The 72,089-nt window shown below is 37.3% G+C and overlaps 2 protein-coding genes across 9 annotated transcripts; one reads left to right on the forward strand and one right to left on the reverse strand.

The window, feature by feature from the left end:
* Window positions 1-7,077: 7,077 nt before the first annotated feature.
* On the reverse strand, window positions 7,078-20,392 carry CEP44 (centrosomal protein 44). 6 transcript variants are annotated; one of them, XM_083862168.1, is made up of 11 exons: window positions 20,260-20,392; window positions 18,647-18,754; window positions 17,883-18,030; window positions 16,749-16,895; window positions 15,775-15,882; window positions 14,190-14,321; window positions 13,606-13,815; window positions 10,846-10,915; window positions 8,780-8,907; window positions 8,490-8,527; window positions 7,078-7,694 (listed from the first exon to the last, which is right to left on the reverse strand). In XM_083862168.1, the coding sequence occupies exons 2-11, from the start codon at window positions 18,733-18,735 to the stop codon at window positions 7,586-7,588; spliced, it is 1,179 nt and encodes a 392-aa protein (XP_083718294.1). In that variant the 5' UTR covers window positions 18,736-18,754; window positions 20,260-20,392; the 3' UTR covers window positions 7,078-7,585. The 6 variants fall into 6 exon arrangements, 5 of the variants coding, with proteins under 5 accessions (XP_083718294.1, XP_083718293.1, XP_083718295.1 ...); XM_083862167.1 differs by having other exon boundaries at window positions 18,647-18,789; window positions 20,260-20,330; XM_083862169.1 differs by lacking the exon at window positions 20,260-20,392 and having other exon boundaries at window positions 14,190-14,318; window positions 18,647-19,792.
* A 97-nt stretch (window positions 20,393-20,489) lies between these two features.
* FBXO8 (F-box protein 8) lies at window positions 20,490-37,836 on the forward strand. 3 transcript variants are annotated; one of them, XM_083861949.1, is made up of 6 exons: window positions 20,490-20,665; window positions 22,434-22,770; window positions 24,970-25,096; window positions 31,344-31,462; window positions 32,932-33,128; window positions 33,914-37,836. In XM_083861949.1, exons 2-6 carry the CDS (start codon window positions 22,442-22,444, stop codon window positions 34,099-34,101), a joined length of 960 nt encoding a protein of 319 aa, XP_083718075.1. In that variant the 5' UTR covers window positions 20,490-20,665; window positions 22,434-22,441; the 3' UTR covers window positions 34,102-37,836. The 3 variants fall into 3 exon arrangements, with proteins under 3 accessions (XP_083718075.1, XP_083718074.1, XP_083718073.1); XM_083861948.1 differs by lacking the exon at window positions 20,490-20,665 and adding an exon at window positions 21,035-21,117; XM_083861947.1 differs by lacking the exon at window positions 20,490-20,665 and adding an exon at window positions 21,060-21,077.
* Window positions 37,837-72,089: the final 34,253 nt, after the last annotated feature.

The following is a 72,089-nucleotide window of genomic DNA, read 5'->3' on the forward strand; positions in this document are numbered from 1 at the left end:
AAATTTTATGAGGGGAAAAAAAGGCTGATTGTTTGCTTATAGGGAAGTTTAGCATTTAATCTTTTCTCAAACACAAGGACCTTGTTGCACCATTGCTCCATTATTCAAAGTTGTTATCTTTTCCATGACTTACAGAACTGCAGCTAATCCATTTCCTGATAAGACAACATTGGCTACTGTTATCTGGAAAAAGCAGCAAATGTCAATCTCCTATGAAAAAAATATAGCTTAAAGACTAAATTGTTTATATTATAGTAGACAAGTCTGTCTACATTTTCCAGTAAAATACACCAAAATAGAAAATATGTATCCTACTTCATATGCTTTATTTAGGTTCTCTTTGGTAAGAGTCAACTTTTAATTTTGTACAGTGACTAGCACTGGGGCAAGAAAAAAGAAAGACCCTTTACCAAATTGTCTGACTTAAAGTTCAGATTTAAAAACATTTGACTCCCGGGAATGGTCCTTTGAAGGGCCAGGATCATGATCTTAGTGGGTTCTTTCCAACCCAGTATATTCTGTGATAATTTCTGCCTGAATTACAGGCTTATTTTACATGAAAACAGGATATCACTTCTTAAATAATTCCAAATACTACTCCAATTTTTAACAGGAAAGCATTGAACCCATTTAAAAATAGAAATCTTGAGTTCAAGTTATCCTTACTTGATATTACCATTTCTGTTAAAAAACAGTATTATGGTTTGAATGTTTTATTGATATTTACAAACATATTCATCCCTTCAGCTCCCATAGTTAGACACAAAAATACACATACAACAATCTTGGTGGGATGTATGAGATAATTCAGCTGCATAACACGAACACCATCTAACTTCAGATCCACATTCAGTTAGTGATGGATGTGGTGCTGTCCAGGATGTTAAGACTGGAGTCACCAAACGAGCGCGGTTATCAGCAAGAGTTCAGTTACCCAACCGAGATTGGCGTGTTCTGACTCACAAACTTCCTGGGTCCTGTAGCCTGTGCTGACCTCAACATTAGCCCCAGCAACAAGCCAGGACCTGAGCTCCTCAAGTTACTGATAACTTAGGAATGCGCGTACTGGCTACAGTTAACAATTTTATTTACATGAGCTTAGAGTGATTACCTGAGCTACCTTATGCTTCTGAGTACAGCTCTGGGTTAAGTGTTCACATTAAACCTCACTCAAATAGACAGGAAAAACCCCACCAATCATCCTTCATTCCCCTCCCTCCCAAACATTAAATATGTAAACATAACAGAAATAAATACTGTTAACATGCCTGATGGGACTCAAATGGTGATAAAAATGCAAGACACTGTAAATGAGGAGCTAAATGAGTAATCAAGACAGCTTAACTTAGGCGGACATTTTAAAGTTATCTATGTGCTAAACGGAGGTCAGTCAGCACAGGTCTGGAAGGTCTATCACCTAAAGCTCAAAAACTCCCTCTGACACCTGTGCAGTTTTAGATAACCTATTAAATTAAGTTTTCACCTCTTTACAGTTCTGTGATTTGTACAAGATTAAAGATACTGTCACGTTCCATCTCCTTTTATTAATTAAAGGTTTATGAACCCATTTGCTGAAGCAATATTGCTGTCTATCCTGGTTCCAGCCAGGACAGGGATAATTTTTTGCAGTAGCAGGGAGAGGGTGTGATTAGGACATGGAGGTTATTCTATATCACCTCATCTCATTGCTGAGGGCAGGGAAAAGGGACACTTGTCAGGGAGAAGCAGCTTGTTCTGGGGTCAGTAAGCATTTTACATGGAATCACTCTCTTTTGAACCCTTTGGTTATTAATCCTGTTGCTATTACTGATTTTCTTATTGCATCATTGTTTCTAGTAAATTGTTCTTGTCTCAATCCATGATCTTTGCCTTTTTTGCTTCCAATTCTCAACTTCATCCCACCCACCAGGAAAGGGGAGGGCAAAAAGGGGAGAGCAAGCAGCAAGTGGTTTTGGAGAGTCTCAGTGGGGGCACTGAATTGGGAATACCATTCCTAAACCAGGACAGCCTTCATTGGTGCCCACTGCAGGGCATGAAGAGTTCAGATAACAACTCAATTGCCCAGAGGAGGTTGAAACAATTTTGATCCAAGCATTTGTGTGTTAGGTGTGAAGCCACTGGTCACAAGGTTGCTTGGTCGGTTCATACGGGTACAATACCTAACCCTGTCTCATCCATATGACCACCATACTACACTGTGTTTTTCCTACTCATTTGAGCTGGTTTAATTTCAAATGGTTCTCAACATGAGTTTACTTTTAATTAAATGAACCCCCTTGGTATTTTGTGGTGCTTGATTGTCAGACACATTACACTCTGAAGATAACTTTTAAAGCAGTACTTAAATAAAGTACGTCCTGCTGATACCCACTTCTGGATCATCTGGAGCTTTTTCCTGCTTACCTTGTAGTTCCATTTTTATCTCCTCCAGAGGAATTTCCTGTGGACCTTACTTTAATAACTAGGACAGTCCTCCATATTCTGGGTTTTGATATTTCAAGGCCTCACCTCTACGAGGACTTCAGTTTACTCTCTACTCAAGACAATTTCTCTCCTTAACCAAGAGGGGATTCACAGACAACTTGTTTTTTATTTATTGCTAAGGTGAAACTGTACCTGTACAGCAAAGCTCACAAACCTTACCAGAACACCTACAGTTCATTGCTGCTGCTTGTACTACTAGATCAGTATTAGCACATATTTATATCAATTTTTAAAATAAGGGCAAAACAATCAGAAAACTCATTTAAAATCCAAACACTTATCAAAGACATTCATGTAATAAAAATACTTTCACTCACAGCTGAAGCCTTTAAAACAACAATGAAATAACATTAATCGCAGTGCCTTCTCAATCTCTAGAAAAATTGTCTTTTGTTCTTTCCAAGCTAAAGTAATGTAACTATTGTATCCCTTCCCTCTGTATATTTCATATTCAAGACCATTTATGATCAGTGCATGAACACAGTATTATGCAAGTCCAAGTCAGTTTCAAACAAAAAAATTTATGTTTTGAGTATGACTTTCAATCACAAAATGCTTAGAGCAATATATTGTTTGCTGGTATATCTTCATGAAAAAGGCCATATATAATAAGTACAGAAATGTTCCAACAGCGATACAAGAAAAAAACCTACAGAAAATTCAAGTCACTGATTTTAAATTGTTGTCTCAGCTTAAAATGGAACTTGATAAAGTATTCAGGCTAGTAATCTTCCACCATATCAGCACCTATTTTTCTGTAGTTCACACAAAAGCACAACTACTTTAACTGAAATTATCACAGCTGTCAACCACTTTTATAACTACAAGAAGCTGGACCCAAGTTACCACTAATACATAAGCTCAAGTAAGTTCATGAACTTATCCTTAGTTCCTTCAATAGGTTCCAATGGGATGGTTTCAATTACAAGAAAAAAAATGGACTACATTTTTTTCCATTAGTTTTTTACCTAAGTAATTCTTAAAGCGGGCATAAACAAGGAACCAAACCACATCATACTCAAGAGAAAAACAAGGGGAATCTCCTAATTTTGCAGCTGGAGCAAGCAGACAAAGAAATTACTATCAGTGTCTTATGCAACAATACAGGGACAAAGACTATGCAATGCCAGACCATCGGTCAGTATGATAGGAAAGGCACAGTGCATTCTACTTGATCACCTATGGAGCAAATGAACACACGCTGCTAAAAATAACTGAAGAATCTCCTCGCATATTGAAACTTGCTTGTATTGGTAGCAATGAAATGCGTTAAAGTCCATGAACTATATTGCCTAGTTTATCACTACAGCTAAATTAAGGTTGTAAGGAGAATATGTTTCATATTTTTATAATAAAGTGATTGCCTATCTGAAGTATTTTAAATGTGTTACAGATTCATACATATTTATTCCACAATACAAAAGATTACAACGAATATTCCCCAAGGATTGGGTTTGCATTTGCCTGTATATTTTATGGTCATTTTACACAGCAAAGAACAGGTTGTGTTTTTTAGGTATTTTTGAACATATGAAAAATATACTCTAAATCCAAAAAAACTGGCCAAGGGAAAAAAAAAAATAATAAAAAAAGTACATGTAATAAACAGAGCTATTTCAACTCCTGAAAACTGACCCAATTCCAAATTGTAGATTTAGATTTGTTTTAATCCTGTTTTCCATGTTTTTCTCAGACACACGTTTGCCCTTTCATTCAAACAATTCAGATTTAAATATGTTTTCATGAATATGTACATTGGGACTTTGTACAGGAACCTCTTCACTTCTAGCCCTCTGCAAACTCAGAGAAAGACTTTCATCAGCAAAACACCAACTTGAGCCATTCTCTCTCCTGTTGCACAGTTACTTGCTGACACCATAGCAGGCTGTTCCAGCTGAAAGTTCAGGCACAAACATTTGCATGCAATGTCATAAGCTGATCACAGAGCTGATGTGAATGAGAAAAAATAAATAAAAAAAAATAAGATCACCCAAAAAAATACAACCAATACCCCTCGCTATTTATTTTCAGAAGAGTATATTTAAGTCACATCAGTTAAAAAACACAGCTAGATAACATAGACAGATGGGAATGATCAGTGCTGGGAGGAAATCCCTTAAGCTGCCAAAAACTTCAGCTTTGTGAAACTATTCTCAGCATTCATGGAAAGTATTCAAGGCTCTCTAACTCTTAATCCCAGTTCATATTTCAACATGCACTCAATGCAACGCAGCAACACCAGGTAAGAGAACAGACACGCAAGTGTGAAAGTTTATGAAGACCTTGCAGTCTGTTTTAGAAATAGAATTGCACCTTTGATTAAAATAAAATACCCCAAGGCATAATATTCTTTGACATTGCTTACGCTAAAAATTTATCATTATAAACCAAACACTGGAAAAATGATATTTCTGTTGATTTTGAGTCTATCATCAAGTGATTTTGCTTTATAGCAAAAGTTTTCTTTACAATAACTGCAACAGGAAAGGGGAAGAGGAAAACTAACACAAAATGCTGTATTAGAGCATCAGTGCTCATCACTACTGCTACTTGTTGTGATCCTGCAACTAGAGCAGTTTGCTCCTATAGGGTAAAAAGCCTCACGACTGCCAAATCAAGCATCTGCTCTAGATTGTCTAAAGAAAATGAGTTTGGCAATGACTGATACAGCATTTTGTCTCAGATAAGGTCACATTGCTTAGATAGAGATACTAACTTTACTACTCCTCATTAAATAAGCCATAGGGTAGGAAGGAATATCATAGTTTTAGTACAACTTCTTTTACCCATTTGGGCCACTCAAAAGGGTTTTAACCACTATCCCTGTATTGACTGCTGATCTGGCATAGGTACAGAGTGAATCATCCCCAGTATCCTACAAAGACCACAACACAGATCTCTATCACACAGAAATCTGCCTACAGACCACAGAAGCAAAATACTATCATTAAACTATTTTTGCAGATATAATACTTTTCCTGAGGAAGCATAATTTGCTCTTGGAGGATTATAAGTTAATTAAGATATTTTCACCATGCAGAGTTAAAAAAGGTCATAAAAAAAAAAAAAAAGCTCAACAGAAACTATATGTGGCATAAAGTGTTTGAAAAGATAATTGCAAATAATTAGCAAAATAAATAATTTTAAGGTAGAATATATTACAATTGCAACTGTTTGAAATTATGCCTAACTTCCAATGTCAAAACAAGCAGCTAAAAGAAAAAAGCTGTTTCAAGCCGTTCACTATTGATCAGTAAAGAATTTAAAACATCCACAATACAAAGTAACTAAGTAAATTCCACAATTAGTAGCTTCTACTATATTTTGATCAGCTTACTTTCCTGTTTCTCCAGTAAAATTACCCTTTACAAGACACTAATGCATTTCTCAAACTTCAGTTTGTCCGTATCCTTGATTTCAGTTTTTCATTACTATATAAGCTGCTGGAAGAAGGAAATAGTTGAACAACTTGAGATTTTCAATTTTATAGCACTAAATAGAGATGATATTGAATTGCACACACAGAGAAAAAGCTTTTTCTGGCACTCGCTGCATTCCCCAGATGCATTCAAAGATAAGTCTCTGTAACTTGTATCAAGTATATTGACTAACACTTCTCATTTTTGCCATGACATCAACAAACAATAGTAATTCCTCTCATTCCTGCCACAAACATTATCAAATATCACAGAGAGTATCTTACTGAACATAAAAGCCTCTTTGACTCCAAGGCAAAGAAGAAAAATAAGAGAGAGAGAATTCAAAATACTTGACCATAGCAACTTAAAGCAGACAGAAATACTTATTTTTACTTCTTTGATGACTTTATAAAGACCTCCACAAGATGGTGCTGTAGTCCTATTTTAAGACTACTTTCTCTAACATTTAGAAGAAAACCTCATCTCATTTCATTGTTAGAATAGTGAACAGATTTGCAAGGCCTATTTTCAATTAAGGGGCAAAACACACTCCTACTATGTAATTTTCCAATCTTTTTAGGTTCTTTTATTTTTAAACAACTGAAAAAGTAAGTCAAAAAAACCCCGAACTAGTTTATATAACACAACAGATCACCATTAGCTCTTCTGTTTCTGAGTAAAATAGTCCTTTTATATTCCATACGGTTATAGGAAAAAATCAAAATTATTGTTAAAACATAGAAATCACTTTTTACAGAATGTCAAACAGGTGCTTTTGCCTTCATCTGCAAACTCTGAGATTCTGACTGGTTTGTAATATTAAACTCCAGAAATCTTTTAAAGTGAAGTATTAAAACACAAAGGAACCTTGATATGACAGGCTACCAATTTACAAAGAGTAATAAACAAATAAATAAATCTAATCAAGCCTCACACAGCTTTGGTTTGATCATTTGTTTATGGAAGTCTTACATCTACTTCTAAACAGAAATCTTAATATGGCTTCAAATAATGAAAACGTTGTGTTTCTTTGTATACTGACTGGTCTCCATCTGTGCTGCTGGTCTTAAAACGTGTTGGGTAAGAGCACTAAAACACTCAACACATCTCTTGCAGTCAAAGTCTGTGAACTTACTTGCACATTTTAGTGTTTAGGATCAAACTGACCCTCACTTTGTCAGTGTTAATGGAAGCCATAAAGTGTTGGTGCTCTCCCGCTCAGCATGAAAACTTATATTTAAAAATAATAAAAAAAAAAAAACAGCAAAAAAGGCACATATTTGAAAGAGTGTATGTAAGTTTTTTATTAAGAAGTATTCAACAGTACAGATGGTAAGATGGTATGTAAGAATGCCTCTTGGGTGTAATACTCGAGTTCCAGCTGGAATGTTTCCAACAGGATGTAAACCACAGTCCTCAAGCCCACACTTTAAAAAACATATTACTTAGCACACTGCTAACAAATGTCAACACAAGAATACACTGCTGTAATGACTTCAATTTACAAAAGTGCAAGGAGGGAGGAAGAAGCTATTTGAACAGTCTTTAAAACCAAAAATTGTGGTGGGGAGGGAAATCAATACACAAATGCATGAGCAAAATATTTATTCAAAGCAATAAAAGCTCTGGTGATTGCTACAAATTCGATAAATTAAGAATTTAATGCTGTACAAACATACATATTATTTTTGGTGTCCATAAGTCTGCAGAGACCAGGTCTGAAGACCTGTGCTTTCAGGTATTCCCAGAGGCTGGCTTGGTGTTTTGAACAAGTTGAAGGTTTCTTCAATTCTGAAAATAAATTTTGTTTATACATTTAATAAAATAAGGTACAAAATAACTGGCTTGCGTTTAACTTCCTAATTATCCAAAATACTAACAAGCACCATGACCTCATAAGTTTTCTCCCATCCCTCCCTTTTCCTCTCCTATTTGTTTCTATTTTAAATGCCAACCATATATCAATAAACCTTAAGTACACAAAGAAAGAAGTAACCCACACAAAAAAAAAAAATCACTGAAAAGGCTAGAGCTTTTTATAGGCCATGCACTAATGAGAATAGAAATCTCTTGCTAGAGAAACATTGTAGAGCAACACATTTCTCTTCAAGTATAATAAAAATATAACAAAAAATTATTATAGATCTCAGAATGAATATCAAATACATCTTAATACAATTATTATAATTCTTAGGCTGAAAATGGTTTTAATTTTCCTTAACCAATAAAAAACAGTTAAAGTAACATAGGTATTTTTCAGGAAGAAAAGTTGCAAGTACCAGGGAATTTCAATCAGGAAATAAATAATATTCCTATTTCTTATCAAGCAAATTCTAAACATTCTTTAATTTCTAGTTAATACCATTAAGAGTGCTTTCTATTGCTTTTTAGAAACCAAAACAATGACTCATCCCACAAATACAAAACTGTAAGTGAATTTACTATGCAGTAGAGCCATAAGGAAATGCCACACCTGATGTGGAGACTTTTGAGGTTTGGAACACATATGTACATTCTCTGTGTGCCTTAGTCCAGTACAACTCCCACCTGGGAAATAAATTCCTGCTGCCCTTTCCTATTACTTACATTTTACTTATCTTTTCCATTCTTTGCCTTATTGTCTCCTACAATTTAAAAGCAACAAAGTTAGTGAATTCTTCAAAGCTGACATTTTTCAGATGGACTTTCAACTTAAATTCAGAGAAAATATGACTTTAAGCACTGTTTACATACGAAAAGTATTTTTATGAGACAGACCTAGACGTAGTTTTGCATTGTTTCACTGTTTTTCTATCAGTATATACAACTAAAACCAATGCTTACTTCTTCTCTTGACCTCAAAGGAAATCAACTGAGCTTTGACCAGTTTTACTTACCTTTGAAATGTCTGTCAGATCATGAGAATGAATGGGCAGGTCTTTGGGAGACTGGGCTGTGGGTAACAGTGAACTGCATCCAGACGACTGAAGATGCCTCTCTGGCATCTCCTCATTCCTCTCTGGATCTACAGAGAAATGCTCAGTTTTATGTCACCTTTGCCTTTTTGCTCTCTTTTGCAAGGTCAGCTATCAAATAACTTGATTTACAGTAGGTAATAACAGAAGAGAATGCATTGTTTAGAGAGGGAAAAGAAAAAGCTACTATGAGAGTCCAAAATAGGTTTCTCATTTTTTAAAATGTGAGTAATATTACACTGTGTATACTATATATAATATACAAAAAGTAAATTCCAAAGATTACTAAGAAGATTATTTTCTCCTGGTTAGACTGAAACCAAAGCTTCAGTCTGAGCATCTGACTACAGTGCCAGACATTTAACAGTAACTTCATATAGTTTACATTATTTTTATTGTAAACTATCTGTTCAAACATGTCTTTAATTTGTGCTAAGTAACCTGTCTTATAAGTAGCAGATTTTTTTTTGTTTGTTTGTTTGTTTCTTGTTTTTTGGGTTGTTTTATTATTATTATTATTATTTGGAAGGCTATGATATTCTTTGCAATTTAGATTTCTATTGTCAGGGAAGAGAACTTGGTATCTTGAAAAAAAACATGTTCCCATACCCATTCTTTAGTAATATCACCATCTATATATCATACCTTTGGAACATACTTGGCTACATTTTGTATCAAAAATTCATATTAAACTGTTTTTAAATATCTAAAATTAAAAATTGTTTATTTGATACAGCAGTGATTTCTGAAGAGTGCAACAACCAAAAAGAGCCTGAAAGGATTCCCAGTACTATATATCAGATAAAAGAGTTAAGACTGTCCCCATATCTTTTAGGCTGAAACCTTCCTTGATTTTAGAAAAGCAGGAATAACAAACGCAGAAGAATTTGAGGAGTCTGAAAATATGAAAATTCTCTTTTGAAAACCAACTGCCTGTTTACTTACTACAAAGTCCTCAACTGACAGTAACACACCACTAAATTTATCAAAGGGAATAAATATGTTGCAAGTTTTCTGTGTCCTGTAAAATGAAGGTCCCGTTTCTGAGACTCCAAGACAAAAACAAGCTTTGACATAACCAAGAACTGCCTTTCTAATTTCCATGGAAACTGGATTACTGAGACTCCGTTTTAATTACAATTCAAGAGCCCAACACTGGACAAAAAAGCCTAATATGTGAGAATGGAAAATAGAATATCCTCCTTAGCACTGGTGGTAGGAATAACAGCTGCCACAAGGGAAACAGGCCAAATCAAGGGAGAGAACAGAGGGAGCTCAGGAAGCTAACAGAGCTAAGGGCTAAAGAGCTACCATTGAGGAAGACAGAAGAATTACTCATGGCCTGGCCAGTGCTTTTAACTTCTTTCCCACTCAAGTCTGCTTCATTTACTTCTTGTACATTATCAAAATTAAACGGAAGTTGGAAATGGAAGAAAAAGATTTTGTCTTTCCCTTCAAAACAAGAAAGTTTATCAAAAATGCCAGCTGGACAGCTGCTAACTGTTTCAGAGATGAAATATAGAAAACATTTAGTAGTGAGTTGAAAACCAACAAAGATTATGAATCATGATTTGTCTGAGACCCATTAAAAAGAAGAAAACAGCAACTTAAAAGATATTAGTGACAGCAAAAATAACTCCATTTGTGCTTAAGAACAGTGCATTTTTAAATCATGACGTTAACTGCTTTAAAGTCCAGATGACAGTATCATTTTTCATAGCTTCAGTAATAGAACCGTAATTAAATTTGCATGTTTGGTATTTTTAGTAGCTATTTGTCACTATTACTTACTATGCTATAGCAACTAAATCATCTAAAGAAAAAGTTAGAAACATAAAATGATGAGGAGGTTAACTTCTAATCTGCAGGATGGTTTTAAATTCAGAGGTGGCTAAATTGCAGTTACCTACTTAAACTACTTTAGTCAAGCTCAGCAAGAAGTGTTTAGCATATTTATGTTAATTAAAAGGAAAACCATTAATACTTACCAAGAGAAACTGGAATGCTACTAGAAGCACTTTCTCGATTTGTACTGCTGAACTCTTTAAGTAAGTCTCTCTGAAATACAAGTTTAGTGCATTTTAGCCCTACACCCTGTTTAAATCATCTTCTGACTGAACAAAAATATTTAAAATATTTTAAAATATTTAAGTACTGGGTATGTAAGTATTTGCTTGCTCTACCATCCAGATATGTTGGCACTGCACAAAAATCTTCACAGGACTAAAAAAATTCAACATTTCCATAAAGGCATTTCATTAAAAACCAAGTCTATTTAATGGGTCTTTTTTTAAATATCAATATTGCTGTTCATAAAGAGGTCAAAACCAGCCAAAATACAGTGCATATAACTTAGTTCTGAGTAGAATGGAAAATCAGAATGCTCTTAGCCTGTACTAATAATTTCATCTCAACTTTGGTTGCCATTAGCTTAAAGTAAGTGTGCCGCCTTCTACCGCTGGTTGATACTCGAAAATACAGCCTCAGTCCTAAAAAAATGGCCTGTAGACTAACTGAACTTCATTCCACATAAAGCCTTAGAATTCAGAAGGCTATTTTAAGCTAGTTTCCCAGGCTCCTAAATGAGAGAGAGGTCTTTTAAGAAACGTTCTCAGTTTAACTCAATCTAACTTTAAAAAGGTTGCTCATAAGCAAGAAAACAATAGTATTTTTGAGTTCAACTTTCTAATTTCAAGGTAAAAAAATGCAACACTCACCTAGACTTTTTTACCAAGGAGTTATTATTATGATTTAACATCTCAGCCTTTAAAATATGTCACTTTATATACTGGAGTAGCTACACCAGCTAATGGAAATACTACACCCAAATAAATGAATGAAGGAGAAATAGTAGGTATTGTATGGGAAAGGGCTGGAAAAAAATGTAATTATGTCTATCTCTTAAAAAAAATACAAAAATAGAATCTGCACAGACTATGTCTGTTCAATTCCTTTCATTGATATGGACTTGGTAGCTTTCAGACTTTCCCAGAGCTAAAGGCACAGCTGCTGCTACTTTGGCAACAGCAAAAAACAGATCTTGGAGTGTTCCTGCTCTATTGGCTAGACGCCAAAAAGTCTCTGAAAAGTGCAAGAGTAAGAGAGGAGTAATTCTGAATTGTTTCTGTATGTGTGAAGCACAACTTGGATGCAATTTTCTTAAGCAAAAAATCAGCAATTCTGTGTCCCAAAGGATTATTTCTTAACAGTTTTCAAATATCTATTGCAAAACATTTCGCTTTGAAGACTATGTATATATACATATATATTTGTATATATAACCCCACACAGAAACTATAACTGAACTTGTTTCTGCAGGTGAATTCTTTCAGTGTACGCAGTACAGAAATATAATTATCTCACTGGAAATCCTTGAGCGATATTTATAAGAGTATTTTCCAAATGCTACTCCAACCATATGAACAACTGCAATAAACACATTACTGAAGCAGCAATAAACCAAATTTACAAAAAACAAAAGAACAAGTCTAGTCTGAAACATGAGCTCTCCCATGTGCTACAGTAATTTCTTGAAAAGAATACATTTGAAACAGGAGAAAAACTGTCTATGGCTGTTCACCTGAAAGCCTCTTGAGACTGCTGCCAGAAAAAAAAAAAACACATTATTGTTGGTGGTATTAACTGGACATACACCTACTGATCCATAAGAATCTGATTTCAGATGGTAAATCACTTGAGCTACTACTGACCTAAAACTTTTTTTTTAAGTGTTTGAGAATATCCATCCTTACTAATTGAGCATCAGCCTTTAGAAATAACCTGGTGATCAGCCTGAACACCTGTCCATTTCAAAACTTTGCATAATCACCACATTTCCAAGGCACATGGTAAAACACATCTTGTATACAAGTATTAGCAACATTTTCAAATTTGAGGGGTCAGCAACCTGCATAGATCTCCTGGTTATGAATAAATTCAACAGTTTTACAACGGCAAAGAAAAATGCAACATCTGTATTTTCCACAAGGGTTTTCAACTTCTGGAAAGCCCCTGACAGTATTTGAAGGATACACAAGTGGAGGAGGGAAAAAAATTTTGGATCACACAATTAATTTCAAAGTGATGCTATGGTTCACTGCAACTCAAAATATTTACATGTGTACATATATCAAATTTCATAATGTGCACACAAAGACCTTTCAGTAGCATGAAAAGTAACCCAGAGTCTTAATGTAACAAGAGGCTTTATTTGCTATGCCAAATGTAGCCACATCACAACTGTACTGCTTTCACACATTCAAAAATGCAATGAACATCACTGACAAGAAATAGGAAGTGGAGGAAGAGATTGGGACTAAGAGAAAAAACCCCATTGATTAGGCTAGAAATTTCAAGGATCCATAAATTAAACATAGGACTAAAGTCAGAATTAACTTTTTGATTAACCCTGTATTTTCCACTGTGCATGCCATCCATTTTTGTCACTATCAGTAGCAGAGAATGAAGACTCCATGTTTAAAAACTTCCTTCCATAACCAATAGTAAATAAAATGACACTGAATCATTACTAATGAGAACAGATGGAGAGCTTTGCTTCATAGAGCATCAGAGAATAGAATTAAACAGTTAAGAAAAAAATACCATCAACTTCATAAACAGCACTTGCATTCAGATTGTGCCTTTAAGCCAGTGAAAAAGAACACTTCAGGAGGCAGGGAGGGCAGAAACAGACCAACAACATTGTGTTTGGGCAGTTTTTGTTATAGAATTAAGAGAAGCTAACACACCTTTTTGGATTGTAACAGCAGTTCTGTTTCGAGAAGCAAAACTCGATTCAGTAAGTTATTCCAGTCCTTCTCATCTATGATCACCTTTCCTTGAAGTTTCTCTTCTAAAACTTGTAGCTTATCTTCCATCCAATCTAGCTTATGCAGCTTTTCCTGGAAATCTGCAAGCTGATTCTTTAAAAACTCAATTTGTGAATTTTCTTCTGTGACCTGAAAATATAGATAAGAACACATCCTCTAATTTCAAAACAAAACCAATTCATTATTTAATCAAACAAATTAAGTGCAATCTTCAAGTTCAGTAGCTACATCCTGCTACATTTGAAAATTATTTTTCTTCCAGAATTACCAAAATATGCCTACTCAGGGAATTCAGCTTTTAAAAGAAGCAGTTGACAGAATTCTGCCTTGAAAGAGACAGTACAATTTAACTGACTTTTCCTTTTTCCAATTTTTTCAATACATTTATTAAATATCATTTGCATGCTCCTGAAGCACAACTATAATGTAAAAACCTTTATCCCTTTAGAAATATTTTGTAAAAAAAAAAAAAAAAGACAGCATCTTAAAATAGAAACTCTTACTTGTTCACATTTAACTTCCACAATATCATGATCTAGGCACAATTGTTCCTCATTCCCTCCCTGTGCTGGAGGGGGCAGTGGACAAAGATCACCACTGACTTCATTTCCTGAGTGCCGTTCCACTAGAGGCTTCTTTTGAGTATGTAAAAAACAAACAAACAAACAAATAAACCCAACAAACTGCTGGTGTTATTCCTTACAATAATATTTCAATTCATTTGCCAAGTAATAACACATAAGACCTATTATTTCAATATTTATTTAAATCTAACTATCTTATCCCAACAGGTTACAAAATACAAAAGAAAGGAATAGCAGGCAGTTTAATTGTTAAAAAATCATCAGACTTGAAGGAACTGTAAAAGAAATATGCACACACTTTACCATATATACTGTGTACCTTGTTTCCTTTCCATAAATAGTAATGAAGACATGAATGTCTTCCCTTAGTGTATAGGTTGTTACATTTCTAAGTGTGGACTGGAAAATATGTTATTGCATACATCCATATGTAATGACCAAAAATCACAACCATGACAAAAACACTAAGAACATAAAAGGTTTAACTAGGAAGACTAGAATTCTTCCCTTTTCCTTGACAACTGTCAGCAAAATAGCCCCATGAGCTACACATTAGTTTCCTTTGAAGGCTTCTCTTAGAGAAAACAAAGAGAAATTTTGCAGCTCTTTCTAGGTGGATTAAATCCTATGATATTATCACAAAACAAAATAAAATACTTAATGATTAAGAATGCACAATTACTAGTCCTTTGCAGCATCTTAACATGAACAGATGTTTTAGTTAAGCTGAAACTCTACCTGGGAATTCTTAAAACACATGTATCTATCCCCATACAGTGCTAAAATTAAACAAGAGACAGAGAAGCCATTCCAAATACTTTCTTTGGGAAGTTTTTCTCGATAAAAGCAATATTTTCCTTATAAGAAATCACCAACCAATAACAGGCAGTCATAGTCCTTAAAATTTTCTACAATTTTATTTTCCACCCTTTTAGCATAAAATATTAGGAAAGTTGCCTCCTTCACATGTTAAGAGTGGCATAATGTAGAATCATTTTTACTTATTGCATAAGCATTTTACTTTTGTAAAACCCAAGCCAAGAGGAATACTACATTATGAAAACTTGCTGAATAGATTCAGACAAAAGACCAAACAGTGTTTTGAAAGCTGTGCACACTTCACTCTTCAAACATGATAAAGCTCCTTTGGCCCACTGTATCTTTTCCCACTGCTCTCCCTCACACTTGATATAATTCAAATATACCACAAACAACAGGACTACGTCATTTTCATCAAGACTTTGAGATCAACTACTCAGTAAAAGAGAGAGCCAATATCCTCTGCATTTCAGCTGTTATTTCAGCCAACCACACTTTGGGGAAAAACAAACAAGCAAGCATCAGCACACCTCAAAACAAGCAAGCATCAGCACACCTCAAAAATCAAAGCATCAGCTTTGATTAAGTATTAAAACCTAAATGAAAGCAAAAAATTCAGCAAGAGCCTGACTTGCTACAAATGAGATTAACCTTTAAACATAAAACATAAAAATTATTTTCATACCTGTTTGGAATTCAGAACACTGCCACTAGGATCAGCAAGACCTTTACCACAATTTGACCACACTTCAAATTTAACAGGTCTGATTTTTTTCCTCGTTTGGGATTTAACCTATAAAGTGAACAGAAGAAAATAACACAGGAAAGTTTTCAGGATTCCACACCCCATTTCTAACACCATCACTGTCAGTCAGGAATATTTCATGGCACACAAACACATTTTAAACCTCTGTAGTACAATAATGTCTTTAAAAAATTAAACATGACCCAGATTTCTAGAGAACACAGACCAGAAGTGAATGCCATACTTTTACACTCATTAATGCCTATGCTAGGTGGCATCTAAGCTGGTTATAAATAAAAAAGACAACTTGCACCAGAGTTGAAAGTAAAGCAAATACAAAAAAAAAAAAGTAGTTATGTCTTCAAAACTGACAAGTATACAGAAGTCCTGAAGACTTGCAAAAACTCAAAGGAAACAAAATCCTGTAAAATATAGACTGGAAATTCCTTTCATTAAAGCAGAGACTGATACAAAACACACACTGATAAAAAAATAATGCCATTACAAGTAGTGTTGATGAAAGTAATCAATTTCAGAAACAAATACAAGTGTCATGTCTAAATGGTTACAGAAATTCAACATATGAGATGATTTTGTTCACCTTTAAATCTATCTGAAAAGTATTGATTCACATGTTCACTGTATCAAGAAATGTAAAAGAAAATATATCATTTACTGTAAAGACAGCAATTACATTTATCTTCATTCTAATTTTTTTTATACTACAAAACATTGGCAGCTTCATGTCTTGAAAGAAAGCATTGCAGCATCTTACAATGGAACTTCATATTAACTTTCCATTATTTGGTCCATGAGCAATGCTGCAACTTCAAATAGAAGCTGAAGACCAGTTCATCTGCAGCACCAAATATGTCAAAAGAAACTTAAAATAAAGGTAATCATTTGATCAGTACCTTACTAGAGTTACTCAACTCCTTATGTTTCTTCACCACACAGTTGATAATGTCACAAACAATTTGCATTTTTCTTTCCGCAAAGCCAAACTGAAGAAACTGCTCTTTGGTTAAAATTGGTTTATACTGAAATTGATCTCGAAGAAACTGCAACAAAATAGGAGTTTACTTCACTTTCAAAATCACCTCACAACATGCCTATTATTTTACTACAATTCTTTCTTTCTGCACTTCAGTAGTTAAGCCTTTTCTCATTTGATTATTGAGATAGATATATATATATATATACACACACACACCTGTTTCTTTTAACTATGCTTTAAACACACCTCCTCTTCCAGAAAGGAAGGCCTTAAACGTACCTCCTGTTTTATTCACATCACTCTTGTAAACTTTAACTCACAGTCTCAAGATTCAAGAAATAAATGACTATAGAAATGAATACTAAAAAACTTAACCCGAGCTTTTAAAGTAAATAAATGGACAATTGTATTAATCTCAGCAAATGCATCAGAGGGCTACATAAGGCTTCCACAGAACCCTGTAAAGCAGTCTCCCAGAAGGAAAACTAGTCTGAATAAGCCACTATTTCTTAATTCATCAATCCACCCTTCATAAAAAAAGTGCCTTTGTATATTTTAAGGGGAGTTCAAAGTTATTTTCAATCAGTTAAGAATTTAATTCCGATTTATAAAAGATTAACTATTTAATTTTATGTATTAAAATGGCATAGTGTTTCAAAATAGCTGTACTTCTTAACTGTGCTTACATTACAAATTTTTGAGTTTCTTTCTTGCGATTTTTTTGGCGGTTAAGATTTTTGCAAAGGTCATTTCTATAAATCTTATTGCCCAATAAACATTTCTGTGTTCTTCAAAACTAACAACTGGCAATATTACTGTTTCTGCAAACATCTCAAAATTGAGATTTGGCTACCACCACCCACCCTTATTTTCATTAAAATCTAAAAACTTGCACACAGTGACCCACTACTCATCTTAAATCCTAACAGAACTAAAATCCAGGTTCATGGCCAAAAATTTTCCCTTTCTAGTAAAGTTCATAGTAAATGTTTAATTTTTGTGAAGTTGCTCTCAAGCCCATGTTTTATTTGCAAAGAACATGAAGAGATACCTTATAAACAGCTTCGATAAAACGCAAGTCACTCTTGGCTGTCAGCTCTACATCACACTTTACCAAAAGCTCTGCTATGCCAGTTGAGAAAGATGTAAAACAATAGCTGATGATAGGTAAAAATGCAGCTGGATCACCCTTTACTAACCTATGAAGAAACAGAAGTATTTCACACAGCAGAAGGTAACAAAAGCTTTTCATTATATGAATTCAAACATTTAACTTGAAAGGAATAAATACAGGCAGCATGCTATATCGAAATATCTCTCATTTTAAAGTTTTTTTTGTTCAGGCATCTCTCATTCAGTCACCTTTGCTGTTATCAGTAAAATGCTCAAAAAAAGTCTTTTTGTGATCCTCATATAATTTAAACATTGTCAAGTCTAAAGCCCACCAGCATTTCCAGCTCAACAGTCAGACTTTTTTTTGTTTGTTTGTTTCTGATCTTCACAGGATAAAATTTCCTGAAGGAAGTTTTGCAAGCACTTCAGAAGAAATCAGAGAGGTGAGATTAACCAAAACAAAGACAAGAACAGCAGAAGACAAGCAAGACAGTAATCCAGCTCAGGATTGCTCTAAGGATTGCTCAGACAGCAAAACTGCATACTTGTATATTCCAGTTCACACAGACCACAGCCCAACTCCCCACAGTTATATTCTGCTTACTTATCACTGGGTGCAATGCTAATATTTATACATATCTTGTTTACTACACACCTTGCTGTCATCATGTTATTGGCATAAATTTTCACGCTGCCACTTACACTGTATAATCCACATCTCTTGGATAATTTAACAAGCGAAGTCCTTGTTCTATTTTTCTTAAACTTCCATTTAGGTCTCCTGTGGCCATTATTCCAAATGTTATTCTTCTTCCAGATCATGAAATAAACATAAAAAATTACATCTGTTCAAAAAATTATGTACACAAAAATTACAAAATGCAATCATCACTTAAATTCAATTTTCCACTAGAACCTGGGAGATAATTACCTGCCACTATCTTCACTAAATTTATTTTCTTGCTACAAGACAAAACAAATATTTTGAAGCCTACCAATCCAAGCAGTGAAGAGGGATGGTCACACAGCCTATAAATGAAGTGATGGTCCCAAGAGACAGTTAAATCCTACATTTACAGTGGGCTGGGTTTGTTCTGGGTGTTTTTCTTGTTGTGCTTCTATGGTATTCAATCAGCAGTCCTCAGGATCCAGCTCCTCCTATGTGTTCTGTCCTTCTCAAAAGGATTTTCTTCCTACTTAATCATCAAGTTTAATGTAATCATTAGGTCCTGGGTTAATAGTTGCATTAAACATAAGTACACAATAGTTACTGTTAAATGCTTGGAAGAATTTAACCAATTATTTGGAAATTAAGGCAGCTATTCTTCCTGCATTATGTTACAATGTGATCCATTCTATGGTTTTGTGAATTTAACCAGCTATTAAGAGAAATCTCAAAGAATCTGACATAAAACTGAAGCTCTGATCCGCACACAAATACTCACAGAAGACACTCTCACAAGATTTTGTCTACTCATATAGGCTGTTTCCCAAAAGTATCAACAATCCTTTCTTTTTACACCAGCCTCCAGGTGTAAAAACCGGTGACTACTGTCACTACAAAGTAGTTTAAGAGATTATAAAAGTAGCAGTCAAGTTGGTAGCAAATCTTGGGAAGGTGAGCCCAGAAAAATTCGGTACATAGCTTTTGTCTGTAGAAACTGCTAACAAAAGTTACAGAGCATTGGCTAGCAAGAGTAGAATCGAGTATAACAAAGTTTCAGGATACGGTAACATAGAACTTTGAGTAAGTGGCTCCAAGAACGACTCCTAAAACTACAGATGATATTCAAGGGATCAATGTAAAAACTAAACAAAAATACCAAAACAAAACCTATAACTACTACCCCATGCAGGTTACCAAGGACGCTAACTCTGTAAACATTGTCCTTGAAATGCTCAACAAGTAGACTTTAGATTTATTCTAAGCGAACCTAGACTCTCCTGCTGCACATGGCGGGGAGCTGGGGGAATCCAACATTACGCAGAGATGCAAAATTCTCACTGACAAGTAGGAGGCCCCGGCACAGCTGTGAGCGGCAGGAAGGACGGCGCGGCCCAGGCTGGTTGTCCCGGGCAGCAGCGGAGAGAAAGCGCGTCCCAGGCAGGGCACGGCAAGGCGGGTTGAGCTCCTGGAACCGGAGTGCTGCGACAAACCCGCCAGAGCGGGACCGGCCCCCACTCGCCTTCCCTCGGCCCTACCACAGCCGAGTGCCGGGCCCTCCGCAGGGCTCGCCGAGGAGAGGGAGAGCCCCGTGTGGGGGGCGGCGGGCGCGGCGGGGACAGAGCCCGGCCCGGGAGCGCTGCTGACTCACCCGCGATCCCTCGGGAGCACCGTGATCCCTGGGCAGGGCGGCGGGAGCACCGCGTTCCCTCGGGAGCACCGCGTTCCCCGGGCAGGGCGGCGGGAGCACCGCGTTCCCCGGGCAGCGCCGGGCGCAGACCGAATCTGCCGCCACCGAGCCCGACGGGCACTTCCGCTTCCCGCCCCGCCCCGCGGGCGTCACTTCCAGCAACAACAGCCGACGTCAGAGCTGCCCGGGCAGGAGTCGGGGCGGCGGCGGCGGGCTGGGCCTCCCTGCCGAGGCTCCTTCTCTGGGCTTGTCCGCCTGTCCCCGCCGCCAGCCCCGCGCAGCCCCTCCCTCTCTCCCGCCCGGCGCGGCCCCCACACGGAGGCGGGCCGGGCTCGTCGCGGCGGCGGTGGGAGCCGAGCTGGCACAGGTAGGGCCCGCGGTGCCCCCCGGGCACGGACGGACGGACGGACGGACGGACGGGCGGCGCGGCCAATGGGCGGCCGGGGCTGCGGGAGCGGCCCAATGGGGCCGGGGGGCGGTACCCGCCGGGCCGCCATGGCCGGTGCCCCGAGAGGGTCCCGGGGCCGGTCCCGGGGCCGCTGTGCCCGGGGAGGAGCGGCTCGGAGCGGCTCGGGGGGCGGTGTGGCCTCAGGCGGGTCCGGCCCCCCGTTCCCCGGGGCGGCTCTGTGCCCCCCGCCGCCAGCCCGGCTGCCCGCAGTCGGGACTGAAGAGCTTTACTCTCCGGGGGGGACTGGCAGGCCTCGGTTGCAATGCACCGGCTGTGAACGAAGCTCCAGCTGATAGCAATGATATCATAGGCTGATAGCGAAGGATGGAAGGTTTTCCTGTCGGGATAATCGTGCCTGCAAAGCGGCAGCTGTAGGGCTCGGTTACCGTAAGGTGAAGAGTGTTAATATCTGGGGTGCATGTTGTTTTTTTATTTAGTGAAGTAGAACCCAGTACTAATGCAGCATTGATCTGGATTATTTTTAGCATCCTGTCAGGCTTGTCAACGCTGCAAAAGAATTTATTACGCGGTAGCAAAGTGACATGAGGAAGACACAGTCAGAATTTAAATCGGACTTTGATAGATAGCAGACACAGCTAGAGGAGATCAGCGATTTATTAACAAGCTTGATGTTGTCACTGTGGGAGTTTCTACAGCCAAGCTGTCAAGAGGTTTCCATTGCCAGATAAAATTACATCATTAGAAGTTTGAAAATGTGCATTTGAGTTGCATACTGAATCGGAAGATTGAAAATATATGTTCAAAATAATTTTAAAATATAGTTTTTGACACCATTAGTTAAAAGGCTTTATAACAATGAGTTTGCTCATCTTTTATGATGATGAGCTCTGAAAGCATTCATCCTGGATTACTACAAAGCTGAAAGTAATTACACAATCAGGAAAATTATATGTGTTCTAACAAATGGCATATAAGCTGCTGAATAACTACACAAATAGCAGAGCTTGTGGGTTTTCAGCAGCTGGTTCTAGACTGGTTTAAATTCTGTCTCATTTTGTTTTTTCTGTGAAATTTCTTCAGGTGGTCCTTAAAATATCAAATATATTTTTAATTTCTTTTTTACATTATAAAAAGGCTTTTTTATATGATATATGATATGATATCCTCTGTATAAGTATGTGAGTACCTTATTATCAAGGCTTTATGTTACGCTACTAGGTAAGAAAGCTTGAAAAGATAATTATTCTCTTGTTTCTGAGCACTTAAAAGTCCTTACTGCATTATCACTGAAGTCGTTAAAGTTTGTTTCAGTGTCAGTCACTGTGCTACCCAATACATTTTTGTTTCTCGCTATGTTTTATAGTACTTCATTGACTCTAAATAACAGGGGTTTTATTAAATTTTGAAGGAAGTCTGAAGATTCCAAATGTTCTGAAGCCTAAGGTTTCTTAACTTGGTACTCTTTGAAGAAGCCTATTGTCAATTTTGTAGCTCTTCAAGCATGGAATTTTTGGAAAAAATCTTCTAGGTTTTTGGGGGTTTTTTTTATAGGTTTTGTTTTCAGTATTTTTTCAGTTGCCTCATGAAGACTGATTCCCTGGTCAGTGTAACTCTGACAGAACTTACCTGTTCAGATCAGTCCTAAAATTTTACTTAGGTGCTGAGTCTGTCTTCCAGGTGTTTATAAATAGCTGTCAACATCTAACCTGGATTTTGTGTCCGGCAGGCTCGCAGATGGGTCAGGGACTCTGGAGAATTGCTAGAAACCAGCAATTGCAGCAGCAAGGATACAGTGGCCAAGGCTATCTTCCCAGAGAGCATGGTAGGAGGATACCTGCTAACAATGTTTCCAATACCAGCCATCGAAAACAAGCCCAAGGAGGCATTGACATCTACCACCTGCTGAAGACAAGGAAATCTAAAGAACAAGAAGGATTCATTAACCTGGAAATGTTGCCACCAGAGCTTAGTTTTACCATTTTGTCATACCTGAATGCAACTGATCTCTGTCTAGCCTCCTGTGTCTGGCAGGATCTTGCTAATGATGAGCTCCTCTGGCAAGGGTAAGCACAAAAAAAACCAAGGATCACCTGGACATAGTAAAAACTATTAGATTTTAAATTTGTCTCAGTAAGTGCTTTTTGTCTTTCTAACCTTAGCAAAGGTTTCCCAAGCCAAATGAGATTGATACAGAGGATACATATGTCGCTTAAAAATGTGTTATTCTGGATTTTTACTTAGTATGGAGTATTACTGAAGATTATGACACACACAAGTGGGCTTGGCACAAGTCTGTGTGTGTATTATTATACAGCTGGCATTTGAGATAGCATGGGGTAAAAACAGGGACTTGTCTTCACTCTTGTATTAGCTCAAAGCACACTTCAGGTGTTTGTGTCATTACTTCTCTGAACTTTGAACACTTGTCTAGCGTCAGCAAGCAAACCTATTCTGCCAGACTTCCAAATGGAGAGGAGTGAGAACTCACCTACTACACTTATAGCAACTTAGGTGTATCTGTTTTGGAAGATGGTTATGGAAGGAGGAAAGAAAATGTCATTTTTTTCTCAAGTGAAATTTCTTCAGCCTAACACTTGAGCCACTTTGTATCTATAACATATGCAGAATTTGTATGTCTGGTAAATAAATAAAGGAACATTTTTTCAGACAAAATAGTGTAATATCAAAATGTAATTAACATATTCTTTGGTATTTTTAACATATTTTGACATATTTTTTACAGCACTAGGAAAGACTCATTAAATCATACTTATCTTTAGAGTAGATGGTCACTAGAACTTGTAACTTCTTTCAAAACATTTTCTTCTCCCTTAACTGACAGTACTACTACTATAGAAGTTGGATTGCTGTTCAGGTTGTTTATTTTCCTTTCATTATGCTCTACATCTCTTCCTCACCTTATCTATTTCCTTGCCCTGCTGCATTTGAATTAAGCAGCTTCTCTTCCTATCATGGTTTTGAACCGAGAAGAAAGGATAATGCAGCATTACTTCTTAGTCACAATTGTTCTGCTGTTGGGGACTGTTATATTGATAGGAAACAGGAATTCTAGTGAAAGACACCAGTAAGCTTCTAAGTTTATCAATATGGATTGTACTGTGCTCAGTTCTTGATATCAAACCCACCCTAAATAGAAATAAATTCCCTAGACCAAAGCTTGAAGATTCTAGAGCTTCTTAATTGCACGCAGTATATATTCTTAACACATGGGGTGGAAATATGTATTTTCCCTGAAGTTCATTCTGAGAAACAGTTCAATCATTTTTCGTGAAATCTTTGCAAATACTCACATTCCTACCACATTTGTTTTGGTAATGAAAATGTGTCCTGATTTAGCAATAAATAAAAATCTCAATTTGCATAATTGTAAAAATATTCACTATTCTTCACACGTGTTTAAGCTTTGTCAAGTACTGTGGTTGCAGTTCCAAACTGAGTCCAAATAAGACCCGGGTTCCAGAACTGAAAACAGAATCTTTGCCATGTCTCCAGTGACAACCTCCTTGTCCTAAACATTGTTTTCCTAGCTAGTTACAGGGCAGGTGTGTTGAAGCAGAACTACCAGTTCAATAAGGAATCTAGAGTGTGTAGAAAGGGAATTGCAGATGGTATCATCAAACACTGAGATGAGGGACAGAAACTGATGAAACTGCGATATGGAGTCAGAGTGGAATAAAAGGGAAAGAAGCTGAAAAGTTGCAGAAGATAGAGAGGGATGGGGCTGGATCTAGTCATTGGGACTAGCCAAAAGCACTGGCCAGTTAGGAGAGGAGGAAGAAGAGTTGGGTGAAGGACAGATGGGGAAGATGCTGAATTAACGGTGTAATTTTGTGCAGATACGGTGTCTAATTCACTGCACAACTGGAGCACAAGAAAAGAAACAATGTGTTAATCTGTCATAGTACTGCAGGAGAACAATTTGTCACTGTTTTCCAGTGTCCAAGTTCTAGGAGTGCCGGGGGTCTCTGCTGTGTGCTTGTCATTATGATGCCACCTACTGGGATATTGTTTAGAGGTTGGACTCAAATACACCAAAACCTCTATGAGAAGAAAACATTAATCATATAATTGAAGATTTTAGAAAAACATGGCAAAAGACTTAATAACTGTTACAGCAACCTACTTCCAACTTTTCCTATAGTTTGAGTATTTAGTTTTGCATTGTTGATTACTTTTTGCTTCTGTAAAATCCATGAAATTCAGAAAGGAATTTTTATAATAGATTAATTCTATTTTCATAGGTTGTGCAAATCCACTTGGGGTCACTGTTCTATATACAATAAGAATCCGCCTCTAGGATTTTCTTTTAGAAAATTGTATATGCAGCTAGATGAGGGCAGTCTCACCTTTAATGCCAACCCTGATGAGGTAAGTGAACTGTTGCTGACAGTAATAAACAGTTTAAATAATTGTGATTATTTTTTTATTATTATAGGTGTATAAAAACAAAGTTTTAATAGATGTTCATTTTACTGTAGGGATGGTTAATACTGAGCTACAGCCACATTCTGGTCTTTTTTTGAATATTGTACCTGTGTACATCATTTACATGACTTGCCTGTTAAGTGCTCGGTACACTTCTCTGGATGCCAGAAATTCAAAACTGCATATAAACTTAGAAACAAGGCAGATATGCTAACTGAAGGGACAGTGGTGAACTGTAAGAGCATAACAATGAGCCTCCATAAATACAAATGTTAAAATGCAGAGTATGAGTTTGGTTCCACTTTAGGCAAAGCAGGATGAGGTATAAAGTCTGATTACTTCTGTGACAATCACATTTTCTTGTAGGGGATTTTTACCTATTTCCACTATCAAGGAGCAAATCTTGAAATACAAAAAAGATCTGCTGCTGAACTATCCTGGAGATCAGTTTGATTTAATTTCTGTGGGTGTTTGTTGAGCATAATTTCTTCTAATAGAACAACATAAATTTAAAAAAAAAAAAAAAGAAAACACAAACTTGTCAAACTGAAAGGTTTCCATTTATAAGTTCATGTAACTAACTGGAAAAGTCAGTTTCTGCTTTCAGTCTGTCACCTTTCAAAGAAGAAAACAGTTTGATAGTAGACAGCTTTTGCCTGGGAGATAGACAGTTAATGCCCAAGTGACAGAGAGAGTCTTTTGTGTATAAAACCAGACTCCTGCTTCATGTTTCCTAGGAAAAGAGTGTACACAGTATTGAACAAAAATGCTGTTAACTTCCTGCATATAGTTACATGTACACGTGGAAGTGGTAATTGAACAAATCCAAAGTAGAAAAAGGATTGAGATATGGAAAGAAACACTTCTAGAAGCAAATTTCACTGTGCTGATATGATACAGAAAGTGTGAACTTGTGACCATGGGGTAAAATAAATAAAGCAGTTCTATGAATCATTGCAATAATGTGATTTCGTTAAAGTTCTTGCTTTATCTCATATTCTGCTTGATTAAGACACCATTACTTTTATCAGTCAGAAATAGAGTATTATGTCATTAGAACTCTGCCTTCAACTCTGCTACACAGCATCAAGACATCAGCACCTGGCCACTTGAATGATTAGTGTTGTTTTTCTGCAGAATTCTCACAATTTTAGTAATAAATGTAAAAGTTTTCAAATGAGATGCTGTATTTAGGTAACTTACATGTTTTAAGTAATATATCAAGTATCTTGCTGGCAGCATTGTCCGTCCAATTTTTTCTTTGTATTTTAATTTAACATAATTTTTCACTTAACTATCTCAGTTTATAATGTGCCATTATATTTCAATGTTATTTAAAGTAATCTTGGTATGTTTAACGCATTTGGAGACTACAGAAAAGACACTTAATAGAAGATTCATTATTTTTAAAGGAAATTGAGATCTGTAAATTAGAGCTAACTTATGGCATAGCTAAATTAGGTATTAACTTTATTAGGCTACTCTTGCTTCCTCATTATGGTTATATTTAACAATAGAAGTACAAGCACTCTGCTTCAATGAGAGATGAGAACCTCAGGGTATCTCCTAAGGGCTCTGTTCCTCTCTCCCTGTGGAGCACCGTAGCCTGGTAGGAATCATTCAGGCCTGAGTTTCAGGAGAATTCACAAATACTATTGCTTTTACTGTTTACAACTGTGATATTGGCAGAATTATTATTATAAGGACACTGTGACTGGAACATATGATATGCCATTCCACTATTACAAATTGTGTCTCCGAATTTTCTGCCAAACTCTGCTTTACATTTGATAACAGAGCTGATCAAATTACTATAAAAATAGGAGTACTTACAGCCACAGGAGCAAGATTCTCCAAAGGACACCGCCCATGTCATGAAAATGGGTAACCAGGCTCCACAGCAACAGCTCCAGAGCTGGCGGTGGCTCACGGGGTAGGGAAGAGCATCTCCACACTTTGTGGTAGGATTCTCTGGTTAGCCATTGTTGTGTGCATGGTGTTGTGATATCTGCTGTAATTGAACGTGTTGATTGTGTGCATGAGCTTGCATAATTCATAGCAGGTGCTCACATTCTGCTGAAAGGATGTGCGGTTACACGTGACATTATGACACATAATCTGAAAAAAAAACCCCTCCAGTGCATGTTTGGGTTGGTTTTTTGGGGGTTTTTTTGTTGGTTGATTGGTTTTGTTGGGGTTTTTTTACGTGGCACCACCATTGTAGCCAAGATTTTGAAACCTGGTTTTTGTTGTTTCTTTGGAGAGAGGGGATGGTTTAGTGTTAGTATTAGCACTTGAATATAAATATCATATTGTCTAATCTGCCTACCTAGTTTCTGCTGTAATTTGTTTTAGAGAGTGTATGGTGTATGTGAAATGTTTCTCATGCAGTTCTCATTTCATCTCACGTGCTTATGATTCAGAATTTGGAAGCAACCAGATGTTATTTCCTATTGTTTTGTATCCAGTTTCTAACTCCCTACAAAGTATTTTGTCTAGTTTATTGCATGGAGCAATGCTATGTAGCTAAAACTGAAACTAAAGGTACCACCAAGAATCTTTTGGTGAGGAAAGAAGATCTATTTTCATCCTTAATGGTTCTACCTGATCTATTTAATAGCATTTATTTTTATGGACCTTCTGGAAGCTGTACTGTATCAAAACTATCTGTCTTCAGTGAGGTCAGGATTTCCTTTATGTAGCATTATAATAAAGTACAGTAAGACAGTTCTTATACTACGCCTGTCTTTCCACTCTTTTGATTCTCTCATTCTACAAGCTGCCCTTAGTTTTTGACAGGAAGGCCAGGTTTTTCTGACCTTTTCCTGGTTATAAATTTTTAGCCACTTGTACAAAGCTACCTCACCTGACTTTTAATTATAGGTAGTCTGTAGATGATGGAGTGTTTACTGTGCTGTATTTCTAAGCAAAGTTTTCTGAAACTTATCCTATTTCATAGTGATCTGCTAAGTAAGCCAATTTTGAGATGCATTGATTTACCTGTCAGAAGAATATTATGTGTATGTTGTAGAGGAATGAGATTCTTTTTTTGTGATTTATCAAAAAAGTTGAAAAGGAACATTGAGCTGAAACTTTTTGATAATTCCACATTAAAATCAGAGTCGTTTAATCATTATTATAAATTATTAGTTATGGATTTTGTGTACATGAAAAATATTTCTGCATTCTATTTGCAATTTCTGCCATCATAAGTTTGTGTTTTAGAGATACACAGTGAAAGAGAAACTGCTTGAAGTGTATGTTACATATTGTGTCCACCTTTCTCACCAAATGACTTGATTCATAACTTAGTAAAAAAATAATAAAAATTTGCATTATACAATATCTCATTGATACTCTGCATTGTTCCAGAAGATGCACCATTAGATATATTAAGACATACTTCCCTAGAAAGATGGGAACAGCAATACCATACATGTCTAATATTTACTGATAATGTGTTACCTAGAATCACCAGCAGAAATCGAGACGCTACCATAGATACTGATTCCAAAATTTCTGTGCCATTGACTTAGGATACATCTGGTTTGGTTTGTATGTGTATCTAAACAGAAGTGTCAAAGGCAGCTACAAAAGTGTTTATTAATAATGTTGACTACTGTGCTGAAGTGCTCAGAAAGTTCTCCTAGCAAAGAATGTAGCCAATGCAGAAATGGAACCAACACTGAAAAAGAAAAGTTTTCTGTTTTAGATATCTGTATGAATGTAAACAAAATCAAAGGCTATTGGAAACAGGTAGAAAACAAGCAAAGAATGTCAGTGCTGTAATAGAATAGGCTGATAAAACAAGCATTGTGTGCCTGGAAAAAAAAAAAGCAACTGTAAAAATAACATAAAAATGCAACAAATGGCTTTAGTTGTTACTATTAGTCTATACTTAAAATTGCATATATAATTTAAATTAACACTTCTATACATTAGTATTTTACCCCAAGCTGTCTGAAATTCAGAGATAACATGCTTGCCACAGAGCAAGGTAGGCAATTTTCCTTAAGGCATCTTTCCTAATTCTCGAAGAATGTTACAGTGCTCTGAATCAGAATTAAAAAACTGCTGTTTTCACATGCTCATTCTGCAGTGTTTCCCAAGTGTTAAAAAGGCCTCTTCAGAGCTGGTAGATCGGGACACAGAACTGCCTACCAGACTGACTACAGTCAAATATTTTCAAAGAGAATCACCAGCTGACTGATAAATAATCTTAGCATAGGTTTTAACAGTGTGTAGGGCTACTTATTTCAACTAGTATATATGTCAGAAACAGCCGATTTAGCTACCAAAAGTGATTTATTTGAAGCAAGGGTTCTGAGAGGTTTTCAAGGTAGTATTTACAATGTTATGAAAAGCGGATTCAATGACATGTTGTAAGTCTTGTAAATAAATTTAATGTGCTGAAGCAAAAACATAAATCTCATTAACTCATCATATGTAAAGGAGAGATTCTGCTGCTCATCTTACATAAATTGCCAAAATCTTTGTTGTTACCTCCCATTTTTAATTTCTTATTTTGCTCTGGTTCAGGAAAGTCCTTAATGTCATGTTGTCCATCCATATTATGGGCAAACTTAAATATGATCTAATTTGGACTGAGAGGCAAGCTGATAGATACATGTTTCATTGTCTTCCTAAATATAGATTTTTTTCTTAAAATTGGGGCATAATACTGCTAGATTTTTTGGTTTACCTATCTCAAAACCTTTATATTTTTATTTGTATTTATAAACCACTATTTTAACGAAATAAATGTATCTTGATTAACTGCTGTTTTCTATAAATATATAAGCAAAAACTATGGACTGGGAAAATATTTAATACTACAGGTGTAGTAATTTAAATTGTGAATTTAAACATATATTCTAACTATTTTCCTCCTTAACATGACTACAGCTTTGCTTTATTAAGCCTCTTCACAAAATGTTCGAAACCTGCACTCAGTCCTTTATTTCTTTTTCACACAAAATTTAAGAGCACTGGGAAGTTTAGTTTATACACTGAATGACAGGTTGCCCCTGCATCTTTGTAGCTGTAATGTAAACTAAAAGGGCAGACTTAAAAAATAATGTCAAGTTTGATATCAGAAGATTTATGAAAAAATATTTCAGATGTATTTAAAAGGTGATTTAGGTTGTGGCCTTGGTACATTATTCTATGCACAAATGCACTGTCCTTCTCATTTTACATTTCAACCTTATACTATAGTCAAGATATATTGTACTTAAGTGTTGTAACACTCCTTTGTAACAAATGCTGAGAACTGCCCCCAGCCCCTGCCAAAATGAATCAGAAGAACTTGGTTAGTTATTCTCAGGTTTAGATGTTTGCTGTTGAAAAGTGTCAACATTTTTTGAATCCGTTAGTTGGGTTTTGATTTCTGGGGTTGTGAGGAAAATAGTTTTATGCTTTGGGATATTTCAGTGACTAGAGAGAATTCAGAATATCACTTGAAATACTTTAAATTTGCTGTGTTTATTCTGTAAGAAATGTGTGTTTGGCCAAAGTGTAAGATTCTGGAAATCATAATATGAGTATAAATTATATACAATTCTGTACTTTAAACTATTTCTATGTTAGGCATAGTGTTCTTATTTATGTGTATGCACATTTATATATGTTGATACTTACCTATGCTTTGAAATCAGCGTGCTTGTGTTTATTTGCATTATTACACATTTAAACAAATGCATTTAATGCATCTATTTGAATGTGATACATTGTATACATGTGAGAACATTACTGTTTTAATGACAGATGTTAAAAACTAAACACATTATGGCTAAGATTTTCTTACTTGCAAAAGTTGTGAAATCACCAGTTATGGTCCCTGCAATATTTTAAATACTATTACAAAAGTATGAGAAGCAAAATACTGATATACGCGATAAAGAAATTATTAAAGAACCATCATGCTTATTATGGGGTTCATAATTTAAAATTTTCTACTCTGACTATATGTAAAATCTCAACCATAACACTAAATTGTTTCTTTGCATTTGATTTATAATTTTAGAGTATATTCTGCATGTTGAAATGTCATTTAGAGGAGGAAGAATCATTCTGAAAAACAAACCAGTTAATTCCTAGGATTACATTCCTACATTGTGAAGTAAAATACGTGTTCCTAAATACATTATGAAGATTAAACATATTTATATGTACATGTATTTTATCTCAGGGAGTCAACTACTTTATGTCCAAAGGCATACTAGACGATTCACCGAAAGAAATAGCTAAGTTTATCTTTTGCACAAGAACACTGAATTGGAAGAAGCTGAGAATCTACCTTGATGAAAGGTAAATCAAGTTTCTCTTAAGACATTTTCTATTGATTTTCAATGTATAACTTTATTTAACAACATTTTGAATGTAGAGATGCCACTTCAAGGATGTAAAAAGTCAAGAAAATGCAGCCAGGTAATTGTTCTGCTAAATCGAAACAGTTACTCAGGTTGAGTATTTATGGGACTGTAACACATAATAAGAATCCTCAAAAATACCACCTATAAATAATAAATCTCACATCCTCACAAAATCTTACATAGATATCTTGCTGCTTTTTTTTTTATTTGACAGATTTTTTCCCTTTCTTATGGGTATTATTCAGAAAAAGTAGTTATGACTTTACTAAGAGGGGACAGCTTTTTTAACTAATGTTGGATTGTCTAACCATTACTTGGTTGTCTGGTATTTCGTGATTGAAAGTTGCACACACCTTGTGAGATTGGAAGGGAGCATCCTCTTGGAGATACCAGGAGCTGCAGAAGGGAACACTCTCCCTGTGCTGTGCTGTCTCCACAGTGCTTTCTCATGCCATCAGGCTGGGCTAGGGCAGTATCCTGAAAGGAGGAGAACAGTAACTGCACCTGAGCAGGAAAAACAGAGGGCCAACAGCACTTCCAGCAGGAATCCTCTCCTGCATCTCATCCTCCTCAGCCTGTACTACTAAAGGAATAGGAGTCTGTAGCATTATCCCCACTGGCAGTCCTGTGTGGTAAAACTTCAGCTTTATCAATTTTTTAGACAATAATAAAAATACAAAACCATTTATTGGATGAGATTGCAAGTTAATGTTAGTGACTCCTACTGCCGTTTATCTTCCCTTCATAAACAGAGTATAATCAGACACTAAAAATTAAAATTAACATTTTTTTAAATGTTGAAACTCACAAGCAAGCTAAAAATCAGGTTAAACATAGGAAAATATTCTTAGGTTCACTTCAAATTTGCTTCCAAATGTTTTCAATTGTCTTTTGCACATCTGGTAACATAGGTGTCTGAATCTTTTAAATGTGTCTGTGTTCAGTGCAAAACACTTGAGAACATCACACCCTGATGGACATCCATAAGCAAATTTTGCCTAGCTGAAGCCTGGTTTTAACAAGACACTCCTGTAAACAGCTTCTACATAGACATCAAAATCTGGGACACGCATGAATCTATTCCCTTTACTATCATTTTTAATGGTTTTGTCACAGTGTAAAGGAAGCAAAGCCTCTATGTTGACCTTGAATGAATATACACATAAACTTTGAGTTCTGATTCATGTATGGTTTTATATGGTTTATATATGGTTTTATATTTGGCTATGAATAAGCAAAGAACATGTGTTTATATTATCTTTGTGCTGTTAGTGGTAATTTTGCCTTTTAGCAAAAACAAAAATTCATACTGTTCTAAAGCTTTAATTTTTATTTTTAAAATCTACACTTTTTCATATTTAAACAGTTAAACTTTTCTAATACTATGGGGTTTTGTTCTGCCAGGAGAGATGTTCTGGATGACCTTGTGACGCTGCACAACTTCAGAAATCAGTTCTTGCCAAATGCACTGAGAGAGTTCTTCAGACACATTCACGCTCCTGAGGAGCGTGGGGAATACCTTGAAACTCTCATAACAAAGTTCTCTCACAGATTCTGTGCTTGTAATCCTGATTTGATGAGAGAGCTTGGCCTTAGCCCTGGTAAGCAAAAATGAGCAGTGGATCAATCTTTATACTTTTGGATGATGCTACTGGTTATGATAGCTTTGAAATCAGCCCCTAAGCAAGTATTTCTGAAAGTACAATGGTTCAGTGTAGAGTCATCATTCCACATGAGTTGGGGAAAAAAAATAAAAACAAAAACAAATGTACAGATTCTTTTTTTAGCTGATTAGTTGGGTTTATTTCCATGTTATCTTTCCTTCATTTTTGTCTGTACTTTGAGCATTTTTCTTTTCTGAAGTTTGTCTTGCAGAGTCTTACACACTTAACGTTTTACCTTGTGGATAGTGTCACAGAAATGAAAGGGAATATTGGGCACATTGAAGTTAACAAACATTTCTAATTGCGTGGGGGAGGCAGTTTTCAGCAGTGGAACTACTTACATATTTAAAAGATAAGCTTTTGCAGGATGTTGGCTTTAGTTTACACAAACTTCAAGAATCTGTTTAAATCAAAATGTATAAAGCCCTTAGTGGCTTTTGGATTATGTAGAAATAATAAGATATTTGTAAATTCTCATTTGGCAGCATGCTGACGTTATTACTTTAAAGGTTGCTATATTAAATTTTATTTCACTGGGATATCCTTCCGAATAGTTGTATATGTATGTATATATGTGTGTATGTATATATCTATATATATATCTATATATAGATATAATTATGAGCCTAGATGATAAAGACCATAAGGTTTTTAGGGAAAAATGGTTTTAATGATCATAGTTTCTTTTTTTAACTTCTTTTTACTTATTATCTCCTGTCTAGATGCAGTTTATGTACTGTGTTACTCTTTGATTCTACTTTCAATTGATCTAACAAGTCCTCACGTGAAGAACAAAATGTCAAAGAGGGAATTCATCCGAAATACACGACGAGCTGCACAGAATATTAGTGAAGATTTTGTAGGGCACCTTTATGACAACATCTACCTTATTGGCCACGTGGCTGCCTAAAAGCACAATTTGCTAGCACTTAAAATTTGTAATTTTCAAAAACTACATCAATTCAAGATATTGATTATTTTGTAGAGATGGGGGTTATTTTAGTGCTGGTCATTCTAACCTCTGTATGCAATCAAAGTTTGTGTGTGTAAGTGTGTGTATGTGTAAAACTACCTTTTCTATCTATTTACTGTGGGAACAGAAGGATTTTTTTCATATTTTTTTTTAGTTTTGCACAAAACAATGCCATTAGTCTGACACAGCCATTAATGAATGTTAAACTGACATTACAGTCTAAGCTGAAAAAGTGGTGAATTTGTGCATTAGATCTGCTTGAAACTTTAATAAGTTCATTCTTTTTAGAATACCATGTAATGTGTATATATTTAACTAAAGAGATTTATAATCATAATTATTTTATTGTAAAGTATTTTAACTAAAATTTTTCCTTTTATCTCTTAAATTAGTGTTTGACTTTCGTTTGCATTTTTTTACAATGCTGACTACCTCAGATACTTAAGTTAGAGGAACATTGGTCTGAATACTACAATAAAGTTTATTCTAGGAGATGATAGGGCACTTGTAAAATATCTAAGCTGGTATTTTATACTATATTTATTAACTTGAATCAGCATATTGCCAATCTGCTATTCACTCCATTTTAAAGATTACAGGCTCTATTTTAGATGAACCTTGATGCTCTACAGGGGTTGCCAGGGGAAATCATGCAGTGTACCAAGAGGTTTATGTTATTTACATACATAACCTATTTTGCAGATACTGGTTTTTGGGAAACAGGGCAACTACAATCACCTATACAAAACTACAATTTTCTATTCAGTGCAGTAAGCAAGAAAAAATCTGAACAGAGGAAGTGGTATGGAGTGAGTAACGTGTTGCTGCTTTCAGCTGGTTTCCTCAGTCTAGAAGTGTCAATGATGGAAATGCCTCGGCAAATGTATACCAGATGACTTGTTGCTAAAGCTGTTAAAAACTGACAGTGCAAGATTAGAGCAGTGACTGTGCAGGATTGGAGAGCTGGTTCAGAGTCACATCCTGAATTACTTTCTAAATCTGTCATGTAGCTAGATTTTAAACAGCTCTGAATTTATGGAAATACTTCAGAAATTACTTGGTCAGGTTGTGTCTTGACATTTTCTGAAGTGTGGAGAATATTAGCGGTGGAACTGCTGTTCATGTGCAGGAATTGAATAAGGATTTGCCTAATTTTTGCCCAGACAAGTCATGGAGCAGTGCTTTTCTTGACATAACATGTAGTTGAAGTAAGAGCTGTTCCTGATTATGTATGTTTACATAATATTCAGCTATCAGTAGCATCTGGATATATTAACAAGTATATTTATTCTTTTTCCCTGCCATACCATGAGGTGAAGTGGGAAGGTATTCTTAATCTGGGAAACAGAACTAATCTGAGTTTTTATCTAGAAAGCCTATTGCAGAGCCAAGAATTTAATTCAGGAATGACCCCTCACTGCCATGCACATTGCCTATGGGGCACCTAGGCAGTGTTACGTTTGTTCCAGATGTGAGAAGGACACTTCATACAAGTGCTACATAAATGATGGGAAGAAAAAGATGTAGCTATTGCTGCTATTTCAAGTGTTTATAGCTCTGCTGCACAAACTGAAATACATGCAGAAAAAGTACTTTTTTATTATATTACCTTTAATTGAGTGTAAATGCCATTGCATTTATGTAGCATACACAGCCAAAGCCAAGAGCCAGCAGTATTGTGGCCATGTTCCAGACAGGTTTACAGTATCACCTCCTTGCTCAGGATAACTACTCTTCACCCAGTGTCGTTTCATGTATTGAAGAAAGTCCAAGGATGCATTCTGCAGTGGTCAATTAATCTCAAACACAAGTTAAGAATATATGATACAGTGAGGAGCTTTGTTTAAGGCACAGTTTACTACTTCTGTATTACAAAAAAAAATGGAAAACTTCTAACATAATTTGTAAAACCAACTATAAAGGACAAATGTCTCTGGGCTCTTTAAAGTCATCTGAAGTGGAGACAGCAGAATACAGTTTTCTAAGAAACACTCCTCAAAGATTATACACTTTAAAAGAAGAACTCAGTGAATTTTGAAATTAGAACTTTTCTTGTTAGAAAATACTTTCTCCTCAAGCCACAAATGCAGAGCAAGGCTTAATTCTCTTCTGACTTATGCTTAGATTGAAATTAGTGATACTGGTTTTGATTTTGCACTAATAAGAGAGTATGAATTGTTAGTCTGCATTTCTCTTAATTTCCAGTTACCATGATACAGAACAAAGCCTTCAGGCAGACAGAACATGTTTTTTCTGGAACAGATGAATGCATCTATTAGCAAGGTTTAGAATACTTCAAGGCCAGTGTAGCAGCCAAGAAGATAAATTAGAAACAGGATCATACAATTCAAGTTTCCATAAGACAAGTCCAAGGGAAAACAAAACCCTAATGACCTGCAGATAACAGCATCTGATCTTCACAACAAGATTTTGAACAGTGTTAGAGGATTACCACCCAACTCATGCTATGCATTATGTTACTAGTGCGGAGTGGAACAGAAAACAGAAACAGAAAACAGTGCCAAGTGTGAATTCCCTCAGAGGCAATCATGAAACAACTAATTAATACAGACATTTCTTCTGTCTTTTTTCCAGTTTGAGTCTAGCTCTGAAGTGTCTGAGAAGTAATTTTTTGCATTTTAGCAATCTAGACTTTACATGAAGTTAAACAATTTCCTGTCTTAAAAGGAGTTAAGAAGTCTTAATCAGATGTAATAGTACTCTTAAAAAGTGACAAAAATTGTCTTAGTTGTCCTCCAAAAACTCTTTAAATAAACAACGTTTTGGGCAGTGTTTTCTTCAATGCACTTGGTGTCTCCATGCACATTTTAAAATAATGATACTTTGTTGATCCAGGCGTCACTAAATGATGTGATGTGGAAATAGCTACTTGATCAAGCACTTCAGAAAACTTAGGTAGATAATCTCAAGCTGAATTACATGAGCATGATCATGCGTAACTGCAGAGTGATTCCCAAGCTCTTGCGATTACACCACTGTATGTCCTTTGAACTTTGGCCATGTGGTGTTGCCTTAACTCTGAACTGTATGCACTGTACACAGCACTGAAGGAAAAAGTGAGCCTGCAGCCCATCCCCCTGCAAACACTCATTGTTCTGTCCTAAAAGACCCTGGAATTCTTCTGAATGGCCATTTCTGGAAGTTTGGTGGCTTCAGTGTGACAGAAGGAAAATTTTTCTGTTCATGTCAGGAAAATGAGTGTACCTGTGTCTATGTAAGTGTCACACAAATGCAGCTCATGTTTGCTTTAATAAAAGTTTGAGGATCTGATTGCATTTTTTGATGGAATATGGCATGTATTAGAGATTCACATGGCTTAGCTATAGACAGCATCTGATAGTATCTGCTTTCTCAAACTCTGTTTCTGTCTGAAATACTTTCCATTCCAACTCTAAATAACGTATTTATACAGCTTTGACTTTTTAAATAAATCAAAGCCACTGCAACATACAGAAGCCCAAACAAATAAAAGTTTGAGACGTGTTTGTCAATTTTGAAGCAAGTGCAAAATTTGCATTCAGGAAAAAAAAAAAATATCAATTTGTACTCTTTAACCTTTCCCTTTTACCCCCCACATTGGAAAAATAAAAAAATGTAAACAGTTTCAAAATACAGCTTTAAGAAAATAAACTGACTAGCTGGACAAATAAATGTTACTATTTCTTCTTCAGTATTCCTCAGTTTATTAAGTTCTTAACATAAACAAGTTTATCAACAGGAATTGTTCTTTTTTGAAGTGATAATAGTTTTGTTCTCTGTGTAAGGAGAGACTTGGGTTGGACTCAATTATCTTGGAGGTCTCTTCCAAGTGCAATTGGATATTATTAATAACTCTGGTTTTAGAAAGCAAGTATTATTTTAAGCACCTGTACAAAATTAAGATATACTTACTTGATCATGTTAAAATGTTGAAATTATAATAAATATTTGGGAAAGTCAGATTTACTTGCCCTCTATTAAATTCAGATTTTTTTTTCTTTTCAAATATTTCACAGATGTATTAAAGCTAATAAACATTAAGGCTGATGAATTGTCCTCTGCCATTGTAAAATCTCCCACTCTAAGCTCAAAAAGCACTATTAAAATGGGCAAAGAACAGATATAAAATAATTCCTGTGCTCACGTTATGGTTTCACTTGCCTTAAAGAGAAATACAAACTTTTATAATCTGCATGTAATGGTGATTTTAGTAAGATAAAAAACTTATGTAATAATCTTATTTATGACATGTTTAAAGTTCAGACTTGCCACGTGTAATTAAATCATAATCAAGTAGCAAGGAGTAGTTACAGAAGTGTGTCTGTAAAAAGCCTAAAAGAGATCACATTGCTCCTTCGTCACCTCAGTGTTTTTGCTAATATTAATGTTAGTAAATTTTCAGTTTTCCTTCCTTATTCATGTAAATATGCTTAGAGAAAATATTTAAACTCGATACTTCCATTTCCTATGTGAAATTTATTTGCATTAAAAACAAACTTTCTGTATTTAAAATATTAGAAAAACAGAAAAACTTCAATTCACTGAAAGAAAAAAGAGGCTGTTAATTTTCAGCTGTGTGGTTCACTCATAGACCCTAAGAGAGAAAACAAGCAAAAAGCACTTTTCAGATTCCTCGCAATCAAAAAAATGCATTTTTTTAAGCTTAAAAACTGTGTATGTGTGTACCTAACAGAAATCAAGCATATTTTTGTGAAAGCAATATGGTCAGGATACCAGTTATTTTCAGAGAGAGTATTCATTTGTAAAAGTTAGCTTTCTTCTTGGCAGTGTTGGAGTGGAATGTTGGATTTAATTTAAGATGATTAATGAGATTTTGTCAGACTCCCTGCCTTTACCACCGCTGCAGTTTGTCAGCACAACAACCTGGGGAACCCGGACGCCACTCTGTCGCCCAAAACTGCTTTCCAGGAAAAAATAAACTCGAGTAACTAGTGCCAGGTATGTGTCGATGGTATTGTCTTTCAGCTGTTGAAAGTTTAACTCTAAGCTGGGACGTTTACACATTCTGAGCAAGTGAACCTCATTTGTTATTTCAGTAGTCTGTTTTTGACAGTGGATACCAGTGTAAACTTTAATTTTCAGAGCAAGCATACCCATTTTTTTAACCTTATGGAAAATCTTATAATCTATGCAGAAGAGAAGTACTTTAAAAGGGAAAAAAATATGTATCAAAGCTTATTTAGCTAAGTTTTTCTGGAGAAAGACCTTTTATTCAATCTGTATATTGTATTCTGTTCAGAGAAGCTCATCCTTCGAGCACTACACGTGCCAGTAGCTTGCTGAGTGACAAGGAATGTTCTGTTGGACGTGAGGCAGATGCATCCATGTGTATGCCAAGTGCCAAAATCTGACAAGTTTGCTGTACTTCTCATATATGACCATAACATAAGCAAATGAGTAATTATTTTGAAATGTAAGGTTGATATTGAAAATTATTTACAATTCATCTTCTCTGCTTTCCTTGTGGAAGTTTGTTCTGTTGGTCTACAGTTTGAGCATTGTGTTCTCTTATATGTGAGATGGTCAGATATCAAAAAGATTATTTCAATTTCAAAAGCAGCGTTCCCCATCAGAGAAAACATGCCTGCCTGTGCTGTGCAAGTCCTCCTGCAGTCACATAATGCTGTATCAAAAACCTGACGTTGCATTCACTCCTATGGACCCCTTTGTACACCAGTTCTATCCATTAACTCAGCAGGCAAAAAATCCTGCAAGCTTCACAGAGATGTAGGTGGTAAAAAAGACTTTCTACTGCTCTGCTGCACCAGGCAGAACAATACTCTTTTGTGGGGCATGATGGCACATGTATGCTTTGCATTGCTTTTATCTGAGCTGTTTTTTATGTGTTGAAAGAAGTATTTTCACTGCAGCTTCCCTGTCTTCATCCACAATTCAGGCTAATTGTCATAATTACATGTAACACAACTGAACTGAAATACATTTTTATAACTGGACAACTTCTTGAATTTACTTGCCTTCTGCAGTATTAATCAGCTACATGATAAAATAAATGAGGAAATCACAGAACTGCTTTACAAGTGCTAAAGAAGTGCATCTCTCAGCGTGCTTCTTAGGAACAATCAAGATGCTGTATTTTTTCACATTAAATGTAACTTCTTGTTTCTATATTCCACTTAGGAATTTATATCAATAAAAGTATTTGTTACTGTTCCACACTGTCTGAAGTCTGACAGTACGATTTCTGGTTTGTACCAGCAAAAGCTGACTTTTTGGGGTTTTTTTTCCCCCATGGAATAGCAGAAAAAATTAAATGCGATTAAAAATGCTTGGATTTTTTTTCTTCCCTATAAATAAGGTTTAGATATGTAATAAAATACAGACACCACATGATTAGTAATCAGCTTTTTAAAAATTCTTTTTCAACTTTTTAAAATATGCTTTCCCTTTGTTGGTATTAAGTCTTCACAATGTGCATAGTGCTGCATAACCTATACTGAAAATCACAGCACTTAAAGGGCTAATTTGAAGATCTAAATGGAACATAGACATTATTCTGGTTTCCAATATCAGCTAGATTTTATTTAAAATAATAAAGACATTGAAATGTATTAAAAATTCTTTTAAATTAGTGATATTTAATAATATTAAGTTTAATCATCAGTCATAAATCAAGATTTATAGCCTGAGTCTAAAGACTCAAATTAGTGAAACATAAAAAAGCAAAGGAAATTTTCTGTGATAAGACTTCATTAAAGCTAAAATTTTGTTGGTTTTTATGCAGATCAAGACAGAAGTTTTGAAGAGGTAAGACTGGTGGTCTCTGTAAGAGGATACGTGGTCCCAACCATATTCCTACCTCATCCTCCCTCTTTCCTGCAGTAACATAAAAACTTTACTGGCCTGTCCAACACATCTGTGCCTTTGCACAGCTATCCACAGGGAAGCAGAGCAGTCTTTCTTTGCAAACTACACCTCTTCCCCCAAATTAGTAAATAGACACTGTAATCTTGTTATTTATAAAATATAAAGTGTTCTCTGTAATTTCTTCACAGTGACAGAAACAAGAAATTAGCAGTTAAGATGTACTCTCACTGAGTATCAATATTTTTTTTAAGTACAGACAGTTCTATTATACAAAAGCAGCAGAAAAAGAAGCCCATATTGCAAAATGTAGTTTTATGTCAATAACTTCATTCCAAAATCATCCACAAATTAATTTCATGAATGCTAATTAATGATCTTTAGTCTGTTTTAGAAGTTGTTCACCACAAATTTGAACTAAGAATTTTACACAGAATATGAGATAATACTTGGAGAAACTTAATCTGCTTTTGCCTAGCCACACATCTAAGCAGTTACACCCTAGTAAAGCTGTTGCCCTACCTCTGTCAAAAGCAAACCAGTAACTCCAGGGAGGAGATTCAGGATGACATAGGAAGAAGCAGAGGCTTAGAAGTATCTTTAATGACTCACCTCATAACAAAGCCAACACACTGTTTAAGGTGATAGATGTCTCTGTGTTACCAACTGAAACAAAGCAGTATTTTCACATCTTCTTGGATAATGTATTCTCAATAAAGAAGATGACCCAAAAGCAGGCTGAGACTTTAGAGGCTTTATGCTTACTCCAAGTAGTGCTAATAAGACTTCATACAAGTACTGCCAAAAAGCATTTAACCTCAGAGAAAAGAGAAATAGTAAAATTTAATTACTATGATGCAAAGGAGATCTGTAAAATAAATAGCAGAGTCCCACCTGTACAGGTGCAGCAGTATATTGGTGTAAAGGAAAAGGTGTGTCAGTTTTAGTATGTAACGATATATATTAGATTATAACTTTAATTTTCTCAAGCAGTGATAAAAGTGCCCATTTGGCTTCACCCCCTCAGTTCTCAGTATACAGGTGTACAACATAATGCAGCACAGGAGAATGTGTGTGTTTAGGCTGATGAGGTAACCTGACTGCTGTGGCAGGCACTTCTCACAAACAGCCTCTGCTGAACCAGTAGCATTGTAAGACCTTCTGGAAAGACATTTGTAACTTGCCATATTACACAGTTTAGAAGGAATACTCAAAGGCAGAAGGAAGCCAGGTTATGGGGTGGACAGGGTGGGGTTGTTGATATTTCAGGTATATGTATTGTATATTTCTATCTCCCTTTATTTCTTTTTCACTTTCTTCATTTCCAGAAAAGTTTGTTTATATTAGTCTTAACAATAATTTAGCCCAGGATACAAAAAAAAAAAAAAAAACCCAAAAAACCAACCAAACAAAAAAACCCAATCTGAATCTTTGAGAGTAAAAAAAGTGTGTGAGCTTTCACAGGTTTTCCGTAACATTAAAATAACATCAAAATTATTAAGTATTTACAGAGTCTTGAGATACTACTTTAATTGTTGTTATTTATTTCATGTGCGATTTTAACTGGAAATTGTCAGTCAATGCATTTCTCACTCATTGTGTCAGTCTTACACACCACAAATCAAGGCAAGTTTCTGTGAAAGGACTCCATAATATATTGCTATGAAAAATAATCCATTGGATGCACAAGAAAAAAAGCTGTGATTGATGAAGCATTTACTTATGTGGTTATAAGCGTAAATTGTTATATGAAAATTAAACTGCCTTTAAACAAGCAAGTGATCCAATCCATTTCAAACACAAGCCTTTTAGAGGGGAAGCCCAATCCCCATTCTGCTGACCATACACATCTTTAAACACATTAAGTTTCTGAGAAGGCAGTGACACAATTTTCCAATTGCTTATGTCTCTAAGACCCAGTCAGCTTGGAAGGTCATCACCAAAACCCACTCTCCTGACATAAGGAGTTTTTGGCTTAGGCTCCTTATAGGATTTGCTTTGACAGATAACAACCATGGAGTGAAATGACCAAATATCAAGTTTATTCTTGATACAAAAACTTACACAGCAAATGCAGTAATTTCAAAAAATAAGATTATTCATGACCATAGCTGCATAGAGGCTATGCATTCATAATGTCTTTCCTGAGCAGAACCAACACTCTGGTCCTCAATTTTCCAAGCTTGTTTGGCAGGTTTTACCAGTTGGAAAAGCTCCTCTTCATGCTTTCTCCAAGAGCACAGCTTCTGCTCTCCGAGCATCATTGCCCAGGCTTTCCTCAATGCTCACTAGGCAGAAGAAGCAGCCACAGTTTTGGATCATAGAGCATAAGAGCAACACTCAGTTCCTGCAGTATCAACCATCCTCTATTTCAGTGAAACTCCTAATTTACACCAGCACAGAATATGTCCTCCTCTTTTAGTCCAGAACCTTGATTATCTTTCTCCTACCTTGATATGCAACTATTCTTTCTGCATTACTGGGATGTTCAAACCTGCTGCACCCTTCATTTTATGGATTCCTTGTTCACACGTGTCCTCTTGCAAGAAAAAGACTCAGTGTCAGAAAGAGAGAGCACAAACTCCGTGCTGTGCAGAGCTCTTATTATAAAAAGATCATTAAAACAACAGAACAAAACAACACAGTGCATTTGCAAGGACCTATCCCTAGACACAAATATGTTTCAAATTAAAGACTACAAATGACTGCAACATGAAGAATACTGTCCTGACTAGAAAATCTGGTAAACTCATATCTTTTAGAGATATATCCATTGCATTGTATTTTAAAGTGGCCAGGTTCCATGTTTTCAGCCAGGCACATATTTTTGAAATTGTCTCTCTGACTGTAAGCATAATAATTTATTTTTTTTTAATCTTCATCTTGCTTAGACACTTTTTTCTTTCTCTTTTCCAATATTTCCCTTACCAGTATTAAACAATGTAACATAACTTCCTAATACCTTCTACTTTTCCACTGTGATTTCCTGATTTGTCAGAATCTTTCTAGATACAATTTCCCTTAGGCTTGTAGAAAAAAAAATTGTAACTACTCCAAAATTGACAGGGTTTATATGTATATATTTATGCCTTGTATATATCCTAGGCTCCTGGTCTGCTTGCTTGCCAGCGTGATTGATTGACTGTGTCCTGAAAGCTGTTTATAAAAACCGGGGGGCAGTGAGATGGGCTTTGTTTTTATTTCTCCTGTTTCAGGAGGGTCCCCTGTTCCCCCAGAGTGACAATCGGGTCACTTCACAGCCGCGCCACCTGGACCAAAAATAAAATGCTGGAAAGTAAAAACTGGCCGCGGATTGAGAAAGTTTAGTGTAATGTTTCTTTATGTTAAAGCCCCGAGCCCCGCCCCGCCCGTGTCCACCTGCCGAGACGCGGGGCCGGGAGGATCCCCCCGTATCCGGGGCTCTTTTCCATGTGGATCCCATTACCATCATTTGCTCACAGTATGAGGGGGATTAAGGCGATTAGAATGAAAATAATTAAATGATTTTTTCATTCACCCCTTCACCTAAGGGGAAAGAGAGAGAGAGAGAGAAGGGAATGTACCCGGAGAAACAGAGCTGGGGCTGTGATTCCCTTTGGAAAGGGGGAACTTTTCAAGGAACAGAAGGAAAGGGGGGGAACCCTCGCAACTGTCAAGTGTTTTCCAAACACTGGATTAATGCTGGCCAGAGCTGTGTTGTAACGTGGCCCTACTGTTTTCAAATAGGTTTTCCAACCGGTAATTGTTAAGTCCCAGCACTGAATAATGAAATCAAAATAAAAACATAAAAATTCTCGGACGCTTCGGGGTTTTGTTGTTATTCTGGAGGTGGGAAGGTAAAAAAAAAATTTGCGGGGTGGAGTAGTTTATTTCTTTGTTGTTGTTTGTTGGTTTGTTTGGTTTTTTCCCTGTTACAAGCAAAATTCCTCTATGTCATCATCTGGAATACAGCCATAATCCTGATTAAAAGATTTATACATTTAAAAATAACAGACGGCTTTTAATCTGATAAAGGGATAATAGTTTCGTCAGCTTCTCTTCTTTTTCAATGAAAGTGCTAGAACAAAACTGCTTACACCCATATGCATAGTCACACTTTGTGTTCATTTAGGTATCATTATAAATCCATACTTCAGTATTTACTGTTTTCGTTTGCACGGATAAAATTTAGAGATTAAATCCATGTCCGAGAAAAGGCAAAAATTCAAAGGTTAATTAGTTACAAGTACCTTTGCTTTCTTATATTTCTCTCTTTTTATTTTTTTTTTTTTTCTTGATGGGTTGTTTGTTTGTTTCGGGGTTTGTTGTTGTTGTTTTCCCAACAATAAGCAGATCGAAAAGAGCCGGAGCGGGTAATTCCTTTCACTAATTACTTGACAATAAGCAGCTCGAAAAGAAAATCTTGTAGGAAGGACTTCAGGATCTGCAGGAGAAACATCTCTGTGCTGCATGCCCGAAAATCCTAACATAAATACTGTGGATGCTGCATGCCCGAAAATCCTAACATAAATACTGTGGATGCTGCATGCCCGAAAATCCTAACATAAATACTGTGGATGCTCTGCTCTGCTCTCACCGGCTCTAAACACGTCTGCCCACAGGCAACGCTGCGGTTTGTGTTTAAAGGTTCTTCTCCAGCTGGAAAATCGCTCTGCGGAGAGCTGTTATTTTTAAAACAGTAGATCTTGTAGGGTGAAATTTAAGTATAGACGTTTTTTGAATCAACGAGGAGGGGAAATCCCGCTTGTTGTCAAAAGTTAATTCTTATTATTAGAGAAGTTTGTAATTTCAATTATTTTTTTTCCTCTATAAATGTAATTGGCCTGCTTTCATAGTTACTAAAAAAATCATCCGGCAAATCGAGGGCTGAAAGCCGTCATTCATTCGGCACTATCTCCTTCAGTCAATACTCGTTAGTGCCGCCCTTTGTAGCGCCCTTTGCCCGCCGTGTCTCGCCGCCAGCCCGGCAGTGCGATTCCTGCCCACCGCAGCGTCATTAGTGCCAAACCCGCGGCCGCCGGGCGCTCCTCAGTTACCAATAAACCTTTACTGCCGCTCGCCTCGGAGCGTCTTTGGAGAGCGCGGCTGTGGCTCGCGGTGCCGAGCCTGTTCCGCCTAATGCCTCCCTTCCTGATCGCATTACCGCCCGCTCCCCCGCCGCTATTTATGGGCAATAAAAGCGCCCGCAGCCGGGCCCGGCTCTCCTCCCATCAGGGCGCAGAGCAGGTGACGGACTCGCGCTTTTTCATTTTTCACCGCTTCAATGCCAGATAGAAAATCGCTCGACTTTCCTCCCCTCCATTTCTTTATGAACTCGAGCACGGAGACCTCCGGAGGGGGCGCGGAGTGACCGCGGTGGCGGCAGCGAGGGGACCACGGCCTGGCCCGGCCCTCAGGGGACACACACACACACACACAGCTGGCCCGGCCCTCAGGGGACACACACACACACACGGCCTGTCCCTCAGGGGACACACACACACACACACGGCCTGGCCCGGCCCTCGGGGGACACACACACACACACACGGCCTGGCCCGGCCCTCGGGGGACACACACACACACACGGCCCGGCCCTCAGGGGACACACACACACACACACACGGCCTGTCCCTCAGGGGACACACACACACACACACACACGGCCTGTCCCTCAGGGGACACACACACACACACACGGCTGGCCCGGCCCTCAGGGGACACACACACACACACACGGCCTGTCCCTCAGGGGACACACACACACACACGGCCCGGCCCTCAGGGGACACACACACACACGGCTGGCCCGGCCCTCGGGACACACACACACGGCCTGGCCCGGCCCTCAGGGGACACACACACACACACGGCCTGTCCCTCAGGGGACACACACACACACACGGCCCGGCCCTCAGGGGACACACACACACACACGGCCCGGCCCTCAGGGGACACACACACACACACGGCCTGTCCCTCAGGGGACACACACACACACACGGCCTGTCCCTCAGGGGACACACACACACACACGGCCCGGCCCTCAGGGGACACACACACACACACGGCCTGTCCCTCAGGGGACACACACACACACACGGCCCGGCCCTCAGGGGACACACACACACACACACGGCCTGTCCCTCAGGGGACACACACACACACAGCTGGCCCGGCCCTCGGGGGACACACACACGGCCTGGCCCGGCCCTCAGGGGACACACACACACACACACACACACACACACACACACACACACACACACACACACGGCCCGGCCCTCAGGGGACACATAAGCTCCCCGGATTGCCAACAGCCGTTCAGGAAACGACGAGAGGAGGGTAAAAGAGAAGAGAATGAAAAAATAGACATATTTTTAAAAATCACGAGCACCCACGTACACAGAAAGACTCACACAACAAACCACCAGTCCAAACAAAAAGTTTAAAACAACGACAACACAACCCCAATAGAAACCAGATCTCATTTACCTTTCGTGGCCAGGAAGGTTGCTATGGTTCTCCCGGCTGGCGGGATGGGGACTCCCGCCTCGTCCTCTCCCTGTGTCCCCCGGCATGGCACAAAGTGTACCCCGCGGCGGCCCCGCACAGCTCCCCGGGCTGGGGCTCAGCCGGGCCCCCCCCGCCATACCACAGCTCCCCGGGCTGGGGCTGGGGCTCAGCCGGGCCACCCCCGCCATACCACAGCTCCCCGGGCTGGGGCTCAGCCTGGCAGCCCGACCAGACCCCCCTGGCCATATCACACCTCCCCGGGCCGGGGCTCGGGCTCGCAGCCGGGCCAGACCCCTCATCCCCGGCCATATAAGGCGCTCCAGGGAAGCCCCGCAGGAGCCGCCGCTGTCCCCGGCACTTCGGGCCACCCGACCCCGCCTCAGCTCCTTAAACACGGGGAAACCCTCCTTCTCCAGCAACGCCCTGCTGGCTTTGGTGTGTTTTGTGTTGTGGGGGTGTTTTGTGGGTGTTTTTTTCCCTACGAGCATGCACTGAGGCTGGGCTCAGGCTCCCCTCCCAGCCAGGGCTCCCCGATCACCCCCAGCCCTGCTGAGGCCAGGGCCGGGCTCTCGGCCGGAGCTGGGGCAGGAGGCAGCCTGGATGGGGTCCTCCCTCACACCGACATTTGATTTAAATCTGCCTCCGGGGAAATGAAAAAAAAAAAAAAAAAAAAAAAAAAAAAAAAAAAAAAAAAAAAAAAAAAAAAAATCTTAATAGGGAGGGAGGAAAAAAAAAATCAAAAGAACACCCAATCCGAAAGCTGACAGGAGCTACAGACGCTAAATACGTGTAGGGATGGGAGAAGGAGTAAAAGTAAATAAATGTCGGTTCCCTAATTGAAAGGCAGGAGCGAGCCCTTTGTGTACACGGGGCTTCAGGGAGAGGAAAGCCAGAGCACAGGGAAAGGAAAGGAAAGGAAAGCGGGGGGAGCTCGGGGGCTCCCTGGGCCCTGCCGGCGGGAGATTTACCTTCCCCGGCCTCTCCCCCGTCCGAAGACAGGCAGAAAGAAATAGAGAAAAGTGCTGGGAGAAGGCCAGTAACTGGGCGAAGGGCTGAGGAGAGCTGTCCCGCTCGGGGAGGGGTCAGATTGCCCCCTGGCCTGGGGAGGAGGGGAGCGGGACACTCCGCCACACCGGGGCAAACTGGAAAGGCGCAAACAAACCTTGTGAAAACAAACAGCACTCTTGGAGTTTTTCTTTTTAAACAAGGTGCCTTGGAAAGCGTATTTGCATATCTTTCTCAGCCAAAGGATCAAACGGGGTTTCCAAAACCAGTTATAACCAATATAACCCCAGTTATATTTAATTATTTGTGGACAAAGCTGAAACTTTGTCATTTCAACTTAGTATGATAATTGACTGAAAAAAAAATCTCAAATCTGCTTGCTGTCTATGTACAGCCACAATTTTTTTCTCCCTGCATTTATAATCAATAAATAATTCCAATATTTCCCCAAACGTAGAGTATAATAAATATGATCAAACCCTTCCCTTGGAATTGTGAATTTATTCACAGTGCACTTGTTTCGGGATTTTATCTCTTTAACTTGAGGGAGCGTATAATACCAAAGGATGCTCTGGACGTATGCTTTCATGTAAATACATGCAAATCTATCTCATTCCTTCTGTTAATCCCTTTTTTCACCCACAGTAATAACAACTGTGATTAACAGCTCAAATTTTATATCTCTCAGGTTCTCTGCGTGAAAATATATTGATGATCTGCAGTGTGCAGTTTGCAGTGTTGCTACCACATGAAACTCTCAAACATTTCTTTTCTCAAACGTGACCTTTCAGGTCCCCCTCTCCCTGGTATCAAGAGAGGCCCTTCCCCTCCAGTCCCAAACTTGTTTGCAACAATTCAGCCTCTTCACAATTCAGCCTTTTCCTGGACACTGATTCCAGCATCATTTCCATAAAAACATCAGGCTGGTAACTCCAAAGACTGTACAACCTGTTAATTCATCTGTTTCAGTTGACTAAAAAAAAAACCAGTCTGTTAACAGATCAGTCCTGAAACTCAATGTGCACATATACATATTTCTAACAAATATCAGTACTTTTTTCTGATACTTCTCTTGTACATAGTGGATGCAGTCGAAGTGTCTTTTACAACTGGTGTGAAATATTCTTGATGTACAGGTGCATATCTGGGTTGAAAAGGGCCTGTTAAGTGCCATCAATGCTATCTAGAGTCGTGCATACACTGCTAGTCAGATAGTGCAACTGCACAAAAGCAATGGCCTCTCAGCTTACCCTAGGCCATTACAGCTGTGACTGTAGAAAGTCTTCAGAAAAATAACTATCACCTTCATCTACTGTCATACTTTCCTATCATCTTAGTTTTCCAGTTACCAGAAAGTCTTTTGAAAATGCAGTTTTCCTGTAGAAATACAAAGCTGATAAGATAATAATTTTAAAAGGTAATTTAGTTTTAAAAAAAGATGTCCCCACCTCTTATGAGATGTAGAACTGAAAATATTTAAGGTGACTGTTTAATTTATTTTTTTTTATATTCTTCTTCTTCAATTTCTCATATTCCCACTTTTTAATCAAACTTTTAAAATTAAAGTGTGGATTTTTATAAGATTTAGTTATGGAAATGTTATCAGACTATTTGATCCACAGACAGCTGTAGCCTACAAGAGATCCCATTGGGGACTTGCAGTCCTCCTCAGGGAGCACAGCAGCAGTTGTTCAGTAGTTAGCAACATTAATCAGTAGTCTACATGCTACAGTTTAAAGCAGTGAATAGGTAAGGTAAACACATATAAATCCTCATGTCTTAGAGAGAAATCTTGCATTAGTCTGTCATATGAAAGGGCAAGAGAAAGAAGGTGTAGAAAGCCTTTTGAGGCTCTGTTGTCAATATGGAAAGTTTCCACACTAGTCCTAGCTCTAGGCAAGAGAGTGGCTGAAGCACTGGCTGCTGTGGGTGAGAATTGGCTCTTTGGGCGACTAGAAAGGGCAAGGTCAGCTCACAGCAGACATTTTATGCCTCAGGAAGAAGTCAAGGGAGAAGTGGCTACTTGTAGGTAATTGTAGGGTCTATCTGGCTAGCCAAAATACATTTTCCTCCTATTTTTCTGAGAGGCCAGTCAGATTGGCTTTGAGTTCCCATCAATGTCTCCAAGTGGTCCCTTACTGCTCTGTGTGGTGCAATGACAAATCTGGACACAGGACATTGCAGGAGATTTCCCGAAAACTCAGGAGTGGGTTTTACTTCTTACTTTCTCAAAGTAATCTGATTTGCTGCCTCACCTTCTAAGTTGGTACCACTGTGATTTCTCTTGATTCTGCTCTACTGAAATATACAGGGAAAGAGGGATGAAATTTGAGAATTAGCATGAAAGCCATTTTAATGGCTGGATACTCATTGTTCTCATCTTCCTGAAGTCAGAAAAACTCTTGATTTGATACAGCACTTACTACCTAGATACTGGAGGGCTGATTCCTAAAATGGTTACATAGGAATTTGCAAAATAAAAAGCCACAGCCCTGCCCTCCATGTTTACACTGGCCAGAGGGTTGTGTTTTATCATCTAACTTCATCCGCACTCTGGACACTTGCTTTCTGCTCTGAGGGGCAGGCACTGAAATTTCTTCATCAAACTGAGACCCAAGCTCATTGCTTGACATTATGTTGCTCAGAAATCCAGGGGCAGCTACTTGATGTGACACCATGCAAACTGGAGCAAAAGCAAGGCTGTGTATGCTAGAGGAGGGCTGAGGTGCTGTGTGAAGCTTGGGCAGCACCAACAGCAGCTGGACAAGCGATTGTGGCCCTACTACAGGAAAGAAAAGGCAGAGTGCCAGATGGCAGTCAAACAGAAGAGCTGAGATCAAGACAAAAATCTTACATAAAACAACAAAACAAAATTGTATATAGGCAAGGAGCCTTTTGGAGTAACACAGATTTCATTGAGAGATATTAAAAAAAAAAAAAAAAAAAAAAAAAGAAGCTGCCTGTGATGTCTCTTGCTTTTCCAAAGGGCACATTTTACCAGATACCTGCAACGAAAATACCATAAAACATTACCTAGCTTATTCAGAAAGCCACTAAGGGGGAAAAATAGCTTTCTTCAAGGGGAGTTTGATGTGCTTTTTAGCCTGCTCTGTCATTTTTCTTGTCTCTCTTCATAATCTCTATGCAACCCAGAAGCAGCCAGTAAAAAAGAGAGACCCTCTGCTTGTTTAATTACTTCCTGAAAATTTGACAACTACTACTTCAGTCTCATTGGATAATCTACTTTTAAATTACCTAGTCTTTCAAAGACAGCATAATTTGAGTACATTTACTTCCCTAGCTATACATCATGCCTATCAAAATTAAATGCTTCCAACATACCAATGCAGTGTTTTAACATTTCACTCCTGTAATACATTTAACAGTAAATTTAACTTTTGAACAGATTTTCATACCTTTAGCAGTAAAGCACAGTTAGAAATGGATTTTTTTTCTGATGACAAAGTAAAATTATGTTAAAAAATTATAGTTTATAAAATGCTTGGTGTCAAATTTTGTGATAATTAAAACGTTTTTCTTTATTCCTGCTTAAGAAAAAACTCACTTTACAACTAATTTCTGAACAAAATATGAACTCAGGCATAGCTCAATGAGTTTGCATTTTTGCTCTACATATAATCAAAATTAAAAATGCTATCTCAAAATAATTCATATGCTTTTCCTCTGATTTTTTTAAGACTTCTTTTTCAAAGCAATACAATTATTTACAGAAATTTAGAATAAACTGTTCAGTGTTCTCCTTTAGCAGACTATTCAACTGCCATTTTAACTGATGACTAGGAGGTTTTCTAGAAAATCTGTTTTTCTGTGATCTGTATGATCATTTCTACTTCTACAACAGAAAACAGAAAATTATCTTAACAACACGTATTGATTATCACCAAAATATGCAAAAAGCACGTATGGAGGGTGCACTCTCTGCAGGGTGTGTGTGTGTTTTTCAAAGCTGAAAGACCACCCCACACAGTACCAGGATTCCTCCTGGAGAGAAACGGGAAGTGAAAAGCAGTCACAAAAACAGACCTCTCCCCCAGATATTAGCATTGCTTTTCAGCATTCCTCTCTCAGGAAACCCGGCATTTGAGGTTGGTTTTTTTTTTTTTTTTTTTTTTTTTTTTTTTTTTTTTTTTTTTTCTTTTGTTTGTCTGTAGTGACACATGTCAATAAGCCCTATTTTTAAAAGAGAGTAATTTTAATTGGAGGAATGCATGCAGATCTCATGGTGGAGCCTGTTGGTGTAGGCACCACATGTGTGTGCATGCAGGCAAGCCAGAGACTGTCTACAGCACATGTGCAGGTCAATCCAACATGAGCAAAACCAAAAGCAAAAGGAGGTAAAGAAACAGCACGTAAAAAAAAGGAAAAAGAAAGAACCCCCCCCTTGTTTATAAATCATCACAAAGACTACAATATCCTGTTATCTGTTGTAGTAAATTCATACAAAAATAAATAAACAAATGTTGCCCTTCTGTGAAGGGAGATAATAAAAGATTGATTATTCAAAAAGGAAAAATAAAAATCCAAACAGAAGAGAGAAGAAATACGTTGTTTTAGGCTATACTCAAGAAAAGCGCAGACTGACTGACATAACATTTAAGCAGCCCAAACCTCTTGATATTGTCTGTTGAAATTGTCTTATGGGGCAAACACTACAGACATGAGATGAAAGGCGAATAAAAGCCACGTATATCTGGTTGCCACAAACTTTTTCCTAAACCGTGCCATTGACCTGGTGAAAATAAGATTTCCATGCTGATCTTAATTTGTTTTCTTCCTATTACAGAGCTAAAAGAGACTAAAAATCACTAAATGAATATACTTTTTTGTGGAGTCCATAACAAATGCATTTTATTGTAAAGAAAGAATACTATTCACCAAGCATTAGTCTTGATTTAAAATATCTATTCTGAATGCCTCCTTAATTCTGTTACTCTGGTTACCTAATGGTAATTAGGTAGATCTAAGAAAGGCAAAAGTGTCAAGCTATAACATTAAATGATGATAAAACAGCGACACCACTTCAGACACCAATATTTTTAGTTTTATGTCAAGGAATTAAAATCAGTTACCTACTTGTTTCTAAAATTCTGAGTTTTGATTCCATTGATTTACCAGCTCAAGTTTCCTCCTCTCTCATATCCTAAATACATTTACATGTTCAGGAAATATTAAAAAATTACAAATCTTATTAAAACTTTTGAAACTTTTGCTGAAATACCATATAAAATAAGAAATAGTATGCACAAATAAATCTTCCTCCTTTCTCTATTCCAGGTTTACAGAGAAATGTGTGAAGTGAAAACTGATACACAAGAAAAATTTTTAGGCACTATTTACAGAACTCACAATAATAATTTTGGAAACAGGAATATTTGGAAAGAATGACAGTAATCAACTAGGAATAGGTTAAGTAAGATCTTGAGAGTTCAACACAGATTGGCTCTGCTTCCAAATATTTTATTATTTTTGTTTTATTTTATCATGTTGATCAACCTAAGTTGATACATTAAAAACACAAACCAAAACGTGACTGTTTATTTGAGTGTAGTGGATTTTGATTGTAGTTAGTTGATTTTGCATAATCACTGTCAAACTTAGAAAATAAACTTCAAATTTCTGTGAAAATACTCATTATGCTATTTATTTATTTAGAAAAGTATTTTACTTACTATCCTATGTTTGCATAATATTTAAGGTCAGAAGAGTCGCAATAGAATTAAATCACTCTTCTGAATGAAGCCATGCTCATCCAGTGATTTATAAAAACGGATTAGATGTTAAAAATCAATCATTATAAATGAAAGAATTCCAGGCAACATCCCACCTGGAATTAATATCTAATTAAGTCCTACAATCTCGAAAGGAAAAAATAAAACTTCTTTAGTGACTTATGCACTGTACCTGGCATTTTCAACTTTTCTTATATAGAAGTTCTTATATAGTAGCTGTCACTCAAGATCTATACTTTTGCTTCAGTATCAGCTTTCAAATTCATGTTACACTGGGTATCCCCTTAAAACAGTAAGTAGCCACTCCTAAATTTCTGATCCATCTTAAAAAGCTTGTATAAAATTGATTTTCCTATAGAAGTTCTTAAAAATACCTGAAAAAGTAAGTTGTTCTGATAGTGGTTAACAGTATAAATAAAAAAAAAAAAAGTATAAAAAATGGACATTTCCTTTCTTGTTTTTGGTACGATTGTGATTTTTTCTTGAAGTGTTAGATTGCTATTTGCTATATAGTCTCCGTAACATTGCAGGGCTGCTACACAACATACAATATGTTGTGTACAAAATATCCAATATGTTGTGTACACAACATCCATATGTTCCTGTCATAAAAACAGTTTTCTCCATTTGAAACCTGTCCCCGTTACATTCACACTCCTCGGGGCAAGGCCCAGGTGTGAAGCCGAGCTTTAGTGAAATACATTTCCCAATGATCATGACAGAGTCAGCATTTTGTAAAGAAAGTACATTTGTAAGTGATATAAAGTTCCTCTAGAGATAGAGTGCCATGAATGTAGAAACAACTCAGTTATTTTAGTCAGACAAGTATTTTTTTTATCTTTAGAAAAATAAAATAACTTCATAAGTAAATGTAATAAGCTCTGTCTAATATTTGGGTGATTTTTTGACAATCTGCAATAAAAAGCCCTTTGGGCGAGGTTCCTCTTTCCCCCTAAGGAATTTCTTTTTACTTATTTCTTTTTTGACTTTGAAAAAAGGTAAGAATTATATTTTTAAACAACTGCCTTCAGATTAAAATTAACACTGTACATTTCAATTATTATCAAATCATCAGGGAACTAAAAGAATTGGTATCTTTTTAATTAAAATATTTTATCAGATAACCTAAGCCTCTAAGGCCATATATTTGATTTTAATTAAAAAAAAATTCTGCTTGTGATCATTGTTCAGAATTAATATACCAAATAAAATATGGGAAGAAAGGAGGTAAAGGGAGGTTATATAGTGTTACCTGATAAAAGGAGACAGTAATATTTAAAATGAGGTAAGTGTTACACCGATTTATGATGTATTTTATCTTCTAGAGAAACCCTAGTTTATCGTAGTGTCGTTCAGTTCGAAACGTCAGCTGTATATCTTTCTGCTTTTGAATGTAACTCCAGGTTGAAAGGAAAAGGTTTGCAGTGACGTGATGTATAAGCAGATCAAAAGCTTGGCATTTTTTCTGGGATAATTTACTTTGATATTGAAACATTTTTGTTGTCATAAACACATAAATATTATAAATATCTTATAAATATCTTGAAAGAATATTAATTAATACCACTTAACGTGCCTCTCATCTTCATGGTGCTGTACAAACATCTATGAATCAGAAAGGATGAAATGTTCCTTTTGTTTTAGTCCTCGCTCAAATATCCTGTAAACATCCTCATCCCTAACCCAGTAGGCACCAGAATTTGTATTTTTTTTCTGTTTCAAAATGAAAACAAAATATCTTCATTCATACTCTGCTTTCCTTTTTATCCATGACATATCTGTATCAGGAGCCTTTCCAGTACAAAAAAAAAAAAAAAACAACCAAAAATTCTAGTTTGTAAGATAACAGGGCAAAGCAAATCAGCCTCTAAATCCCACACTTGATCTAAGCACTGAAAAGCAAAGTCACAGCCCAGCACCAGGCTAAGCTGAGTGTTACAGCTGGGGAACACAGCAAGGAAAGCAGAGGTGGCACTTGGCACCACACTGTGCACAAGATGAAAATGCTTTGGCTTTTAAGGACACTAATGAATGTTGCATTAATACATTTTTTAAACTAAAATTATATGCTAACCAGGATTCAAGAGCTGCTGTGACTGAAGGAGGAAAGATGTCACCAACCTGCAGATGAGCAGGATTTAGCTTTTTTCAAGGTAGCAGCTCCTGCCCTCCATTGGATTCCAAATACCAAAGAAGCAATGAGATGTCACTTCTTAGTAAATGCTCACCAAATACACTACTGGTTCTCATCTCCTAGGATTATACCAATTGATCATTTACCATTCAGAATCACAACAATCATGGATTTCTAGTCCTAATGCTTGAAGGTGTTTATCCATCCCATTTCTCTGTGCATACCCATATATCCAGTGGAAACTACATTTCAATTTTCTTTGTGGATTTAGTAGTATACACACACTTCGAAGAAATTAACTGAAGGAAAAAAAAATATGATCTTCACTTGTACTGTCAGTGAGTTATTTTGTGCTTTGTAAGCTAAGCCAGTCCCCCTGAACACCATTGTTTATTTCTATTTACAGAAATTTGTAGGATAATGTAGACTGTAGTCTAGGGATTATAGCAGCCTGACACAATTGTCAGCACAATTTATTAAAAAGTGCCAGCCTCAAGTCTCACGATCTTCCACTTTTCATCCTTGGAAAACAACTTTTGGTCTAGGTTAGAGCATATTTATTCATTATACTGCTAATTTTTTAGCTCTCATAGCTTGTTCCCAGAGTAAATTAGATAATTGCTATTTTAATCTATAAGCCATTAAAATATTTGCCTCATGAGACTTGGAAGTCTGGGCTGTACACTTTAGTGTTAACATCTCGGATGTAACTACAAGAAAAGAAATCATTGTTAAACCAGAAGGATTTGTTTTATTTTCACTCTTAAAAAAATTAAACCAACCAACCAACCAAAAAAAAAACCAAAAAAACAAAAAAACAAAAAAATCCCCACGCACAAAACCACATACACACACACACAAAAAGAAAAAAAAAATCCACAAAACCCCCAACAACAACAAAAAAAATCCCCATAACAGATTTTTCCAACTAAGGAAAAGAAGAAACTTGCATAAATCTGCCAGGGACTCAGCTCACAATTTAAGCTCATCCTGGTGGCTAAGGGATTAATAAATAACTGTTGAGCACTCATATACATCCTGGGGATTTAAATTAACATAATTTAGGCAGCAAGGTTTTATTTATGCATATGCAATCCCTTAGCTTCTCATTACATCAACTTGTTGGATCCATTGGGCCCATTCCAAACCAGTCAAATGCAAAAGGAGGATCTCCTATCAGCTTAGGGGCTTTTAGATTTGGCCTGTTGAAGAAACAGGTCTTGAAGACATTTTCAGATTTTCTCTTGGAGAGGCTCAGATACCTTGGGAGTTTGGAATTTAAAGACACCACTTTAGGCTTTAATTTTTGTCTGTTAGTCTTCCACTGAATGGCTTTCAGGTTATCGTCTGAATCGGGTTATCATCTGAACCATTTATGCACACACCCAGGCAGATGCACATACATGGATACACACAAACATACAGAGTACGAAGACTTATGTAGAAAATTAAGCATTTGCTTTTATGTTTCCATTTCATGATTCTGAACAGGAAAAAAAAGATCTACTTTCTTTCAATACTTCCCAGGACAAAACAGATTCTTAAGAGATCCAAATCAGAGCAGTGACCAGGTTCTTTACTGATGTGACAATGAAACAGAAGGCATCCCTTGAGTCTCCCTTCAGTGGGTTCATGTTAGAGGAACATTTCTTTGTCTTCTGCTCACTAAGTTTCTATCAAGCTAAAAATATATTTAGAAATTCACAATACTCAGTGTTTCACTAACAACAATTTGCAGTTTATTAAAAATATTTTTAAAACAAAGGAATTATACAATATGTGTTTCTACAGGAGTCAAATTACTGTATCTTTCCCTTAATTTTTCTCTTTCAGGGAGAAACATTATGTTTTTCTGAAACACTGTGCTGCCCTGGTGAAAAAAAGAGAACAAATACATTAACAGGATCTCACTTTTCCTTTGTTGACTGTCTTAGCAAACTGACCCTGGAGTTTTGGCAGCTGAGGTATATGGAAACGAGGTTTGCAGACAAACCCCTCTTTTGCCAGCAGGAGTAGGGTGGAAGAAAAATTTGCAGGCCAAATGGGTCCTTCATAATTGACTGGGGTATACAAATTATAAGGGACTCCAACATGCACATCAAAAGACACCATGAATCACCGGGGACAAGGATAATTTACTCTGCACAATTCTGAAAGGAGAGTTTTAGGAGACTGACTTTTTACCTTTTACCATAACACACTCTTTCTCTTGTGTTTTTTCACTATTCATCTATTCACAGTGTTCTCCAAAGCAAAAGAACCCACAAGGCTCAGCCATTCAGCACTACGGTAGCTGTCGTCAGCCCCAACACTTTATCACCTGTGCCTTGCAGAAGGTGAACCTGGAGCACAGAGTCTGCCATTTACTACAGTCAAATGGGCAAGTAAGAGACCTAAAAATAAAGCTTCCTCTCAAGCCTCCTATAACCAGCTGCCAGGGCTCTAGGTGCAGATCTATATTTTTCCAGTCACACAGTGTGCCCTTAGAATCAGAGGGCAGCAAAGAGCCTTTCTCATTTAAATCCATTGCGATTCCAAGAAAGAGAATCTTTGACTTGTTTGCTATGCTTCCCTTGACATACTGCCTCCAGGGCAATGTTCAAAATGACCTTACATAACAGTTTACATTCATAATCCATCACTGCAGAGAGAAATCAAAACAACAGACTCTTTCCCACTTCATTATGAAGGGCTGCTCTTGTTCTATGTTGTGTCCTTGGGAAAGAACCAGTGGTGAAGTCAGATTAGAAGTAGAAAAAAACAAGAGCACCCCCACCCCCCTAAAAATAACTCTTGTACAATGTGCATTTGGAAATTAACTACACCTTGGCAATATGGATTTACAAAGTAGTTGCAAAAATTGAGTGGTTGAAAAATTAATAAAACAACTTTTCTTCAAACCTCAAAGGCCTCTTAATGCTTATCAGATGACAAATCTCACTGAAATACTTTAAGTACCACTTTTAGAAGATTCTAAATATTGATCTATGCACACATTGTGTCATTTTTGTATGTAAAAATTAATTTTTTTAGCAAAGACTACATTTAATACAAATTTCTTTTCCCTTCCAAATTCTTTCTTCACCTGTCAATATAATATTTCAGAATCTTGCAAAACAATGTTGTTACTTACCAGAACAGAAGAAATCTCACCATCTCTTAACTTGAGGCTGACAATGAAACCCCCCTTCATTTTACTTGTCAGTCCAATTAAAAAAAAAACATTCTTACCTCAAAAAGTGAGTGAATAAACAAACATGACACAGCAGGTTTAGAGATAAGAACTCAATGAATTGATAAAAACCTTGAATTCTGTAGTATTTTTACTATCACCAGATCTAAAACAGTTTTGCTAAACAGCTCCCCTTCTTTGGTAAGAGAAACAAGGATGGAAGCTGTACAATAACGTTCAGTGCTTCTTGATAAATAGCAAAATAGCTCAGTGGAAATGTTCAACTTCTCTATGATTAAAAAACAAACCTTTAATGTAGTTTTTGTTTACTGTGTCATAAGTGCAGCGTTGGAAGTTGCTGCCAAAGAATCATTGGAACAGGCATCACTAAGGCAGTGTCAGCCAGCCAGCTCTTTGAAAATGATTCAGTTCCTCTAGTCTTATGACTAAAATAATATGCAGTGGCTCCAGCTCGAAGCCTGGTTAATACATCTGTCCAGAACACATAATTACTTGGTCATAACATTCCCCCGGCCACCAGCCAACAAACCAATCAGCATTTCTTCTTAACTCACTAGAATTTTTGCTGTGTCAAACTGTTTGATCTCTAGGTAGTAAAAATGCAAAAAATGGAAGGACACTGCACTGGAAGGTTTTAATTTAACGTAGTTTCTCATGGAAATTAAATCTGAAAAGAAACATGTTTTTGTTGACATTTCTAGAGTTGAGATTTTTTTATTCTGCTTTGGGAATGATATTGACATATTTATCTTGCAGCTTTTTTCTTATCTCTTCACCAGCTAAGATTCTGAAATGTAATCTCCCTTTCATTAATTACTTGCACAAAAAACCTCATGTTTATGAGAAAGTTAAACGATATCAGCAAATTTAACAGGCCACAATATGTGTAACTATCAAGTTATCAACTATGCTGGATTGTGTACACTGTGCATGGAAATTACATTGAAAGAGGTGAAAAAGACTGTATTTTTTAGTATTTATATACTACTATCCACAGTTCTCTAAGCTTTATTTGTAAGTGCATATGTTTAATTTTCTGAAGCTTAATTTTGCAAACTCTGATCCAGTTCCTGAGGCACTTTCCACCTATAAAAGCTTTAGATTTACTTCACCAGGACACAGGATCAGGAGAACAGTAGTGTTATACTTGCTTCCTAGAGCACATGCCAAAAGCACACTCAGGAAAGCACTCCATGCACATTTCAGAGTAATTCAATCTTTTCTCTATGCAGATATGGTATTTCTAAAATAACAAAATTAATTGCTACATTTTCTACAGTGAAGAATTAGGCATCACACTCAAACAAGCACCCGTAAAGAAACTGCCTAATTTCCAAGTTCATACTAGATTTATTGGTTTAAGTGCTGTAGTTTCATACAGTATCCTTTTTAAGTGTCTCCAGACAAAGAAACACCTTTACCTCATGGCCAATACTGAGATTAAAAGCACTACAAGAATACAAATAAAGAACAAGGCACTTTCCCTGTCCACGTGGACTATTAGTCATTTGTTCTGGCGAATAAGAAAACAACAATTTCCCTAGTTTCCTTCACAAGAACCACACCAGATGCATTTACCTTTTTTTATTTTCAGAGTAGTGCATGGGAGAGGACAGTGAGGTTGCCTGGTTCATCCAAAATGGAAGATGAAGCTGTCATCTGAATTCTGTTATAGGTTTTCTCTCCCTAGATGACAGAAGAAGGAAGGACTGGGAGAATCCGTCCTTCAGATGGAGCTAGGATGTGGTTGGAGTTGATTCTCAGAAAAACCCAGTTGCTTTCCTCTCATAGGCTTTGCTGTTTATTTCCTACTAGTATCAAATCTCAGATTCAGCACCTTGTCTGTGCAAAAGTGGAATTTAAAACACCCAAACAGCATATTCTGAAATCCTCGTGTAGTACAATACAGGGATAGTTAAATACTTCAAAGGTTTATACATATGTTCTATGAGTGTTAATAATAGTATCATGCATTTCAACATTAACAAAGAGTGTTTGCATTTAGATGAAGAGAATCTGAGACAGAATTGAAAAAGGGTTAATTATCATCAAAGGATGCAAAGGAATGGTGGGGGTTCTTATCATGTGTATCGGCTTCAACTTGAATCACCCTTATTTTTCTGAGTCTAAACATTCAAACTGTTATAGTTAAGAGCAAAGCTAACTCTTCACAACATTTTTAACATAATGGGAAAATATTTTATAATTTTCATGCTCCAGAGGATACTTAGAAAATATAAAGACTGGTGTCTTAAATTTAGAAACACCACAATAATATTGCCTGAATTCATGTAATCTACCCACATCAATTGCCTCTTCATGCAAGTGCACTTTTATCCAGCTTTAATTCTATGATCCTGCATTAGGTTTTAAACAGGATTCCTGTATTATTTGGTGAACTTCATGATATGGCATTTTTTTGTCTTCTTCATTTATTGTGTCTTTAACCATTCCACAGAGACGTGTTATCTAGCCTTGCTTTAAATACAAAGCTATGACCTTCATGTGTATATACCCACCTTCCTCCCTCACACACAGCTTAAGAGAGTATTTTGCAGATTTATTTTAATGTTACCTTAATATTAAGACCCATGAAATGACTGGGGTTTTTACCTCATACAGAAACAAAAAAATTGATCAAGAAAAGTCATACATTTGTAAGACAATCTTCACATACATAGTAGAGTGAAAAGTTTGACTATATACATATGTTCTCAGTGTCAACGCTGAACAGTTTCAGCAGTAGTATTGAAGGCTCAATTTCCCTTGAAGACTGGCCACAGGTCCTTCATGTTAGTTAAAATAAGAAATTATGAAAATAAAGTGAATATCTGAGTGAGAATACTAGCATTTGTATGCTTTACTGTTTCCCTCATCAACAGAAGTGAGAACACCAAAAAATTCTTGTGTCCCCTAAATATGTCTTAGTCATGTTTACGTAGGTAATGTCTAGATACAATTTTTTCCTGAAATGTTTATCACAACATCATAAAAATTCAATAAATCCCACCTTGCCAAAACACCAACTAACCACAGGTACTGAGGTATCCATGACCCTCTCCACTAGTGAAGATTGGCATCTGGAATACAAATTCCCCTCTGGAGATGCCTTTCTATCAGATGTGAAGTTCAAAGCTAACATAACTGAAGGTCAAGGTGAAGATAACCTTAAAATTGTCTCAGCTAATGTCATTTCAAATAAAAGACTTAATTTCCATCCTTATGGGGTTGTGTGGTGCATCCAGACTAACATGTCACAGGATGCTTTGCTGAATTATGACAACCACAGCAATCTTCCATCTCTCTCTTTCCTCTGCTGCCACTCCTTCCAAAGGCAATATTTATCCTTCTACTCAAAAATGAAAATGAAAGCTGGTGTGTGACAAAATGTACAGTATGATGCAAAGCATTTCATGTCATAGCAAAAACAGCTCAAAGCCAGCATGCCAGTGATGATATCATTCATAGACAACAGTTAATTTGGAAAGTGGAAGGGAGAAGCCAATATCTCTAGTGTGATATGATTTTGTACTGAAAAGCCCTCACATAAATGCACAAGTGCACAGGAATGGAATTGAAAGCACTTAGTTTGGGAATGAACACTAGAAAATGTACAGTTGGGAACCACTTTCCATTGGTTGGTAGATGAGAAAATTGACTTTATTCTTTAACCTGTTATTGAACCTTTATTAACATTTCCTGATTTTTGCAGTCAGCAGCAAGCTTGATACTAAGAGTGCTTTTTTTTTTTTTTTTTTTTTTTTTTTTTTTTTTTTTTTTTTTTTTTTTTTCCTTTATGGCATATGCATGTTTTCCAAAACATCTATCATAATTTGCTCTGGTTAAAAGGAAAAATCTTTAATTACTATTAAATACACCTTTGACTGAATCCAGGCTACAATGCAATAAGTAACAATGTATTCTGGATGAACTCTAAAGAGCTTCTTACTGTTATATATTCATTCCTTCATCAAGACAATCCACTGTACTTCAGGCAGTATACATATATTGCAGTCTGTGTATATGGATGCTGTATATATTACTGCTTCCTTAAAATAACAAGCAGAGTCATGAGAAAATATAAAGAATAAAGATGAAAGACATAACTGCTTAGTTTGGAAATTAAACATAAATTAAGGTGGAAGAAATTCTCATTATTTACTTAGGGCCTGATCCAAAGTTCTTTAAAGTCAGTGGAAAGAACATCAACCGCATGAGGATTTAAAATGTGACACTACAGTTGAATGCTTTGGGAAAATGTCTGGGAAAGCAGCACAAAAAAAAAAAAAAAAAAAAATTAAAAAAAAAAATTCTACTTAGAAGTGGGGAGGGAAAGGGCTTCCTGGATTATTTTACACCATTTTCACCTGTGGGACAGTCTTGATCTCAGCTTATTGAGGACATACGTTGCTTTATTCCATCTGTGCAGGGGTGAAGCATGCTATAACTTCATGGGACTGGGTCAAATGTAAGAAATGGCTAGAGCAGGAAACAAAATACCTTTGGGTAATAGTCACACGAGCACTGCAACAAGGAGAGGACACCTCAAAGAAACTGTGTCTCTGAGCTCTAGTGAGGTCTCAGCCCATCCTGCAGCTCAGGGCAGCAATCCATGCACCAGAGGTTTGCTGCTGAACCCAGTGGAGATCAAAGAAAATAACAACCAAAGAAAAGTCATGGCTTCTCAGGATTTCCAGCATCCCCTCCATCACATTCTAGCATTTCCACTGATACTAAACTGTGTATTCAAAGTACAAGATGAGACATTTGAGTTTGGTTTTTCCTCCCTATGAAATCTGCTTTTCAAAAGGCTCTTTTGCTTTTCTGTCTTTTTGCTTGTATGTTTGTCCTTTGGGAATTTTAACAAAGGGGTGGGTTCTCTCCACTAACAAGCCCATCCATTTTTCTAACTGGATATTAAGTTATCATTAAATTTAGCACACCACACTACTGACATTCAGATATTATTTTTTGAGCATCATGGAGCACCTACAGATATTTCAATATATGGGAAAGCATAGAGCATTTCGGTTCCAGGACAGAGAAAAACTGCATTGAATGTGTGTAGCACACTTGAATGTGTCTCCAAGAATGCACAGAATTATGCAATGGGGACAGGTGTTCACATACTTTTTCCTATTACACAAGAGTGTGAAAGTCAGTGCTGAATAGTCCCTAAAAAAAAATTCCCTTAAAGTTTCTTTTCATTCACTATTATATTATTTGCCTCTTAACTCTTGCAGTCCATAGCAATCAAACTAGTTTCACAGTTCAGTGAGACCTTGTATTGTATGTAGATTTGGTCATATAATTCCATCCAAAAGAAAGTACGGTGAAAATAGTAGTAGAGAGACTATTGATCAAAAAAGTCTAGTTCTGTGTAATTGTCAGAGAATCAGAGAATCACAGAGTCAAATAATTAATAAAATTTACTTTATTTTATAAAATTATGATGCTGGACTTTTCCTGCTCTGTTTTGCTTGTAAGTCATCCAAGGAAAGAATAAAGAAGGAATTTAGTGTTTGCTTGTAAAATCACTGGAAACAGAAACCTAAGCCAACTGAAGTTTAACAGTAAAAAAATTTACTCACCACCACATTGCTACTGTTTAATTGTTTATTACTTTGAAAATGTACTCCCAATAGTAACATTAAAATCTGGTTCTAGGCCAACCCGAGCACATAAGGTAGAGCTGGAAAAGATCCAGTTAGTTTACAGCATCACATTTTGCAGTGTCAAAGCAGCAAAAATTTCCTTTAGATTCAAGAATATCATAATATCCTGTTTAAATTAAATGCTGAAAATATAAACAGACTTTAATAATTTTTTCTCTTTTTTTTTTTTTTTTTTTTTTTTTTCCTTTTTATGTTTAGACTCATCATAGTGGAAACAGCTACCTATATGTGGATAAAACTAAACAGACACAGTGATATTATTCTGGGAAAACAACTCTTACCTTCAAGAACCTGTGCCCATCCTGCTGAGTCAGTTGAGAAGTTCAGCTGATTAAACTTCAGCAACCAAATTTAAATAAAAACTTCCAAAAAAAATGTCAGCAATGCAAAACAGGTGTGGGGAAACCAACATTCACATAAGGAGCAATTTTCACAGGAAATGTAGGCTGTCTGACTGCCAGTTCTATTTATGGCATCTTCAGGTTTCTCCCTGTTCCATTCATACTAGAAGTACCAAGATTAGTGTTTAGTTGCCCAAATCAACTCCATACCTTTTTGGAATGTCGTAAAGCAGTCTCCTAGAAGACAGCTGTGACATTTCCCTCACCTCTTGATCTCATACCTCCAGTTACAAACAGAGACGATGTTCCTTCACTCTGGTAACAAATTCTTCACCAAAATATTGGTATTTAGCACCTCCACCATTTTTACTACAGTGCATCAGAGCATGGTGGCTTGTACACTGTATGAAGAAATCAAGCATTATGACATCCATTATGTTCCCAAGTTAAAAAATGTGTTAAAGAGTTCTTTGTATAATATCATGTTCTACAGTGTATTTCATTCAACATATATTCTGGCAGACATTCCTCAATACTTTTCATTAAGCTATGGCTTCATTTATCCTCAAAGACCTTCTCTATTCGGCTTGTAACTCTTGCCATCCACCCTAGGAAAAAAAATCCCAACACAATACCAAAATAAACCTGCAATCACTCTGCAGGATGATTTCTCTCTTTTCTGAGCCATTGTCACACAGCTTGAGAGGTTGGCCAGTGCAGTGCTAGGAGGGGGCAGTGCCATCCCTCAGAGATGAATGTGCATTAAATGCTGGGCCAGAGGAACTCTCACAGAATCACAGAATGTGTAGGTTGGAAGAGACCTTCAAGATCATCGAGTCCAACCCAGCCTTAACACCTCAACTAGGTGATGGTATCAAGTGCCACATCCAGTTTCCTTTTGAACACATCCAGGGATGGTGACTCCACCACCTCCCCGGGCAGACTATTCCAATATTTAATCACTCTTTCTGTGAAAAACTTCTTCCTAATATCCAACCTGTATTTCCCTTGACACAGCTTAAGACTGTGTCCTCTTGTTGTGTCAGCTGCTGCTTGGAGAAAGAGACCAACCCCCTGTTGTCTACAACAACCCTTCAGGAAAGCTGTAGAGAGTGACAAGGTCACCTCTGAGTCTCCTTTTCTCCAGGCTAAACAACCCCAGCTCCCTCAGTCGTTCTTCATATGGTTTGTTTTCCAATCCCTTCACCAACTCTCCCAGACTCCCAGAGCTGTGCATAGGGAGGAGCATGAGCAGCAGTGCCAAAAGCCATGCTCTCCCAGCAGCAGTGCCAAAAGCCATGCTCCGCCAGCAGCAGTGCCAAAAGCCGTGCTCTGCCAGCAGCAGTGCCAAAAGCCACGCTCTGCCCAGCAGCAGTGCCAAAAGCCACGCTCTGCCCAGCAGCAGTGCCAAAAGCCATGCTCCGCCAGCAGCAGTGCCAAAAGCCATGCTCCGCCAGCAGCAGTGCCAAAAGCCATGCTCTGCCCAGCAGCAGTGCCAAAAGCCACGCTCTGCCCAGCAGCAGTGCCAAAAGCCATGCTCTGCCCAGCAGCAGTGCCAAAAGCCATGCTCCGCCAGCAGCAGTGCCAAAAGCCACGCTCTGCCAGCAGCAGTGCCAAAAGCCATGCTCTGCCAGCAGCAGTGATCTCCACCTGCATCTCTCCCACCACCATGAGCACCCGAGACAAGCAAAGACTCCTACCTGCTCTCTATGTCCCTAAACAAGTTATTATACAGCCTTATCCAAAGCACTGAGGCTATTTCTATTTTATGGCTTAAATTTGATACTGTGCTCCTCTTCTCTGTTTGTTAGCATGTGTCTGAGCTTGCAGCCTGTGAGGAGAAAGAAATTGCATTCTTTTGTGGAGGGCTAGCAAGTTTTTATGATGATTACTAAACTACAAGACAATGTTATATTTATTTTTAGGCCATCTTATATTTTGTGGAAGAAGTCAAGCTTTTTCTTAATGACATTACTAGACACATGGCAGTATGTGAATAGAATTTAAATATATGTAATTATTTTACCTATTTTTTTAAGCCATAATGTTCTGAATGATCTCAAACTGCTTTTCCAAACTGGTCTATGAATAATATGGCTTAGCTGCAAAAAACACAGAAGAAACTTCTGTACCACAGAGTGGACTAGCAAAGCTTTCTCTTCCTGGTAAAGTGTGTTGCACCTCTGTTGCTTCTGTGTGCGTTGCATAAATCAAAGATGCTGAATGAAGGCTGAAATGGCAAAACTGAGTGCTGAGTGCTGAGACATGAAAAATGCATTCTAATATTTAGTCCTGCAAGTTTTTCTTCCATCCAGTTTCATCCACAAAGCAACTAATGTCATGAATTTAGGAAGTAATTGAAGTTACATGTGAGCTCAGGGCAACTATGGTCTAAGGGGAAATGGAATTTTCTGACACCACATCCCTTGTGTAGAAGTTACATTTATTATCCACATTCCCCTTGAGATGCACCATGTCCTTGAAAAGAAAGGAAAGTACATTTATTAATGTTGCTGTAAATAACCTCAGCCATTCTCTTTGCTGGTCTTTAGCTATGAATCCTATTCTGATTCTAAATTTAAGCTATCTCTGTAAGAGAAGAAGAGCAGAGTACAGCAGGAAAAGTAGAAAGTGCCAAGTTGGAGGAAAATTATCTTTCTAGCTTAACTCAGAAAATCAGAAACATAGTTTAAATCTGAATTTCCTTAACAGTATTAAGCAAAGATAAAAAATTCCAAACAAAACCACAGAATATTAGAGACAGACTCCGTAAGATGCTTCCAAAGAAGCATTTGCTAAACTCGTACACACAATTCTTGCCTAAAAGCCCTCAAGCTTACACAGATCATAACAGTGCAACTCCACACGTAACAGGAGCTAATTTTTCATTTTAATCAGCCAACACACAAGATAGTACTCCAAAATTACAAGTGCATTTAGGGTTTTTGGTTAGGTTTTTTGTTTGGTTTTGGGTGAGTATTTTTTGGTTGAGGTTTTCTTTGTTGTTGTGTTTAGGGGGTTTTTGGAGTTGGTTTTTTTTTTTTTTTATTTTTTTTTTGGGGGGGTTTTTTTGGGGTTTTTTTGGTTTTTTTTGTTTTTTTTTTGTAATGCGAGGAGACATATCATTGAACCAAGTATTTCTCACATGAAGAAAAAAAGACCATAAGAAAGACTTTTCCAGGGAGGCCAATAAGGCTTTTTCAGCCTCATTAAAGTTGAGTGCAGCTCGCTCAAGGTCCTAATGCCAGAGTGGTGTTCTAGAATAAGTATGATGCACAGGACAACAGACAAACATGATTTCAAGGATATAAATAGAAATTAAACCCTGAATATGCTGTTTTATGAAGGAGCTCATCATGTTATTTAAATGTTCATAAATTGATTTTAATATCAGAATTTACTACAGGAATTAGAATTATGATTGAAGAGTTTTGAAGGAAATACATTGTAATTCTATGAGGAAACAAACATAAAATTTGCTTCATCTTCTTGCTTGCATGGGGAGGTCTCAGCTATTTTTCAGTAAATATGCAGTTTAGCCAATTGATCAAATAATTTTTTTTTTTTTTACTGTAAATAGAAACTTATCTTTAGTTAAGACAGTCTCTCTTTTTTTTTTTTTTTTCAGTCCTCCTTTAAATTCTTTTTTTAGTCCCCAAAGATTAGGACTGGTTTCAGTCCAATCTTATGAGAATCCTTTTATGTTACTTGTATTTGCGTGCAGTAATTACATAAAGATTTTCTTAACCCTTGCCCACTGATCCCTAAGAAGAATTGAGAGCAGCTTTTCCATGACGGAGTCCAGTCAGCTGTTCCTGCAGACCACTTTCTAATGGTTTTTAACCTTGTGTCATTTGTGCTTCCCTCTCCAAACAGATACATTTCAGTAAGTGGCTCATTAGCATCACACAGGAGAAGAATCCTTACTTTTTTTCCTTTTAAAACCACCATATCCTTAGCTATCTATCTCTGGTGTTTGTACTGATATTACAGCCACTTCAGTAAATTGAAGCTCTTCCACAGATCTCTACTCCAAATCAGCGCCAGCCTCAATTCTTTGGCTGAGGCAAATGCCAGACATTGTTTATACAGTGGTAATCAGCATGGTAAATTTAGAATATAACAGAATAAATTATGATAAATTTGCTGCCTCGGGATAAAGATAACATATGGGTAGAGTCAGTGGTTATCTCTTTAAAAAAGGGGAAATTGATGAACAGACATTTTTTTTTCCTTCCAGGCTATCAGAATAAATGGGTTTTTTTCCCCTCTGGGATTTGTAGAAAAAGAAGATGGGACATGTGGATCTCATGAACTCTGATGCTAAATACAGCTACAACTTTTGAAAGACTCTCTTCCCTATATTTCAAGCTGAAGTCCATGTTCGTTCCTTAGCATTAAGAGTTGCTTTCTTTCTTTCTTTCTTTTTTTTCCCCTGCCATCTCTCCAGAGGTCAGGAAATGAACTGTGTGTCATCAGAGAGCAAAGCAGTACAGAACCCAGGGGGCCTGATAGCAATGGTGCTTTTTATTCCCCTCCCTCAGCAGCTTGACTTGCTGTTCCCAGAGCAGGTTTCAGAGCCATCAACTAGTGAAAAATCAGTGGTGGTGCTGGTTTGGAGGGGTTTTGGTGAAAGGTATTTTTTCACCCAAGAGAATATTAAATATATATATATATATATTAAAAAAAATCCATAACACATCTCTTCAGTGTGGGATTTCACTTCACTTTGCTTCTAAAACTTAGTGCTTAGGGTTTTTTAGCACAGTTCATTTACCTTCAGGTGAGCTAATCTGACTTCATCTGGGTAATGAAGGCAATTAGGATCTAACTCAATCCTGATCTACTTGCAAAGCATGGCAATCCTCTTATAGATATTAGCTGTCTGTATCAGGACATTTGTGTAAGTCAAATACTGCAGCGAGAATCCACACACAGTGAGCGTTCACTCAGTTTTTTGTTAAGCCACCAGTCAGAGTTGAATTTCTTCAATTTCATTTTCCACTTCTGCCTTTCAGTTCCACCTCAGCCTTTCAACTCCACCAAATTTCAAATTTGTGTTTAAGTCCAACAGGCTTTAATAGGATTTAAACATGTTCTTTGCCTCACTAAGGAGGAAATTTATCATCTCATCTGCCTGCTCACTTAGATTATGCACTTTGCTGGATGGGAGACTTCTTGTCCTGCTACATCAGTACTGAAAGAAGATGTGATGGTGGAGCCCTGACATCTGATAATTATTTGTCCATTCCCTGGGCCATAGTGAGGACAATGAGCAGATCTCACAATGGTGAGGCAGCAGATCTTCCTCTTGCTGTATCTTTTGAGCAGGGGTTCCCCCAGGCAGAACTGAAATTAAATGCAGAAAGACTGTGCTTCCCAGAGCTACCTAGGAGATAAAGTACAAATGCTGCCATTTGGTAGCACAGGCATCTTAGAAGCTGCTCTAGTATTAATTTTAACTTCCAAAATTATAGAAGAGAAGCAAAATTCCATCATTATGTCTATTTTTGTTAAGTAAAATAGTCTTTCCCATTTTCTCGGCTATCCTACGCCATTAAGAAAACATTTGCAGCACACAGCATGGTAGGGTTACAGCAGCAGGGGTGTCTGGTGAGGACCTGCAGAAGACCCAGTGATATTGCTGTGCAGAGAGGCACAATTCCTGAACTCAGAGGGCTGTGGTGCTGTCTATCCATACCCATTGCAACCCAGAGACTCCCAAAAACCCATCATCCATCGCTGGGCTTGTTGGAGAGCAGCTAGAAGCACTTATTTCTCAGTATCTCAGACTTCTCAATCTTTTCCCATGTCTCATTCTCTTTTTTGCTCACTCTCTGCAGAGGCACAAAACATCATAATGTTTCAGAAAGATATTTACAATCTCAGGCATCCCAGTGACCAGCTTTTCCCTGTGACCTTCTCACCCCATCAGGGAGATGTCGAGCTTTTCTAGGTTATGTCCTTACAGAAATTTTTCTTAGACTTCTGTAGCTTAAACAGAGCCATTCCAATGCTTGCACATGGAAAGTTTCCATTTGTCTGGAGTGTGACTCCTCTGTGGGAGCAGGATACCAGTTACCTGAACAAGTGCCTAACCCCATAAAACACAGTTTAATCTGGGAGCACAGAGCACTAGGGAAACATGACTGAGGTCCAACAATAACGTCACATTTCCATTGATTCCTGTCTTTATCAGGGAAAATTTTCAGTTGGTTACCACCACCACTACTAAAACGAACTACTTTTCACCATATTGAAGCACAACAGATGAGTTTAAAGGCTTGAAAAAGGCTTTTTCTTGTGTTACTTGAGAAAAAAATACCCTAGCATTTGGAAGCTATATTTCCCATTAAAAAAGAAAAACCAGAAACCTCTCCAAAAAACAGTCAACCAACCAAACAAAAAAACCCTACAGTTTACATTTACTGAGAAAAATAACTGAAATACAATATAAACAATCCACTTAAAGTGTGCTTCAAAGGTTGT

This window comes from Zosterops lateralis (genome assembly GCF_965231275.1).
Source record: "Zosterops lateralis genome assembly, chromosome: 5".
NCBI classification, from domain to species: Eukaryota; Metazoa; Chordata; class Aves; order Passeriformes; family Zosteropidae; genus Zosterops; species Zosterops lateralis.

Bases quoted from the DNA above. Each gene is read 5' to 3' on its own strand.
- FBXO8 (XM_083861947.1), top strand. The intron at 25,097-31,343 runs GTAAGTGAACTG...ATTTTATCTCAG, and splicing joins TTAATGCCAACCCTGATGAG to GGAGTCAACTACTTTATGTC. The intron at 33,129-33,913 runs GTAAGCAAAAAT...TCTCCTGTCTAG, and splicing joins AGAGCTTGGCCTTAGCCCTG to ATGCAGTTTATGTACTGTGT.
- CEP44 (XM_083862168.1), bottom strand. From the start codon at position 18,735: ATGGCCACAGGAGACCTAAATGGAAGTTTAAGAAAAATAGAACAAGGA. The intron at 16,896-17,882 runs GTATCTCTTCAT...ATTTTGTTGCAG, and splicing joins TTATCGAAGCTGTTTATAAG to TTTCTTCGAGATCAATTTCA. The intron at 15,883-16,748 runs GTACTGATCAAA...TTCACTTTATAG, and splicing joins AGTTGAGTAACTCTAGTAAG to GTTAAATCCCAAACGAGGAA.